The 58292-nt window shown below is 45.5% G+C and overlaps 2 protein-coding genes across 2 annotated transcripts; one reads left to right on the top strand and one right to left on the bottom strand.

Moving 5' to 3' along the window:
• The first annotated feature begins 23995 nt into the window (after window positions 1-23995).
• Window positions 23996-52658, top strand: LOC128467424 (myosin-IIIb-like). The gene is made up of 29 exons (XM_053449070.1): window positions 23996-24209; window positions 25465-25530; window positions 27396-27526; window positions 27923-28025; window positions 29728-29830; window positions 32027-32183; window positions 32312-32405; window positions 32558-32683; window positions 36136-36244; window positions 37290-37406; window positions 38480-38580; window positions 39958-40044; window positions 40617-40682; window positions 41349-41462; window positions 41693-41804; window positions 42006-42052; window positions 42232-42291; window positions 43073-43192; window positions 44420-44505; window positions 44915-44962; window positions 46521-46568; window positions 46653-46744; window positions 47004-47138; window positions 47221-47342; window positions 48208-48395; window positions 49366-49455; window positions 51300-51465; window positions 51641-51874; window positions 52213-52658. The coding sequence occupies exons 1-29, from the start codon at window positions 23997-23999 to the stop codon at window positions 52246-52248; spliced, it is 3171 nt and encodes a 1056-aa protein (XP_053305045.1). The 5' UTR covers window position 23996; the 3' UTR covers window positions 52249-52658.
• An 8-nt stretch (window positions 52659-52666) lies between these two features.
• LOC128467434 (WAP four-disulfide core domain protein 6B-like) lies at window positions 52667-57683 on the bottom strand. Its single transcript, XM_053449081.1, has 6 exons — window positions 57446-57683; window positions 56338-56535; window positions 55184-55360; window positions 54243-54299; window positions 53837-53915; window positions 52667-52797 (listed from the first exon to the last, which is right to left on the bottom strand). Exons 1-6 carry the CDS (start codon window positions 57507-57509, stop codon window positions 52746-52748), a joined length of 627 nt encoding a protein of 208 aa, XP_053305056.1. The 5' UTR covers window positions 57510-57683; the 3' UTR covers window positions 52667-52745.
• Between the last annotated feature and the right edge of the window lie 609 nt (window positions 57684-58292).

Below are 58292 nucleotides of genomic sequence, written 5' to 3'. Positions count from 1 at the left end.
TGGCCTCGCTAATTGAAACACTGTCCTTTTTCTTAGCGTTCTGCGTCGTCCTCTTGGAGTCACCTTGGCTGGGTAATCACTTCTGGGGAGAGGAGCCGCAGGAATCTAATTGATGAATATATAAACTCTTTGAGATCACTTTGTAACCCTTTCCAGCTTTATGCCAATCATCAATTCTTGATCGCAGGCCTTCTGAGGTTTCTGTTTTTGCGAGGCGTGGTTCACATCAGCAGATGCTTCTTGAGAAAAGCAAAATGTTTGTTTCAAAGAATCTCTAAAAGTCATCATCCGGTTTCAATGATCGGACTCCAGGTTTGCCAACTCCTGACTGCCTAGGGGTTCACATACTTTTTCCACCCCTCGCTGTGAATGTTTAAATGATGTATTCAACATGGACAAGGATGAAATAATGTGTGTTATTAGATGAAACTGTTTTTGTTTATTATTGTAACTTAGATGAATATCATATCACGTTTATAGATCAATGCTGGGAATGCCAAGGGCTTCACTCGCTTCTTGCTGCTGTATTAGAACTTTAATACGCTCATGGTTGGTGAGCTGATAAAGAGACCAAAACATCAATGATTATTGTGGTTATTTTTGGAATGTATTTATACCGCACTGCGCATGCGCAGAGCCCTTGGAGGGTGTAGGGAGGACGGTCTGGTTCAAGGCAGTGCACCATATGTGGAAGGTCCGTATGGACTCGCTCTGTATGAAGGAGAACAATCTCTTCGTTTTATTTACACTAATGAGAAGCCGGCGGACGACCCTTCAGAAAAAAGTCTAAATATAACCTCAGTGTCACAAACTTACCGGCTGACACAGAGTTAAAAGGCAGCTGGGCAAACTCCAGATTACTAATAATACCTGGGAACGTCTCAGCCCGGCTCACCTGGGGCCATAAGCCAGGAGAGGGTGGGGCGGGTAGGCGGGGCTAACAGTGTACATGGGTGTGGCTAATCCATATTACATCATGTTGGAAATCGGTGATGCAAATGGTGATGCCATCTGGACCCAAATGTTTTACTCACAAGTAAGGAGGCTTCATTCCCTTACAAAAAAATTACTGCAGTTTTTCTGCAGTTTTTTGGACATGAAAAAACTGCAATACTGTACTTTTACTGCAGTATTACTGCACGTTTACTGCAGTTTTACTGCATTTGTACTTCACTGTACTGCATTATTACTGCGTATTTACTGCGCTTTTTTTTTTTACTGCAATTATACTGCATTGTACTTCAATGTACTGCAGCTTTATTGCAATTGTACTTCCGTACAAAAATAACTGCAGTAAAACTGCAGTACAGTGAAGTACAAATGCAGTAAAACTGCAGTAAATGTGCAGTAATACTGCAGTAAAAGTGCAGTATTGCAGTTTTTTCATGTCCAAAAAACTGCAGTATTACTTCAGAAAAACTGCAGTCATTTTTTCGTAAGGGTTTTCTGAAAGATTAAAGCAAAGCATACAGTAACATATTAACAAAACACTCTGTATTTACATACAACGCTGTATGTGACGGATACAGCGTCCGAAGCCGCTCCTTGAGCCCAGGACAGCGACTCTGCATACACTGAGTGGAAATACAGCGCTAATCGAAAAACAGCAGTTACTGCATATTACCCCAAACACCAGACTGAACCAATGTTGAGATAAAACAGGAGCTCAGTTTAATGGGAACTCGCCGGTATTTAAACAGTACAAGGGGGACTTTACATACAGCAGTCAAACACACACACAGTTCTCAATCAGGCCTCCTTTGCACACAGCTCAGTATTAGCACTCGGCCCACCTCAGCCCAGTAGCGGGTCGCTGAAAAGTTGATAAATAGTTTTCAAAAGTAATAATACTGTTCAATCTAAATAGGTCCTTCCACAATACTCTACACATAACTTACACATAACGTACACATCGCATACACATAACTTACACATCACATACACATAACTTACACATCACATACACATAACGTACACATCACATACACATAATGTACACATCACATACACATAACGTACACATCACATACACATAACTTACACATCACATACACATAATGTACACATCACATACACATAATGTACACATCACATTCACATAACGTACACATCACATTCACATAACGTACACATCACATACACATAACGTACACATCACATACACATAACTTACACATCACATACACATAACTTACACATCACATACACATAACTTAGGGTTAATTTAAGGGCAGTTATGGTTGATGGGGTCTTTAGGGGCAGTAATGGTTAATGGGGTCGTTAGGGTTAATTGAGGGACAGTTATGGTTAATGGGGTCGTTAGGGTTAATTGAGGGGCAGTTATGGTTAATGGGGTCTTTAGGGTTAATTTAGGGGCAGTGATGGTTAATGGGATCTTTAGGGTTAATTTAATGCTGAGGACTGAAATTGAATAAAGTTAACTTAAGGTGCAGTTAGAGGTAAAGGGGGGCAAACGAAATCCTGGGGCAGTGAAGATGATAAATGTATTTATTTATAAAAGTATGGTGTCAGTGGGCTGTGAACGAGTCTGTGAATCTATGAGGGCCCTATGGCATATCTGGGGGGTATAAGGCATATCTTGGGGGTATAAGGCATATCTGGGAAGGACGGCGTGGCATATCTGGGGGGTATAAGGCAGATCTGGGGGTATAAGGCATACTGGGGGTATAAGGCCTATCTGGGAAGGATGGAGTGGCATATCTGGGGGTATAAGGCATACTGGGATATAAGGCATTTCAGGGGGCACAGTGGCATATCATGGGGGTATAAGGCATATCATGGGGGTATAAGGCATATCAGGGGGTATAAGGCATGTGTGGGGAGGGCAGAGTGGCATATCTGGGGGTATAAGGTATATCTGGGAGGCAGCGTGGCAAGCCTGGGCTCAAATGTGCATAACTGGGGGGGGCGGTTGGGAAATAAAAACAAGAAATGCATTTTTATCAAAGTTTTTTTATTGTGCTGTTTGTTTTTAACATCCTGTTTGTTTATTAAATTATTTTAAATAAATGAAAAATGCACATTTATTTTTTTATCCGATTAATCGAAAAAATAATCGGCCAACTAATCGATTATGAAAATAATGGTTAGTTGCAGCCCTATTCCTGTACTCAGGGGGTGTGAAATGATTTCAGTAATATCATGTACCCAGGGAAAGAAATGTACTGAAATCCTGTGTTTGGATAGAATTGCTTTGTTAAAAATGAAAAAAATAAAACATTTACTGCAATGTTTAGGACAGACTGGCACTGAAATGGTTAAATAAAAAGTATGAAAATGCCCCAAGTAAAATACTTCAGGATGTCAAATTTCAAAAAATATATACTTTTATTTAGCAGGTTTTTTTCTGGCCACTATTGGGGGGGGCAACTCCCAGCCAATCACATTTAAAAAAAATCTTGTTTAGAAACATCGATGCGCGTCATTCATCTTTAACCCTGTAAGTGCCAAAATAAATGAAAATATTTATGTATATATTTAATATATGAGGTGTTTCCCAAAACAGGACTAATACCTAAATACACTTTTGGAGTTTTTCCCATTTGGTTATATTTAGTTTTTATAAACTGTGACACATTTTCATTTTTTTCCCTTAATTTTATCCACATTTTTAGATATTTTTCATACTAAATGATGGTTTTTATATATATATATATATATAATATTATGAACAAAAAGCCCTACTTGTTCTGAAAAGAACAATATATAATGTGTGTGTGTGGGGGGGAATACATGAGTTAGTGGGCAATCAGAGTGGAATAAAGTCAAAGCAAAAGCACAAAAGCTGCTCTGGTCATTTAGTGCAAACATGGGAAAATAAAACAAAACACAAGGGGTTAATATTGTGATGTAATAAGGTTGAGACATTGTAGCAGATTATTACCGGTTTGCGGATAGAATTGACACCTGTTATGGATTTGTTAATATTAAAATCTAGGTAAATGAATACATATAGGAGTGATGTGGTCCCCAAAAAGCGTCACTCGAGGTCCAATGATACCGGGCTCCGCCCTGGAAATAGGAGGAGCTAACGAGGAAGGGTGTGATGGATTAGTACTCGAAAGTTATTAAAGACATGCTAAGGAATCGGAGACTGAACAACGCTGAGTAGTGGAAGTTATGGGAAAAGAGAAACCTCTAGAAATGAAGAATTATAGGGTCCGATTTCACTGGAATTAAGTGATGTTTGGGGTTACACAAAGTGGATTACTGAAAATTGGCTTTTATTTGGGACATTCCTATCTCCATAAATCACAATATACTGTCTGCTTACGATGTCATAGAAGCAGAAGCTGTCTCGTGATGTCATATCTACGTAGATCTGTGGACAACGGCAGCTGTAGTTACACAACACGAAGGAAACAATAACAAAAAATGTAGGTGTTTCTCCAATTTATTATGATGTTATTTGGAAAGAAGGAAAAAAAAACCCAGTTTGTGTCTTTTTCCAATTTTGCAACAAACTGGGGAAAAAATTCCTTCTTGAATATTATGTTTCCAGATTTTGGCCAGGGCTTAGTCCATCCTTCAGGCCATCCAGTCTGGAGTCACAAAGGAGAAGCCAGAAAGAGTCTGGCTGCTCGATGACGAGGAAGAGGACGATGAAGATGAAGAGGACGAGTCCTCTGTGCTCTCCAAGACTGATGGAATCTCCTGAAGTGTCTGCAAGCGGAGATCTGATGCTGATCTCGGCCGGTACGGGGGGTGGAACGGCGGCTTTCTAAATCCTCCCAATGAATGTTCTGAAAGAATGGATGCCGCCTGATATACCTCGTGATCCAGAGGCGAAACTCAGGATACTTCATCAAAAGATGCCTCAGGATGTCTGCAGCTTCTTCGGAGACGTCTTTGACTTTCTGAGGGCTTCCATGTATAATGGAACGCATTACTGCCTCCTCGCAGTTACCATGATAGAACGGCAACCTTCCATGAAGCATGCGGAATAAAATCACCCCCAAGGACCACCAGTCCACGGCAACACCGTATGCTCTGTTTAGATGTATTTCGGGGGCCATGTATGAGATTGTTCCGCACTCTCCTGTAGTTTGTGCTGCTCCGAAAATGCCTTCTGCAACAAGACCAAAATCGCAGATCTTGGCGTGGCCCTCGGCGTCAAGCAAGATGTTGTCCGGCTTCAGGTCCCGGTGTATAACTCCGCGAGCGTGGAGGAACTGGATGCCGCAGATGATTTTGGCTGCATAAAATGCAGCTGTGGTCTCGGTGAGGCAGCCCACCCTCTTCATATATGACAGGAGGCTCCCACCGGCCATATACTCCATCGCGAATAACACGCAGGTCTGTGTTTGGAAGCCTGCATATCCGTGGCACAGGAACGGGCTGTCCCGAGCCATCTCCAGGATTCTCCTCTCCTTCAGTAGGTAAAGGGGCTCAACGGCTTTCTTGCGGATGATTTTGACCGCTACCATAGAGTCTCTTCTAGGTACAGAAGCCAACATGACTTTTCTGAAACCCCCTTCACCCAGCACTGAATGGAAGATGAAGCCGGAGGGAGTCATGGGGAGAAGGCTCCGAAATTTCTTCGCAGTGACGCCACTTTCCACCTGACTCCTGCGTCTCTTCATGGGAACCTTTCCCCTTCTGCGCTCCTCCAGATGTTCCTCCGCTTCTTCTTTCTCCTGCTGCCCCAGAATCTGGCTGTTTTTCCCACTATATTTGCAGCGCTTTTTCTCATGTTCGGAGCTGTCTGTGCTGCTGCTTCGGCGTCTTTTTGTTTCCTTTGCCCTCAGACACAGGCTGCTCTCCTCCCTCTCATTAGCAGTACGCTTGGTCCTCTTCCTCGCTCTTCCTCTTTCTTCCTCGTTACTGCTACTCTCTGAGAGTTCTGTCTCTGTTATTTGAGAGAATGTACTTGAGAAGCCCCCCGACTCCTTATCATACGGCCTGCGGGGAACCAGACAATGTCTTAGAGGGACATTTCGGTAAATGAGGAATTGGACTTTTAGATATTAAGGCTTTAGTTCCACAGCCTTATTGTGTATCCGGCCCGTGACGTATTGTGGCCGATTTTAAAATTGTGACACATTTTAGCGTTTTAATATTTCTTATCATGAATATGGTGTAATAGGAAGCCTTGAAATTATTAAATCTTCTTTTAGGTACACTAAAACCAACGATTAAACATACATGCTTGAGTTTTTATGGTGTAAAACACCCTTTGTAAAAAAGGGGTTAACTGCTAAACCGTAGAAAGTGGTGCCGCACTGAATGAAGGTGTGTTTTTATGTCGTATTGCCCCAATGAATATCATTTAACTGCAGTCCAGGGGGTAATAAATGAAAATAAAAACATGATTGGGGACGAAGAAGGTCCAAGATAGGTCCAAGACAAATTTATATAAAACATTATATATAACACATTATATATAACACATTATATATAAAACATTATATGTAACACATTATATATAAAACATTATATAAAACACATTATATATATCACACATTATATATAACACACTATATATAAAACATTATATATATAACATTATATATAACACATTATATATAAAACATTAGATATAAAACACATTATATATAAAACATTATATATAACACATTATATATAACACATTATATATAAAACATTATATATAACACATTATATATAACACATTATAAATAACACATTATATATAAAACATATATAACACATTATATATAAAACATTATATATAACACATTATATATAAAACATTATATATACAACACATTATATATAAAACATTAGATATAAAACACATTATATATAAAACATTATATATAACACATTATATATAAAACATTATATATAAAACATTATATATAACACATTATATATAACATTATAAATAACACATTATATATAAAACATATATAACACATTATATATAAAACATTATATATAACACATTATATATAAAACATTATATATACAACACATTATATATAAAACATTATATAAAACACATTATATATATAACACATTATATATAAAACATTAGATATAAAACACATTATATATAAAACATTATATATAACACATTATATATAAAACATTATATATAAAACATTATATATAACACATTATAAATAACACATTATATATAAAACATATATAACACATTATATATAAAACATTATATATAACACATTATATATAAAACATTATATATACAACACATTATATATAAAACATTATATAAAACACATTATATATATAACACATTATATATAACACATTATATATAAAACATTATATATAAAACACATTATATAAAAAACACATTATATATAAAACATTATATATAACACATTATATATAAAACATTATATATAAAACATTATATGTAAAACATTATATATAACACATTATATATAACACATTATATATAACACATTATAAATAACACATTATATATAAAACATATATAACACATTATATATAAAACATTATATATAACACATTATATATAACACATTATATATGACACATTATATATAAAACATATATAACACATTATATATAACACATTATATATATAACACATTATATATAAAACATTATATATAAAACATTATATATAACACATTATATATAAAACATTATATGTAAAACACATTATATATAACACATTATATATAACACATTATATATAAAACATATATAACACATTATATATAACACATTATATATATAACACATTATATATAACACATTATATATATAACACATTATATATAACACATTATATATAACACATTATATATAAAACATTATATATAACACATTATATATAACACATTATATATAAAACATTATATATAACACATTATATATAAAACATTATTTAAAACACATTATATATAACACATTATATATAAAACATTATATATAAAACATTATATGTAACACATTATATATAAAACACATTATATATAAAACATTATATATAACACATTATATATAAAACATTATATTTCACATATATAACACATTATATATAACACATTATATATATAACACATTATATATTACACATTATAAATAACACATTATATATAAAACATATATAACATATATAAAACATTAAATATAACACATTATATATATAACACATTATATATAACACATTATATATATATATATATATAACATTATATATAACACATTGTATATAACACATTGTATATAACACATTGTATATAAAACATTATATATATAACATTATTTAACACATTATATATAACACATTGTATATAACACATTATATATAAAACATAATATATAACACATTATAAATAACACATTATATATAACACATTATATATAAAACATTATATATAAAACATACCGTATTGGCTCGGATATAGGCCACCCCCGTATATAGGCCGCACCCTAAAAGTTTGGTGGTTTTTTAAAGAAAAAGTTTTTTCTTTAAAAAAGCACCAAAAAAAACATGCTGCCACTTTATATATAACACATTATATATAAAATATTATATATAACACATTATATATAAAACATTATATATAAAACACATTATATATAAAACATTATATATAACACATTATATATATAACACATTATATATAACACATTATATACAAAACATTATATATATAAAACATTATATATAAAACATATATAACACACATATAAAACATTATATATAACACATTATATATATAACACATTATATATAACACGTTATATATATATAAAACATTATATATAACACATTGTATATAACACATTATATATAAAACATTATATATAACACATTATATATAACACATATATAACACATTATATATAACACATTATATATAAAACATTATATATATAACATTATATAACACATTATATATAACACATTATATATAAAACATTATATATATAACATTATATAACACATTATATATAACACATTATATATAACACATTATATATAAAACATTATATATAAAACATTATATATAACACATTATATATATAACACATTATATATAACACATTATATATATATATATATATATAACATTATACATAATATATTATATATAACACATTGTATATAACACATTATATATAACACATTGTATATAACACATTGTATATAAAACATTTTATATATAACATTATATAACACATTATATATAACACATTATATATAACACATTATATATAAAACATTATATATAACACATTATATATAAAACATTATATATAACACATTATATACAAAACATTATATATATAAAACATTATATATAAAACATATATAACACACATATAAAACATTATATATAACACATTATATATATAACACATTATATATAACACGTTATATATATATAAAACATTATATATAACACATTGTATATAACACATTATATATAAAACATTATATATAACACATTATATATAACACATATATAACACATTATATATAACACATTATATATAAAACATTATATATATAACATTATATAACACATTATATATAACACATTATATATAAAACATTATATATATAACATTATATAACACATTATATATAACACATTATATATAACACATTATATATAAAACATTATATATAAAACATTATATATAACACATTATATATATAACACATTATATATAACACATTATATATATATATATATATATATAACATTATACATAATATATTATATATAACACATTGTATATAACACATTATATATAACACATTGTATATAACACATTGTATATAAAACATTTTATATATAACATTATATAACACATTATATATAACACATTATATATAACACATTATATATAAAACATTATATATAACACATTATATATAAAACATATATAACACATTATATATAACACATTAGATTGTAAGCTTGCGAGCAGGGCTCTCTCCACCAAATGTATCGGTTTGTCTTAGTCTGTCAATTCTTGTCTTGTCATATCCCTTGAATTGTATTAAGCGCTGCGTAAACTGTTGGCGCTATATAAATAAAGGATAATAATAATAATAATTATATATAACACATTATATATAACACATTATATATAACACATTATATACAACACATTATATATCGGCGCTTCGCCTGTTAGGAATACAATCGGAAGAAATACCGTATTTCCTTGAATATAAGACAAGGAAATGGTCTGACAAATACCCCTCGTCTTATATTCGTATTCGAGGTCGTTTTATAATCCGGCCTCAGAGAAGTCTGATTTATGGCTGCAACAACGAATCGATAAAATAGATTATTTCAATCGATTTCATCAAATATAAGAAAAAATATAAGATGAGCAAATGCTCTGAAAAATACCCCTCGTTTTATAATCCGACCTCAAACAAAGGTCAGATAATAAGAATAAGATCCAGATCCCCCGCAGCGCTGCAGGGACACGGATCCTCCACTCTGGCAGCCTCTGATGCTGCCGGCACTTCTGCTAGTGGAGCACCGGAAGGTCATGTGACCATTATTAGGGAGGCAGAGTGGCATATAGGAGTATAAGGCATTTCTGGGGGGCGGAGAGGCATAAAAGGGGGTATAAGGCATATCTGGGGGGCAGATGTGCATTCCTGGGGCAGAGTGGCAAATAACAGGAGATAAGAACAAAACATGCATTTTTCTCAGTCATAGTTTTTATTAAATCTGAAAAAATATGTTACATGTGAATTAATATTTACTAGTAACACTTTTTTCTTATAGGGTAGTTTTATAATCAGGCTTTTTTCTTTTTTTTCTAAATTAATATTCAAATTTTCGAGGGTCGTCTTATAATCGAGCAAATACGGTATTATTAATTATATATCGCCATCATACTCCGCAGCGCTGTACAATGTGTGTTATTATTATTTATATATCGCCATCATACTCCGTAGCGATGTACAATGTGTGTTATTATTTATATATCGCCATCATACTCCACAGCGCTGTACAATGTGTGTTATTATTATTTATATATCGCCATCATACTCCGCAGCGCTGTACAATGTGTGTTATTATTATTTATATATCGCCATCATACTCCGCAGCGCTGTACAATGTGTTATTATTATTTATATATCGCCGTCATACTCCGCAGCGCTGTACAATGTGTTATTATTAATTATATATCGCCATCATACTCCGCAGCGCTGTACAATGTGTGTTATTATTATTTATATATCGCCATCATACTCCGTAGCGATGTACAATGTGTGTTATTATTTATATATCGCCATCATACTCCACAGCGCTGTACAATGCGTTATTATTATTATTTATATATCGCCATCATACTCCGCAGCGCTGTACAATGTGTGTTATTATTATTTATATATCGCCGTCATACTCCGCAGCGCTGTACAATGTGTTATTATTATTTATATATCGCCATCATACTCCACAGCGCTGTACAATGCGTTATTAGTATTATTTATATATCGCCATCATACTCCGCAGCGCTGTACAATGTGTGTTATTATTATTTATATATCGCCGTCATACTCCGCAGCGCTGTACAATGTGTTATTATTATTATTTATATATCGCCATCATACTCCACAGCGCTGTACAATGCGTTATTATTATTATTTATATATCGCCATCATACTCCGCAGCGCTGTACAATGTGTGTTATTATTATTATTTATATCTCGCCGTCATACTCCACAGCGCTGTACAATGTGTTATTATTATTTATATATCGCCGTCATACTCCGCAGCGCTGTACAATGTGTGTTATTATTATTATTTATATATCGCCATCATACTCCACAGCGCTGTACAATGCGTTATTATTATTATTTATATATCGCCATCATACTCCGCAGCGCTGTACAATGTGTGTTATTATTATTTATATATCGCCGTCATACTCCGCAGCGCTGTACAATGTGTTATTATTATTTATATATCGCCGTCATACTCCGCAGCGCTGTACAATGTGTGTTATTATTATTATTTATATATCGCCATCATACTCCGCAGCGCTGTACAATGTGTGTTATTATTATTTATATATCGCCATCATACTCCGCAGCGCTGTACAATGTGTTATTATTATTTATATATCGCCGGCATACTCCGCAGCGCTGTACAATGTGTGTTATTATTATTTATATATCGCCGTCATACTCCACAGCGCTGTACAATGTGTGTTATTATTATTTATATATCGCCGTCATACTCCGCAGCGCTGTACAATGTGTGTTATTATTATTTATATATCGCCGTCATACTCCGCAGCGCTGTACAATGTGTTATTATTATTTATATATCGCCGTCATACTCCGCAGCGCTGTACAATGCGTTATTATTATTATTTATATATCGCCGTCATACTCCACAGCGCTGTACAATGTGTGTTATTATTATTTATATATCGCCGTCATACGCCGCAGCGCTGTACAATGTGTATTATTATTATTTATATATCGCCGTCATACTCCGCAGCGCTGTACAATGTGTTATTATTATTTATATATCGCCGTCATACTCCGCAGCGCTGTACAATGTGTGTTATTATTATTTATATATCGCCGTCATACTCCGCAGCACTGTACAATGTGTGTTATTATTATTTATATATCGCCGTCATACTCCGCAGCGCTGTACAATGTGTGTTATTATTATTTATATATCGCCGCCATACTCCGCAGCGCTGTACAATGTGTTATTATTATTCTTTATATATCGCCATCATACTCCGCAGCGCTGTACAATGTGTGTTATTATTATTTTTTATATATCGCCGTCATACTCCGCAGCGCTGTACAATGTGTTATTATTATTTATATATCGCCGTCATACTCCGCAGCGCTGTACAATGTGTGTTATTATTATTTATATATCGCCGTCATACTCCGCAGCGCTGTACAATGTGTTATTATTATTTATATATCGCCATCATACTCCGCAGCGCTGTACAATGTGTTATTATTATTTATATATCGCCTTCATACTCCGCAGCGCTGTACAATGTGTTATTATTATTTATATATCGCCGTCATACTCCGCAGCGCTGTACAATGTGTGTTATTATTATTATTTATATATCGCCGTCATACTCCACAGCGCTGTACAATGTGTGTTATTATTATTTATATATCTCCGTCATACTCCACAGCGCTGTACAATGTGTGTTATTATTATTATTTATATATCGCCGTCATACTCCGCAGCGCTGTACGATGTGTGTTATTATTATTATTTATATATCGCCGTCATACTCCGCAGCGCTGTACAATGTGTTATTATTATTTATATATCGCCTTCATACTCCGCAGCGCTGTACAATGTGTTATTATTATTTATATATCGCCTTCATACTCCGCAGCGCTGTACAATGTGTGTTATTATTATTTATATATCGCCGTCATACTCCGCAGCGCTGTACAATGTGTGTTATTATTATTTATATATCGCCGTCATACTCCGCAGCGCTGTACAATGTGTGTTATTATTATTTATATATCGCCGTCATACTCCGCAGCGCTGTACAATGTGTGTTATTATTATTTATATATCGCCGTCATACTCCGCAGCGCTGTACAATGTGTTATTATTATTTATATATCGCCGTCATACTCCGCAGCGCTGTACAATGTGTTATTATTATTTATATATCGCCATCATACTCCGCAGCGCTGTACAATGTGTGTTATTATTTATATATCGCCGTCATACTCCGCAGCGCTGTACAATGTGTGTTATTATTATTATTTATATATCGCCGTCATACTACGCAGCGCTGTACAGTGTGTGTTATTATTATTTATATATCGCCATCATGCTCCGCAGCGCTGTACAATGTGTGTTATTATTATTTATATATCGCCGACATACTCCGCAGCGCTGTACAATGTGTTATTATTATTTATATATCGCCATCATACTCCACAGCGCTGTACAGTGTGTGTTATTATTATTTATATATCGCCGTCATACTCCACAGCGCTGTACAGTGTGTGTTATTATTATTATTTATATATCGCCATCATACTCCGCAGCGCTGTACAATGTGTTATTATTATTTATATATCGCCGTCATACTCCGCAGAGCTGTACAATGTGTGTTATTATTATTTTTATATCGCCGTCATACTCCACAGCGCTGTACAGTGTGTGTTATTATTATTTATATATCGCCGTCATACTCCGCAGCGCTGTACAATGTGTGTTATTATTATTTATATATCGCCGTCATACTCCGCAGCGCTGCACAGTGTGTGTTATTATTATTTATATATCGCCGTCATACTCCGCAGCGCTGTACAATGTGTGTTATTATTATTTATATATCGCCGTCATACTCCGCAGCGCTGTACAATGTGTTATTATTATTTATATATCGCCGACATACTCCGCAGCGCTGTACAATGTGTGTTATTATCATTTATATATCGCCGTCATACTCCGCAGCGCTGTACAATGTGTGTTATTATTATTTATATATCGCCGTCATACTCTGCAGCGCTGTACAATGTGTTATTATTATTATTTATATATCGCCGTCATACTCCGCAGCGCTGTACAATGTGTGTTATTATTATTTATATATCGCTGTCATACTCCGCAGCGCTGTACAATGTGTTATTATTATTTATATATCGCCGTCATACTCCGCAGCGCTGTACAATGTGTTATTATTATTTATATATCGCCGTCATACTCCGCAGCGCTGTACAATGTGTGTTATTATTATTTATATATCGCTGTCATACTCCACAGCGCTGTACAATGTGTGTTATTATTATTTATATATCGCCGTCATACTCCGCAGCGCTGTACAATGTGTGTTATTATTATTTATATATCGCCGTCATACTCCGCAGCGCTGTACAATGTGTTATTATTATTTATATATCACCGTCATACTCCGCAGCGCTGTACAATTTGTTATTATTATTTATATATCGCCGTCATACTCCGCAGCGCTGTACAATGTGTTATTATTATTTATATATCGCCGTCATACTCCGCAGCGCTGTACAATGTGTTATTATTATTTATATATCGCCGTCATACTCCGCAGCGCTGTACAATGTGTGTTATTATTATTTATATATCGCCGTCATACTCCGCAGCGCTGTACAATGTGTTATTATTATTATTTATATATCGCCGTCATACTCCGCAGCGCTGTACAATGTGTTATTATTATTTATATATCGCCATCATACTCCGCAGCGCTGTACAATGTGTTATTATTATTTATATATCGCCTTCATACTCCGCAGCGCTGTACAATGTGTTATTATTATTTATATATCGCCGTCATACTCCGCAGCGCTGTACAATGTGTGTTATTATTATTTATATATCGACGTCATACTCCGCAGCACTGTACAATGTGTGTTATTATTATTTATATATCGCCGTCATATTCCGCAGCGCTGTACAATGTGTGTTATTATTATTTATATATCGCCGTCATACTCCGCAGCGCTGTACAATGTGTGTTATTATTATTTATATATCGACGTCATACTCCGCAGCACTGTACAATGTGTGTTATTATTATTTATATATCGCCGTCATATTCCGCAGCGCTGTACAATGTGTGTTATTTTTATATATATATCGCCGTCATACTCCGCAGTGCTGTACAATGTGTGTTATTATTTATATATCGCCGTCATACTCCGCAGCGCTGTACAGTGTGTGTTATTATTATTTATATATCGCCGTCATACTCCGCAGCGCTGTACAATGTGTGTTATTATTATTTATATATCGCCGACATACTCCACAGCGCTGTACAATGTGTTTTTATTATTTATATATCGCCGTCATACTCCGCAGTGCTGTAAAATGTGTGTTATGATTATTATTTATATATCGCCGTCATACTCCGCAGCGCTGTACAATGTGTGTTATTATTATTTATATATCGCCGTCATACTCCGCAGCGCTGTACAATGTGTTATTATTATTTATATATATCGCCGTCATACTCCGCAGCGCTGTACAATGTGTGTTATTATTATTTATATATATCGCCGTCATACTCCGCAGCGCTGTACAATGTGTGTTATTATTATTATTTATATATCACCGTCATACTCCGCAGCGCTGTACAATGTGTGTTATTATTATTTATATATCGCCGTCATACTCCGCAGCGCTGTACAATGTGTGTTATTATTCATATATCGCCGACATACTCCGCAGCGCTGTACAATGTGTGTTATTATTATTTATATATCGCCGTCATACTCCGCAGCGCTGTACAATGTGTGTTATTATTATTTATATATCGCCGTCATACTCCGCAGCGCTGTACAATGTGTGTTATTATTATTTATATATCGCCGTCATACTCCGCAGCGCTGTACAATGTGTGTTATTATTTATATATCGCCGTCATACTCCGCAGCGCTGTACAATGTGTTATTATTATTTATATATCGCTGTCATACTCCGCAGTGCTGTACAATGTGTTATTATTATTATTTATATATCACCGTCATACTCCGCAGCGCTGTACAATGTGTGTTATTATTATTTATATATCGCCGTCATACTCCGCAGCGCTGTACAATGTGTGTTATTATTATTTATATATCGACGTCATACTCCGCAGCGCTGTACAATGTGTGTTATTATTATTTATATATCGCCGTCATATTCCGCAGCGCTGTACAATGTGTGTTATTTTTATATATATATCGCCGTCATACTCCGCAGTGCTGTACAATGTGTGTTATTATTTATATATCGCCGTCATACTCCGCAGCGCTGTACAGTGTGTGTTATTATTATTTATATATCGCCGTCATACTCCGCAGCGCTGTACAATGTGTGTTATTATTATTTATATATCGCCGACATACTCCACAGCGCTGTACAATGTGTTTTTATTATTTATATATCGCCGTCATACTCCGCAGTGCTGTAAAATGTGTGTTATTATTATTATTTATATATCGCCGTCATACTCCGCAGCGCTGTACAATGTGTGTTATTATTATTTATATATCGCCGTCATACTCCGCAGCGCTGTACAATGTGTGTTATTATTATTTATATATATCGCCGTCATACTCCGCAGCGCTGTACAATGTGTGTTATTATTATTTATATATCCCCGTCATACTCCGCAGCGCTGTACAATGTGTGTTATTATTATTTATATATCGCCGTCATACTCCGCAGCGCTGTACAATGTGTTATTATTTATATATCGCCGTCATACTCCGCAGCGCTGTACAATGTGTTATTATTATTTATATATCGCCGTCATACTCCGCAGCGCTGTACAGTGTGTGTTATTATTATTTATATATCGCCGTCATACTCCGCAGCGCTGTACAATGTGTGTTTTTATTATTTATATATCGCCGACATACTCCGCAGCGCTGTACAATGTGTGTTATTATCATTTATATATCGCTGTCATACTCCGCAGCGCTGTACAATGTGTGTTATTATCATTTATATATCGCTGTCATACTCCGCAGCGCTGTACAATGTGTGTTATTATTATTTATATATCGCCGTCATACTCCGCAGCGCTGTACAATGTGTGTTATTATTCATATATCGCCGACATACTCCGCAGCGCTGTACAATGTGTGTTATTATTATTTATATATCGCCGTCATACTCCGCAGCGCTGTACAATGTGTGTTATTATTATTTATATATCGCCGTCATACTCCGCAGCGCTGTACAATGTGTGTTATTATTTATATATCGCCGTCATACTCCGCAGCGCTGTACAATGTGTTATTATTATTTATATATCGCCGTCATACTCAGCAGCGCTGTACAATGTGTGTTATTATTATTTATATATCGCCGTCATACTCCACAGCGCTGTACAATGTGTTATTATTATTTATATATCGCCGTCATATTCCGCAGCGCTGTACAATGTGTGTTATTATTATTTATATATCACCGTCATACTCCGCAGCGCTGTACAATGTGTGTTATTATTATTATTTATATATCGCCGTCATACTCCACAGCGCTGTACAATGTGTTATTATTATTTATATATCGCCGTCATACTCCGCAGCGCTGTACAATGTGTGTTATTATTATTATTTATATATCGCCGTCATACTCCACAGCGCTGTACAATGTGTGTTATTATTATTTATATATCGCCGTCATACACCGCAGCGCTGTACAATGTGTGTTATTATTATTATTTATATATCTCCGTCATACTCCACAGCGCTGTACAATGTGTGTTATTATTATTTATATATCGCCTTCATACTCCGCAGCGCTGTACAATGTGTTATTATTATTTATATATCGCCGTCATACTCCGCAGCGCTGTACAATGTGTGTTATTATTATTTATATATCGCCGTCATACTCCGCAGCGCTGTACAATGTGTGTTATTATTATTTATATATCGCCGTCATACTCCGCAGCGCTGTACAATGTGTGTTATTATTATTTATATATCGCCGTCATACTCCGCAGCGCTGTACAATGTGTTATTATTATTTATATATCGCCATCATACTCCGCAGCGCTGTACAATGTGTGTTATTATTTATATATCGCCGTCATACTCCGCAGCGCTGTACAATGTGTGTTATTATTATTATTTATATATCGCCGTCATACTACGCAGCGCTGTACAGTGTGTGTTATTATTATTTATATATCGCCATCATGCTCCGCAGCGCTGTACAATGTGTTATTATTATTTATATATCGCCGTCATACTCCGCAGCGCTGTACAATGTGTTATTATTATTTATATATCGCAGTTATACTCCGCAGCGCTGTACAATGTGTGTTATTATTATTTATATATCGCCGACATACTCCGCAGCGCTGTACAATGTGTTATTATTATTTATATATCGCCATCATACTCCACAGCGCTGTACAGTGTGTGTTATTATTATTTATATATCGCCGTCATACTCCACAGCGCTGTACAGTGTGTGTTATTATTATTATTTATATATCGCCATCATACTCCGCAGCGCTGTACAATGTGTTATTATTATTTATATATCGCCGTCATACTCCGCAGAGCTGTACAATGTGTGTTATTATTATTTTTATATCGCCGTCATACTCCACAGCGCTGTACAGTGTGTGTTATTATTATTTATATATCGCCGTCATACTCCGCAGAGCTGTACAATGTGTGTTATTATTATTTTTATATCGCCGTCATACTCCACAGCGCTGTACAGTGTGTGTTATTATTATTTATATATCGCCGTCATACTCCGCAGCGCTGTACAATGTGTGTTATTATTATTTATATATCGCCGTCATACTCCGCAGCGCTGCACAGTGTGTGTTATTATTATTTATATATCGCCGTCATACTCCGCAGCGCTGTACAATGTGTGTTATTATTATTTATATATCGCCGTCATACTCCGCAGCGCTGTACAATGTGTTATTATTATTTATATATCGCCGACATACTCCGCAGCGCTGTACAATGTGTGTTATTATCATTTATATATCGCTGTCATACTCCACAGCGCTGTACAATGTGTGTTATTATTATTTATATATCGCCGTCATACTCCGCAGCGCTGTACAATGTGTTATTATTATAATTTATATATCGCCGTCATACTCCGCAGCGCTGTACAATGTGTGTTATTATTATTTATATATCGCTGTCATACTCCGCAGCGCTGTACAATGTGTTATTATTATTTATATATCGCCATCATACTCCGCAGCGCTGTACAATGTGTTATTATTATTTATATATCGCCGTCATACTCCGCAGCGCTGTACAATGTGTGTTATTATTATTTATATATCGCTGTCATACTCCACAGCGCTGTACAATGTGTGTTATTATTATTTATATATCGCCGTCATACTCCGCAGCGCTGTACAATGTGTGTTATTATTATTTATATATCGCCGTCATACTCCGCAGCGCTGTACAATGTGTTATTATTATTTATATATCACCGTCATACTCCGCAGCGCTGTACAATTTGTTATTATTATTTATATATCGCCGTCATACTCCGCAGCGCTGTACAATGTGTTATTATTATTTATATATCGCCGTCATACTCCGCAGCGCTGTACAATGTGTTATTATTATTTATATATCGCCGTCATACTCCGCAGCGCTGTACAATGTGTGTTATTATTATTTATATATCTCCATCATACTCCGCAGCTCTGTACAATGTGTTATTATTATTTATATATCGCCGTCATACTCCGCAGCGCTGTACAATGTGTGTTATTATTATTATTTATATATCGCCGTCATACTCCGCAGCGCTGTACAATGTGTTATTATTATTTATATATCGCTGTCATACTCCGCAGCGCTGTACAATGTGTGTTATTATTATTTATATATCTCCATCATACTCCGCAGCTCTGTACAATGTGTTATTATTATTTATATATCGCCGTCATACTCCGCAGCGCTGTACAATGTGTGTTATTATTATTATTTATATATCGCCGTCATACTCCGCAGCGCTGTACAATGTGTGTTATTATTATTATTTATATATCGCCGTCATACTCCGCAGCGCTGTACAATGTGTTATTATTATTATTTATATATCGCCGTCATACTCCGCAGCGCTGTACAATGTGTGTTATTATTATTTATATATCGCTGTCATACTCCGCAGCGCTGTACAATGTGTTATTATTATTTATATATCGCCATCATACTCCGCAGCGCTGTACAATGTGTTATTATTATTTATATATCGCCGTCATACTCCGCAGAGCTGTACAATGTGTGTTATTTTTATTTTTATATCGCCGTCATACTCCACAGCGCTGTACAGTGTGTGTTATTATTATTTATATATCGCCGTCATACTCCGCAGCGCTGTACAATGTGTGTTATTATTATTTATATATCGCCGTCATACTCCGCAGCGCTGCACAGTGTGTGTTATTATTATTTATATATCGCCGTCATACTCCGCAGCGCTGTACAATGTGTGTTATTATTATTTATATATCGCCGTCATACTCCACAGCGCTGTACAATGTGTTATTATTATTTATATATCACCGTCATACTCCGCAGCGCTGTACAATGTGTGTTATTATTATTATTTATATATCGCCGTTATACTCCGCAGCGCTGTACAATGTGTGTTATTATTTATATATCGCCGACATACTCCGCAGCGCTGTACAATGTGTGTTATTATCATTTATATATCGCTGTCATACTCCACAGCGCTGTACAATGTGTGTTATTATTATTTATATATCGCCGTCATACTCCGCAGCGCTGTACAATGTGTTATTATTATTATTTATATATCGCCGTCATACTCCGCAGCGCTGTACAATGTGTGTTATTGTTATTTATATATCGCTGTCATACTCCGCAGCGCTGTACAATGTGTTATTATTATTTATATATCGCCATCATACTCCGCAGCGCTGTACAATGTGTTATTATTATTTATATATCGCCGTCATACTCCGCAGCGCTGTACAATGTGTGTTATTATTATTTATATATCGCCGTCATACTCCACAGCGCTGTACAATGTGTGTTATTATTATTTATATATCGCCGTCATACTCCGCAGCGCTGTACAATGTGTGTTATTATTATTTATATATCGCCGTCATACTCCGCAGCGCTGTACAATGTGTTATTATTATTTATATATCACCGTCATACTCCGCAGCGCTGTACAATTTGTTATTATTATTTATATATCGCCGTCATACTCCGCAGCGCTGTACAATGTGTTATTATTATTTATATATCGCCGTCATACTCCGCAGCGCTGTACAATGTGTTATTATTATTTATATATCGCCGTCATACTCCGCAGCGCTGTACAATGTGTGTTATTATTATTTATATATCTCCATCATACTCCGCAGCTCTGTACAATGTGTTATTATTATTTATATATCGCCGTCATACTCCGCAGCGCTGTACAATGTGTGTTATTATTATTATTTATATATCGCCGTCATACTCCGCAGCGCTGTACAATGTGTTATTATTATTTATATATCGCCGTCATACTCCGCAGCGCTGTACAATGTGTGTTATTATTATTATTTATATATCGCCGTCATACTCCGCAGCGCTGTACAATGTGTGTTATTATTATTATTTATATATCGCCGTTATACTCCGCAGCGCTATACAATGTGTTATTATTATTTATATATCGCCGACATACTCCGCAGCGCTGTACAATGTGTGTTATTATCATTTATATATCGCTGTCATACTCCACAGCGCTGTACAATGTGTGTTATTATTATTTATATATCGCCGTCATACTCCGCAGCGCTGTACAATGTGTTATTATTATTATTTATATATCGCCGTCATACTCCGCAGCGCTGTACAATGTGTGTTATTATTATTTATATATCGCTGTCATACTCCACAGCGCTGTACAATGTGTTATTATTATTTATATATCGCCATCATACTCCGCAGCGCTGTACAATGTGTTATTATTATTTATATATCGCCGTCATACTCCGCAGCGCTGTACAATGTGTGTTATTATTATTTATATATCGCTGTCATACTCCACAGCGCTGTACAATGTGTGTTATTATTATTTATATATCGCCGTCATACTCCGCAGCGCTGTACAATGTGTGTTATTATTATTTATATATCGCCGTCATACTCCGCAGCGCTGTACAATGTGTGTTATTATTATTTATATATCGGCGTCATACTCCGCAGCGCTGTACAATGTGTTATTATTATTTATATATCGCCGTCATACTCCGCAGCGCTGTACAATGTGTTATTATTATTTATATATCGCCGTCATACTCCGCAGCGCTGTACAATGTGTGTTATTATTATTTATATATCACCGTCATACTCCGCAGCGCTGTACAATGTGTGTTATTATTATTTATATATCGCCGTCATACTCCGCAGCGCTGTACAATGTGTTATTATTATTTATATATCACCGTCATACTCCGCAGCGCTGTACAATGTGTTATTATTATTTATATATCGCCGTCATACTCCGCAGCGCTGTACAATGTGTTATTATTATTTATATATCGCCGTCATACTCCGCAGCGCTGTACAATGTGTGTTATTATTATTTATATATCTCCATCATACTCCGCAGCTCTGTACAATGTGTTATTATTATTTATATATCGCCGTCATACTCCGCAGCGCTGTACAATGTGTGTTATTATTATTATTTATATATCGCCGTCATACTCCGCAGCGCTGTACAATGTGTTATTATTATTATTTATATATCGCCGTTATACTCCGCAGCGCTGTACAATGTGTGTTATTATTATTTATATATCGCCGTCATACTCCGCAGCGCTGTACAATGTGTGTTATTATTATTTATATATCGCTGTCATACTCCGCAGCGCTGTACAATGTGTGTTATTATTATTTATATATCGCCGTTATACTCCGCAGCGCTATACAATGTGTTATTGTTATTTATATATCGCCGTCATACTCCGCAGCGCTGTACAATGTGTGTTATTATTATTTATATATCGCCGTCATACTCCGCAGCGCTGTACAATGTGTTATTATTATTTATATATCACCATCATACTCCGCAGCGCTGTACAATGTGTGTTATTATTATTATTTATATATCGCCGTCATACTCTGCAGCGCTGTACAATGTGTGTTATTATTATTTATATATCGCCGTCATACTCCGCAGCGCTGTACAATGTGTGTTATTATTATTTATATATCGCCGTCATACTCCGCAGCGCTGCATAACGTGTGTTGTTGTTATTATTTATATATCGCCGTCATACTCCGCAGCGCTGTACAATGTGTTATTATTATTTATATATCGCCATCATACTCCGCAGCGCTGTACAATGTGTGTTATTATTATTGATACACACGGGCGGTGGCACAATGGGGAGGGGCTATTGGGGGTAGGCGGGGCGTACGAAACTCTTGGAATTTGGCCTTTTTTCACGTACCATGGGCGTGTCGTGGGTATGGCTCACCTTTCCGCCTTCGCTGACACATGCTTCAGTTTACTATGGCGAGTTCTGTGGACACGGAGGGTGCCGGCACCCGCCCGGCGGGGGACACGGAGGCTACCGGCACCCGCCCGGCGGGGGACAGTCTCTGTCCCAGCACGGGGGACCCGGGGTCAGACGCCGCCCTCTTGCCCGATCTGAATGAGATGAGACTTCTGGAAACTTTAAAGAGCCGCTTCCTGGAGCAGAAGATCTACGTAAGAACCGAAATCTGCCCCAAATACCCAGCCTGAACCTCAACACTACCCGGTCTGCCCCAAATACCCAGCCTGAACCCCAACACTACCCGGTCTGCCCCAAATACCCAGCCTGAACCCCAACACTATCCACACTGCCCCACCTACCCAGCCTGAACCCCAACACTATCCACACTGCCCCAACTACCCAGCCTGAACCCCAACACTATCCACACTGCCCCACCTACCCAGCCTGAACCCCAACACTATCCACACTGCCCCAACTACCCAGCCTGAACCCCAACACTATCCACACTGCCCCACCTACCCAGCCTGAACCCCAACACTATCCACACTGCCCCAACTACCCAGCCTGAACCCCAACACTATCCACACTGCCCCACCTACCCAGCCTGAACCCCAACACTATCCACACTGCCCCACCTACCCAGCCTGAACCCCAACACTATCCACACTGCCCCAACTACCCAGCCTGAACCCCAACACTAACCACACTGCCCCAGCTACCCAGCCTGAACCCCAACACTACCCGGTCTGCCCTACCTACCCAGCCTGAACCCCAACACTACCCGGTCTGCCCTACCTACCCAGCCTGAACCCCAACACTATCCACACTGCCCCACCTACCCAGCCTGAACCCCAACACTATCCACACTGCCCCAACTACCCAGCCTGAACCCCAGCACTAACCACACTGCCCCAACTACCCAGCCTAAACCCCAACACTATCCACACTGCCCCAACTACCCAGCCTGAACCCCAACACTATCCACACTGCCCCACCTACCCAGCCTGAACCCCAACACTATCCACACTGCCCCACCTACCCAGCCTGAACCCCAACACTATCCACACTGCCCCACCTACCCAGCCTGAACCCCAACACTATCCACACTGCCCCACCTACCCAGCCTGAACCCCAACACTATCCACACTGCCCCACCTACCCAGCCTGAACCCCAACACTATCCACACTGTCCCAACTACACAGCCTGAACCCCAACACTATCCACACTGCCCCACCTACCCAGCCTGAACCCCAACACTATCCACACTGCCCCACCTGCCCAGCCTGAACCCCAACACTATCCACACTGCCCCACCTGCTCAGCTTGAATTTGGACTGCTCCTTTTGGGTGTTCCTTGGGGGCAGTATTTGGACTGCTCCTTTTAGGTGTTCCTTGGGGGTGATCCTTGGACCAAGGCAGTCCCTTTGGTCGGCAGAGCTCTTATTTAGTGTCTTGTTTTGTTTCAGACGTATATCGGAGACATCCTGGTCGCGATGAACCCTTTCCGGGAGCTGCCGATGTACGGCACGGAGGTAACGCACCTATGTGATGTATTTACCGTGTCCTTTATCACAGGGGCTGCTGGAGCTGATGCCCCGGGCGTGACGTGTCACTGGTTAAGCGGGGCCCCGGGCGTGGCGTGTCGCTGGTTAAGTGGGCCCGGGGCGTGACATGCCGCTGGTTAAGCGGGGCCCTGGGCGTGACACGTCGCTGGTTAAGCAGGGCCCCGGGCGTGACGTGTCGCTGGTTAAGCGGGGCCCCAGGCGTGACGTGTCGCTGGTTAAGCGGGGGCCCAGGCGTGACGTGTCGCTGGTTAAGCGGGGGCCCAGGCGTGGCGTGTCGCTGGTTAAGCGGGGCCCCGGGTGTGACATGTCGCTGGTTAAGCGGGGCCCCAGGCAGGCGTGTTGCTGGTTAAGCGGGGCCCCGGGTGTGATGTGTCGCTGGTTAAGCGGGGCCCCATGCGTGGCGTGTCGCTGGTTAAGCGGGGCCCCAGGCGTGGCGTGTCGCTGGTTAAGTGGGGCCCCGGGCGTGGCGTGTCGCTGGTTAAGCGGGGCCCCGGGCGTGGCATGTCGCTGGTTAAGCGGGGCCCCGGGCGTGGCATGTCGCTGGTTAAGCGGGGCCCCGGGCGTGGCATGTCGCTGGTTAAGCGGGGCCCCGGGCGTGGCGTGTCGCTGGTTAAGCGGGACCCCAGGCGTGGCGTGTCGCTGGTTAAGCGGGGCCCCAGGCGTGGCGTGTCGCGTCGCTGGTTAAGCGGGGCCCCGGGTGTGATGTGTCGCTGGTTAAGCGGGGCCCCGGGTGTGATGTGTCGCTGGTTAAGCGGGGCCCCGGGTGTGATGTGTTGCTGGTTAAGCGACCAACAAGCTGTCTTTGGCAGATCTTTAATCCTGTGGCTAATGAGAAATCGATATTATTCACATTTATCACGTCAGTGGCCCCTGGGCCATGCGCTCTTCGTGGCCAGCGGGTGTCACGCTCTGTGACCCTCTTGCAGACTGTGAATCACGAGGGTAATGCTGTCACCAAGGGTACCCCGATTGGGGTAAAAATATTTTATTGAGGTAAAACAGTTCGTTATCGTCCCTCCTTTCACTCCCCGGCTGACGGGCCCTCTCCCCAGTGTCGGGGCCCACCACTATATACTGGGAGGTACTGCTTCCGAATGTGGGACTTTTCAATGCCGTTTCCAGGGCAGTTCTAGAGACCCCGGACCCCCTGGTCTTGCTTTCTTCTTGTCTTAATATGGTGGCTCTTATCTCAATGACCTTTAACCTTTACGAGACGCGAACTCCGTTTATGAGGAGATTTTCCCCCAGGCCTCCATAAGCCTTTTGTAAATTTTACAGGGAAACACGAGGAAAAAACTAATTAAAACCAGCACTAAAAACATGGTGTTATTTACATACAAACAGCCCTCCATTTCCCATGATCCCTCAGTGCAGAATGTATCAGAATCCTCCTGTCAGCCACTTCCTGGTGTCTCCTGGGTTTATGGCGTTGCTTTAGCAGGTTTACTCGGATTCCTAGAAGGCAGCCTGGCTCATGCACCGCTCCATATACCTACCCCCTATATATATATCTGCATTTACACCCTACACACCTCCGTTTACCCCCCCTGTACACTGCTCCATATAGTTACCCCCTACACGCCTGCATTTACCCTCATACACACCTCAGTTTACCTTCCCCCCCTACACTGCTCCATATAGCTACCCCCTACACGCCTGCATTTACCCTCATGCACACCTCCGTTTACCTCCCCCCTACACTGCTCCATGTAGTTACCCCCTACACGCCTGCATTTACCCTCATACACACCTCCGTTTACCCCCCCCCCTACACTGCTCCATATAGTTACCCCCTCCTTTACCTACCTTTCTAAACGCTTGTCACCCTCCAGGTCTCGGACGCGTACGGCTCCAAGCCTCTCGTTTCGCTGCCCCCTCACATATTTGCGGTGGCCGATCGGGCGTACAGCGCTCTGCAGGGGGGGTCAGGAGGCAGCCCCCGAAACCAGTGCGTTGTGATAAGGTGAGACTGGACATTACCCGACGCGTTCCACTGCCCCCAGTTATAGGATAACTAATTTCTTACATATGGGGGGTTCTCTGTCCCCGTACCCCGTTATGTGAGGGGGTTCTCTGTCCCCGTACCCCGTTATGTGAGGGGGTTCTCTGTCCCCATACCCCGTTATCTGACGGGGGTCTCTGTCCCCGCACCCCGTTATGTGAGGGGGTTCCCTGTCCCGCACCCCATTATCTGACGGGGGGTCTCTGTTCCTATTCTCCATCTTCCTGGTCCTGTGGTGGGGGTTTTGGATTTAGCAGATCCCGGGTCTCTGCCGTACGGACTGGGGAACCCCACTATTTGAGGAATGATCTTTCTCTGCCCCCAACTTTGCCACTGAACTCCGAACTGGTTTTCTAGTGGGGACAGCGGGGCTGGAAAAACCGAGAGCACCAAACTCATACTCAAGCACCTGGTGAGACGCAGCAGAGGAAGCCCCCGACTTGGCCAACAGATCCTTCAGGTAAAGGATTGGGGAGGTGTTGGGTTATGGTGGGGGAGGACGTGGTCTGAGTGTATTAGGGAGGCAAGGGGGTGATCAGGGTATACAGGGGACATGGTCGGGGTGTATAGGGGAGGCGGGGGTCATGTGGTTCGAGTATATAAGGTAGGTGGGGGGTGAAGTCAGGGTAGATATGGGAAGCGAGGGAATGTGCTTGGGGTACAGTGCCGTGAAAACGTATTTGCCCCAGTCCAGATTTCTTCTGCTTCTGCTTGTTCCTCACATTTAAATGTTTCAGATCAAGTAATTTTAGTAGAAGATAAAGGCATCCGGAGTAACACAGAACGCAGCTTTTAAATGATCATTTCGTGTATAGAAGGTAAAGAGTTAACCAAAACCGCGATCACCCATGTAAAAACGTCTTGCTAAATGAACCAATTCACCAAACGTAAAAGATAATTGGATTTAATTTCACCAGACATGCCCAGGCATGATTCCTACCAACCAGGGGCCGGCCGGGCCGGGGAGCTATTGCCCCAGAGCAGCTCCAAAAGAAATGGCCTTACCGTCTTGACAAGAGGGTACGTGATAGGGTCATGTGACCCTGCGATGAAAGCACAAGGCACACAATGGGCAGCAAATAAGGTAATGAGTTGAGGGACGAGAAAGTGAGGGAATGAGTGAGCGTGGGAGGCAGGGAGTATGTATGTGTATGCATAACTGTGTGTGTATTAGCATGAGTGTACACATAAGCATGTACGTGTTAGCATGAGTGTGTGAACGTGTGTTCGAGTGTGTGTTATCTCTGCAAATGGAGAAAACTTGGGAACAGTGGTGAACGTTCCCAGGAGTGGCTGCCAGCCGACCGACCGACCAAATTTCCTCCAGGAGAGCATCGGCGCCTCATCCAGGAGGCCGTAGAAGAACCCAGACTAAGATGTAAAGAGCTGCCGGCCCCGCTTCAGAGTTCGCAATAAGAAAGAGACTGCTTAAAAATGGCAAGGTCTACAAGGAGAAGACCACCGTTGGCCAAAAATAACGCAAAGCCTCGTCCAGCATTTGCCAAAAACATCTTGATGCTCCAAGGCGTTTGGGATAACCTTCTGTGGAGTGAGAAGTGGAATTCTGCCGAGGACGTGAGTCCCGCTACATGAGTGCAGTAACGCGATGACCCCAGCGTTCACGCGCGGTGGTGGTCTGGGGACCTCGGTGACTCCGTAACTGCCGGAACCACAAAAAATCCTGAAGAAGGACGTCCAGCCGCCAGTCAGGTTCTGTGGCAGGACGATGATCCGACATGCTGCGACTGGACCTTAAAGGGGCAATTCATGCGTGGAAAATGTCATTAACTCTTTGAATTAAAAGCGGCATTCTGTTACTCCGCGTATCTTTGTCTTTTATTAAAATCAGTTGATCTGAAACTTTTAAATGTAACAAATAAGCAAAAATAGAAGAAATTGGCAAGGGGGCAAATACTATTCACGTAGACAGGGCAGGGGGACGCGGCCAGGGTACGTGAACGGGTCAGGGGGGCTCGGCCGGGGTACGTGGACGGGGCAGGGGGACGCGGCCGGGGTACGTGAACGGGTCAGGGGGGCTCGGCCGGGGTACGTGGACGGGGCAGGGGGATGCGGCCGGGGTACGTGGACGGGGCGGTAAGGGGGCGCGGCTGGGGTACGTGGACCGGGCAGGGGTCTGGAGGCTAAATTTTCTGTCTCCTCAGGTTAACCCTTTGCTCGAGGCGTTTGGAAACGCTCAGACCGTTATGAACCAAAACAGTAGTCGGTTTGGAAAATACATCCAGCTGAGGTTCCGACGTGGAGCGGGTGAGAGAATCTGCCCCCGGGGGCAAGTAGAGTCATCAGCAGGACGGTCACTATGGCGATTGCACTGCATTTTGTACATTGCACATGAACGCTATACAGAGCGTGCATTGTGTTACAGAAGGATTAACCCCTTTAGAACTGGGGCCCCATGAGAGCCTACTGCTGGAAATCAGTGACCGGCCCCCTGTATAATGTATAGATAAATTGGTGAGCTGGCCCCCTGTATAATGTATAGATAAATCAGTGACTGGCCCCTGTATATTGTATAGATAAATCAGCGACCGGCCCCTGGATAATGTATAGATAATTCAGCGACCGGCCCCCTGTATAATGTATAGATAAATCAGCGACCGGCCCCCTGTATAATGTATAGATAAATCAGTGACCGGCCCCCTGTATAATGTATAGATAAATCAGTGACCGGCCCCTGTATAATGTATAGATAAATCAGTGACCGGCCCCCTGTATAATGTATAGATAAATCAGTGACCGGCCCCTGTATAATGTATAGATAAATCAGCGAGCCGGCCCCCTGTATAATGTATAGATAAATCAGTGACCGGCCTCCTGTATAATGTATAGATAAATCAGCGAGCCGGCCCCCTGTATAATGTATAGATAAATCAGTGACCGGCCCCTGTATAATGTATAGATAAATCAATGACCGGCCCCTGTATAATGTATAGATAAATCAGCGAGCCGGCCCCCTGTATAATGTATAGATAAATCAGTGACCGGCCCCTGTATAATGTATAGATAAATCAGTGACCGGCCCCCTGTATAATGTATAGATAAATCAGTGACCGACCCCTGTATAATGTATAGATAAATCAGTGACCGGCCCCTGTATAATGTATAGATAAATCAATGACCGCCCCCTGTATAATGTATAGATAAATCAGCGAGCCGGCCCCCTGTATAATGTATAGATAAATCAGTGACCGGCCCCTGTATAATGTATAGATAAATCAGTGACCGGCCCCCTGTATAATGTATAGATAAATCAGTGACCGACCCCCTGTATAATGTATAGATAAATCAGCGAGCCGGCCCCCTGTATAATGTATAGATAAATCAGTGACCGGCCCCCTGTATAATGTATAGATAAATTAAATCAGTGACCGGCCCCCTGTATAATGTATAGATAAATCAGTGACCGGCCCCCTGTATAATGTATAGATAAATCAGTGACCGGCCCCCTGTATAATGTATAGATAAATCAGTGACCGGCCATTGTATAATGTATAGATAAATCAGTGAGCCGGCCCCCTGTATAATGTATAGATAAATCAGCGACCGGCCCCTGGATAATGTATAGATAAATCAGTGACCGGCCCCCTGTATAATGTATAGATAAATCGGTGAGCTGGCCCCCTGTATAATGTATAGATAAATCAGCGAGCCGCCCCCCTGTATAATGTATAGATAAATCAGTGACCGGCCTCCTGTATAATGTATAGAAAAATCAGTGACCGGCCCCTGTATAATGTATAGATAAATCAGTGACCGGCCCCCGGTATAATGTAAAGATAAATCAGTGACCGACCCCCTGTATAATGTATAGATAAATCAGTGACCGGCCCCTGTCTAATGTATAGATAAATCAGTGACCGGCCCCTGTCTAATGTATAGATAAATCCGTGACCGGCCCCTGTATAATGTATAGATAAATCAGTGACCGGCCCCTGTATAATGTATAGATAAATCAGTGAGCCGGCCCCCTGTATGATTGTATAGTAAAATCAGTGAGCCGGTCCCCTGTATAATGTATAGATAAATCAGTGACCGGCCCCCTGTATAATGTATAGATAAATCAGTGACCGGCCCCCTGTATAATGTATAGATAAATCAGTGACCGGCCCCCTGTATAATGTATAGATAAATCAGTGACCGGCCCCTGTATAATGTATAGATAAATCAGTGATCCGGCCCCTGTATAATGTATAGATAAATCAGTGATCCGGCCCCTGTATAATGTATAGATAAATCAGCGAGCCGGCCCCTGTATAATGTATAGATAAATCAGTGTCCGGCCCCCTGTATAATGTATAGATAAATCAGTGATCCGGCCCCTGTATAATGTATAGATAAATCAGTGACCGGCCCCTGTATAATGTATAGATAAATCAGCGAGCCGGCCCCTGTATAATGTATAGATAAATCAGTGAGTAAAGCCTAAGTTTCGGTTGTTTGCAGTCCGCGGGGCGAAGATTAACGAGTATCTCCTGGAGAAATCGCGAGTTTCTCACCAGGACGCCGGCGAGAAGAACTTCCATGTGTTTTACTACATCCTGTACGGGAGCGGCCGGGAGGAGAAGGAGCTCTACGGCCTGCTGGATCCAGCCATGTACAGGTTACTGAATGAGCGCGTCCGTCAATTACTCAAAACAATCTGCCATTAAAGCCAGAAAACAAGGCGTTGTGGGAATACCTCCCAGAGAGACCGTTAATCCCTTCTCGGGCTGTCTGTTTGCTTTGTAGGTACATTGGAGGAGAATGTGCAGAACACGACCAGTGGGTTTCTGGGTATCAGCGAGTGTGTAACGCCATGCGCATGGTGGGCTTCCAGGATCAGGTGACTTTCTCTTTGTATCGCACTGTCTGGGACTGTCTCATTGCATTTTTATCGTGCTGCCTGTGGCTGTCTCTTGTGGTTGCTGTCTGAAATGGCCGTCCTTTCAGTTATTCTGTCTCTTTGTATCGCGCTGTCTCTTTGTATCGTTACAGGAAGAGCTGGATCTGAAGGTCGTCCTCTCGGGGATCCTGTCTCTGGGGAACATTACGTTTGAACCCCAGGAAGCGGGTGGCGTTTCAGTATCTGCGCCGACCGTGGGGTGGCTGAAAGCTGCAGCGGTAAGAGGTCTCGGGCCGGGGGAGGTGGCGGGTGTCTCTCAGAGTCGCTCGGCTGGAGCTCTCGCAGTCGGATAGCGGGGGGGTTTAGGTGTGTAGTGAATGGGGCAGTTTGATCTCCTGTACAGCCCCGCCAGGTGCGGATGACAGAGTTTTGTAAGAGCCCTGCAGGGGCAGGTAAAGTTCCTGCCTTAAGGAGAAGCTGCAGCTCGACAGATGCAGACACATTTGGGAGCGAGCGGCTTTGCTGAATCCTGCTATGCATTTGCAGAAAAACCATAATTTAAAAGGGGCATTAAAGCGGAGGTCTCCCTGTAATGTCAGCCCTGGGTAGTGTATAGTTAATGTGTGTGTATAATGTTAACCCCTTCATGAGCAGGGGTTTTCCCAAAGCTTTTTGTCATTTTTACTGTATTTTTATAGTTCCCCACTTCTATGTTTAGAGAATCTCACATAAATACCCTCAAACTGTCTGTTTTTTCAGCAAGGCCCCCTTCGGATAATTCCGCACATGCAGTTTTTTTAAATTTTACAAAGTGCTCCTTTACGGACTCCTAGCTTTTGGGTTGAGGGTTAATGTTTTTTGAAATGTATAATTCTAGTGATTAGGGGTGATGCACTGTGTTTGGGTGACTATTGGGTGAGCACTTTCATTTCCTTTTCATCTGCTATTCTGGGCATGGGCAGCAGCTGTGCAGGGAAGAAGGCTGGCTTGCTTAGACAGAGCTGCTCAGCAGCGCTACTTGCTTCATGTGCAGAGGGAGGGGGCATCGTTTTTTTTATTCATTTCATGTGCAGGAAGGGAGACTCGTTTACACAGAGCTGCTCAGCAGAACTACTCCATGTGCAGAAGGAGGGGGCATTGTTTTTTATTAGGGGTGATGCACTGTGTTTGGGTGACTATTGGGTGAGCACTTTCATTTCCTTTTCATCTGCTATTCTGGGCATGGGCAGCAGCTGTGCAGGGAAGAAGGCTGGCTTGCTTAGACAGAGCTGCTCAACAGCGCTACTTGCTTCATGTGCAGAGGGAGGGGGCATCGTTTTTTTTATTCATTTCATGTGCAGGAAGGGAGACTCGTTTACACAGAGCTGCTCAGCAGAACTACTCCATGTGCAGAAGGAGGGGGCATTGTTTTTTATTCGTTTCATGTGCAGGAAGGGAGACTCGTTTACACAGAGCTGCTCAGCAGCACTACTCCATGTGCAGAAGGAGGGGGCATTGTTTTTTATTCATTTCATGTGCAGGAAGGGAGACTCGTTTGTTGGTTGAATTAATGGTCGAATTCTCCTCAGAAAAAGTTATTTCCTTTAATAGATTATGCGCATAATCGAGACAAGGCACACAACACACAAAAGTCGAAGCGTTGTCTAATTACGTATTTGGATTACATGGTTTATATAACTTCTTATACTTCTTATCTGCTTCTAATAGCATGCATCATTCTGATTGGTTACTTTTTAAGCAGGTTACGCCTCTTAGTAGATATGTTGGCGCAACTCGTGATATATCATAGACTAGACATTTTCTACTGTCTTTGTCAGCAATAATATTTATGATAACATAAGCATTTTTCTAACATCGTTTACACAGAGCTGCTCAGCAGCACTACTCCATGTGCAGAAGGAGGGGTATTGTTTTTTATTCATTTCATGTGCAGGAAGGGAGACTCGTTTACACAGAGCTGCTCAGCAGCACTACTCCATGTGCAGAAGGAGGGGTATTGTTTTTTATTCATTTCATGTGCAGGAAGGGAGACTCGTTTACACAGAGATGCTCAGCAGCACTACTCCATGTGCAGAAGGAGGGGGCATCGTTTTTTATTAATTTCATGTGCAGGGAGGGAGGAAGGTTTGTTTGCACAGAGCTGCTCAGCAGCACTACTCCATGTGCAGAGGGAGGGGGGATCGTGTTTTACTAATTTCATGTGCAAAAATGTTGGCACCCATGGAAAATATGAGGAAAGAAGGCTGTGAAAAATTGTCTTTATTGTTTAACCTTTAGGCCTTTTCTTCATAAAAGACACAAAATTACTCTGCTCCTGGATATCAAACAACTGCAAACGCAACAGGTTGATCCAAAAAATATATCAGCTGTTAAATATATGTGCGGCACAATCTGAATTGAAATGAAAACATTTGCAGTATAAGCCCAGTGATATAAGTTTTTAGTACACCGGGGTGACTAGGAACAGGAAATTGTTTGGCTGTGACTTCCTGTTTCACGGGGGAATAAATATTAGGTAACACACAGGCCAAATTCCCTTAGCCATTCATCACAATGGGTAAAACCAAGGAATATCGCTGGGATGAGCCGCAAAAAGTTTCTTGAGCGTCACAAAATGACTATAAGAAAATAGCAAAAGCACAGAAAATGCCCATTTCCACCATCAGGGCAACATCAGTTCCCGTCAACTGGAAATGTAATGAATGAACCTGGAAGAGGATGCCTGCCCACCCCGCGCTTGCCCACCCCGCGCCTGCCCACCCCGCGCCTGCCCACCCCGCGCCTATATCGTGTCTGTATCTTCTCAATGCGCTGTGAAGAGGACGGTCCGAGTGGCCAAACAATCTCAGAAGAAGCGCGGAAGTCGGATGCATCTTCGGGTCAGAAAGTCTCCGGCGTCACCTTCATCCCCACGAGTCTGGAAGGGTTTCAGGAAAAAAACCTCGACTGTCATCCAAACTCAATCGTCTTCAGTTTGCCTAACCCCACGGGAACTTCAAAAGGGGTCAGATGAACCCAAAATAGAGCTTTGTGGCAATAAACACCAGGAGGGTGGGTTGGGGCACTCAGAGGCAGCCGTATGGAGCAGCACTGCCTGCCCGCGGATAAATATGGTGGCCGCTCTCTTTCCCTGTTCGGATACATGACATCATGGACTCAAATACCAACAGATATTAAGTGAACTCCTGACTGCCTCTGCCTGGGCCTCGGATCTTCCGGCGGGACAACAATCCAAAACATACCATAAAATCGAGGCCCTGCCGTGGCCACCCAGTCCCCTGATAGGAAACCTGCGGGGTGGACTGGAGAGACCACCAGCATTGAGCTGGAAATGTGAGGGATCTGGAGGGGTTCTGTACGGAGGAACCGTCTCCGATCCCTTCCCGTGTATTCTCCAACCTCATCGGCCATCGTACGGCTCGGATGTTATCCTGGCAAAGAGAATGCAGAGAATGTCGCACGCGCTGTACGTGTCGCACGCGCTGTATGTCACACTGCGTATTTCACAATGTTTTTTGGATAAACCTGCGTTGTGCTGGCGGCCTAAAGTACTAAGGTGATTAAGTGGTTAAGGTGGGCCCTGTATAATGTGGGCCCTGTATAATGTGGGGAAGAAGACCCTTCGGTGGTTGGGAGTTGGGACGGTGTCTGCCGCGCTCGGCGGGTCACTCTCGGTATATGTTTTTTGGGGGGTCCCCATTATTTTATTGCCGGTTTTGTCTCTTTTTAGGGGCAGTTTGGAGTCCAGGAGAAGGACCTGAACAACTGCTTGGTTTATACGACATCTTTGACCAGAGGGGAATCCATCCGCCGGTTACACACCAAGCAGCAGGCAGAGGGTGAGTGCCGGTGCCGCGCATGGGAAGCCCTCGCACGGAAACCTTACTGTAGTACCCTCTACCACCTCTACTACCTCTACTGGGAGCCTCACTATAGTACCCTCTACCACCTCAACTGGGAGCCTCACTGTAGTACCCTCTACCACCTCTTCTGGGAGCCTCACTGTAGTACCCTCTACCACCTCTACTGGGAGCCTCACTGTAGTACCCTCTACCACATCTACTATGAGCCTCACTGTAGTACCCTCTACCACATCTACTGGGAGCCTCACTGTAGTACCCTCTACCACCTCTACTGGGAGCCTCACTGTAGTACCTTCTACCACCTCTACTGGGAGCCTCACTGTAGTACCCTCTACCACCTCTACTGGGAGCTGCACTGTAGTACCCTCTACCACCTCTACTGGGAGCCGCACTGTAGTACCCTCTACCACCTCTACTGGGAGCCTCGCTGTATTAGCCTCTAGCATTTCTGCCATGTCTGTAGCGCATCGATCTGCGTGGCTCGGGGTGGATATATAATCCGGATGAACGCGTTAGTTTCGCTCACAAACACACGACGCGAAGAAATCCCATCATCATCGTCATCTTCATCGTCATCTTCATCATCATCTTCATCATCATCTTCATCATCATCTTCATCATCATCTTCATCATCATCATCTTCCTAAAGTACCCTAAAGTATCGCCAGAACGCTTCATGTGGAAGCGGATTGTTCCGGTTACTCCGATCTCTGATCTTTCTTTGCGTTGTGTGTTTGTTCGTTCGGATTTTATATCGTTATTATGTATATCCGCCCCGAGCCGCGCAGGTCGATGTGAGGCGTGTTCTCTGGGTCGCTATGGTTACTGGGAACATAAACAATTTTATGACTTTTTTTTATCTCTTTCCCACGTGGATTGGTAGATTTTTCTCATTACTCTTAGTATGTAAAGAATGTCCCCTCTTCCTCCCCATAGATGTGTTTTTCGGCCCCCCGTGTTGTGTGGGATGAGGGGCCACACGTGTTTTATGTTATGGTAAAAAATTTAATTTGCCCCGCAGACTCCAGAGACTCCATCGCCCGCGTCATTTACGCCCGAGTGTTTGGATGGATTGTTACTAAAGTGAATGAGCTGCTTGTGGGGGATCTGGATGCAAAGGCTGATTTCCAGGAGATTGGTGAGTCTCAGCAGGAGTAATGGGGCATCTACGGGAACATGGCCGGCATGAAGGGGCATCTACGGGAACATGGCCGGCATGAAGGGGCATCTACAGGAACATGGCCGGCATAAAAGGGCATCTACGGGATGGTGTAACGGGCAGTGGGGGGGGGGCGGATGGTGTAACGGTCAGTGGGGAGGGTGGATGGTGTAACGGGCAGTATAGGGGGGCGGATGCAGGGCCGGCCGAAGACTTAACTCCGCCTGGGGCGAAGTTTAAAATGCCGCCCCCCCGCCGACGCAGGGGGGGGGGGGGCGTCATTTTAAACTTCGCCCCCCCCACACCGGTACTTACCTTTAAACAGTCCTGCGGCGAGTCTCCCTGTGCTGCCACAGTGCCGGCTTGTAATGCTGAGCGCCGGAAATTCACGTCAGTTCCGGTGCTCTGCATTACAAGCCGGCACCGAGACTGAACAGGGAGACTCGCCGCAGAGGAGAGAGAGAGAGAGGGGCGCCGAGCGGGTAAGCGAAAACCACTCGGTGCCCCTCTCTCTCTCCTCCGCTTCAAAAAAAAACAAAAAACGCTTGGAGCGGCAAAGTGCCGCCCCTTCTAAAGTGCCGCCTGGGGCAATTGCCCCAGTCGGCTCCATTGTAGGGCCAGCCCTGGGCGCATGGTATAACGGGCAGTATAGGGGGGGGGCGGATGGTATAACGGGCAGTATAGGGCGGGTCGGATGGTGTAATGGGCAGTATAGGGGGGCGGATGGTATAACGGGCAGTATAGGGGGGGATGGTGTAACGGGCAGTATAGGGGGGTGGATGGTGTAACAGGCAGTATGGTGGGGCGGATGGTGTAACAGGCAGTATAGGGGGGGCGGATGGTGTAACGGGCAGTATGGGGGGGCGGATGCTGTAACGGACAGTAAAGGGGGGGGCGGATGGTGTAATGGACAGTATAGGGGGGGTGGCCAGTGCTGCATCTGTTGGGTCCTTTGCGATGTCTCTGGAATCAGATGATATTGGGGGGTTTTAACCCCCTTTGGCCTTGTGTGTCTTTCAGTCCATTTTTTTCACCCCGGACATTTCTTTCAGGAATACTGGATATTTTTGGCTTTGAGAATTTCTCAGTAAATCGCTTTGAGCAGCTGTGCATTAACCTGGCCAACGAGCAGCTCCAGAACTTCTTCAATCACGTGAGTGTCTTCATACCAAGCAAGGTTTAGGGTGGGCTGCGCACAGCATTCTGGGATAGGGGGTGTAGGGGGGTCTCGGTATCCTGGCTGGATGTAAGTCGGCTTCCCCATTGAGCCTCTCGCCGGTTCCTGGTCGTTACCAGAATTCCCGGGCCCTGAAGTTGATAAAGTTGCCCCGAGGACATTAGTCGAGAATGCTTGCGGGTCAACCAGGAACGACTAACTTTATATTCTAGGATGCAGTAACCCAGAGAAGTTAAACGCTCTTTAAAAACAATAAGATTTCTCGATGCCGGACAATAAAATACATGGAGAAGTCATAATAATGTCAGACTGATTCCAGTTTACCAAAAATATCGAACCACAGAAGATTTTATCGGCCACCGGTCTGACCCGGCCTCATGTAGAGCTGGCGGGATGCGGGAATCTCCTGATTCTGGCCGCGTGGGGTCTTCTGCCATGTGACATAGTAATTGTAGCGTAGGGTGTAGATCCGATTTACCCCAATGGCTTTCACAACGACCATTCAGTCCCACCAGCAAACGTCGGGCCCATCCCACCTGGGAATCTGTTCCACCAACACCAAGATGCAAGCGCCCACCGAGGTACCAAAGCCAACGCGACTTTCCCACCGGCTTCCATTGAGGAGTAAATCCACCGCATAAAATTACTCTTGTGAATGCTCAATAACTTTGAGACACAGATTCTTCCCAAAAGAGTTGAATAAGCAGATTTTATTGCTCGTGCACACGTGGGAGAGTCATCAGCCAGACTACTCTTCCTCCATGAAAACAACACGTCTTATATACCTTTTACAAACAAGACAGCTACGTGCTAAGATCTGTCTACGTAACAAGTGTCCTGAAATATACAGAAAGATACAGAAAACCATTCCTCCTATTATGGTCAGTTTATGGCAAAGACCATGTTTGCAGCTGAGATGATCAATCGCTTCTGACCCCCCTCATTGTGGTCCTTGAATAGACTTGGTCAGTTTCTTTTAACTAACTTGGAGCAAGAAATAGCCAACCACCTGTCCACTCTTAACCTTTCATTGCACAGAGTCACACAGAAAAGGACACTCAGGGTTAACATAAAAATGTCTGCTGAGAAGCTGAAGGCACATATTCAATATTCACACTCTGGATGTAAATCACGTGGTATTAGATCTCGGTTTAGGTTTAGAAGAGCCCCCCCCCCCCACCGGAGGGACCATGTATGTTCAGGTGTTTCAGAGCCAAGAGGCACACGTTACGTGAGCCATACTTGTGCTCGTTACGTGTTTGTGGAGGCCGATGCCAAAGAAATAGAAGCGGGGCCAGCAGGGAAGTTCCAGCCTCCATCGCATTCGTGTATCCAATGTCCTTTTTCTCACAGCACATCTTTCTGATGGAGCAGCAGCATTACCGGGAAGAAGGGATCAACCAGGAGACCGTGGCCTTCAAAAATAACCAGGCTGTCCTGGTATGTAAATAAGCGTATCGCTCCGCCTCTCACCCTAATCCCAGCCTCCCCTCCTGGGTCCCTCCGTTTCCTGTTTGCCTTTCCTGTGCATGTTAGGGATTGGCTCCCGCGGGGGGCTGTATTATTGGTGGGGGGATCCGCCCCCCCCCGGGGGGCTGTATTATTGGTGGGGGGATCTGCTCCCGCGGGGGGCTGGATTATTGGTGGGGATCTGCTCCCGCGGGGGGCTTGATTATTGGTGGGGGATCGTCTCCCGCCTGAGCTGGATTATTGGTGGGGATCTGCTCCCCCGGGGGGCTGGATTATTGGTGGGGGATCTGCTCCCGCGGGGGGCTGGATTATTGGTGGGGATCTGCTCCCGCGGGGGGCTGGATTATTGGTGGGGGATCGTCTCCCGCGGGGGCTGGGTTATTGGTGGGGAATCGTCTCCCGCGGGGGCTGGATTATTGCTGTGGATCTGCTCCCGCGGGGGCTGGATTATTGGTGGGGATCTGCTCCCGCGGGGGCTGGATTATTGGTGGGGATCTGCTCCTGCGGGGCAGTTTAACAATTGTCTGTCTTCTCTCTCGTAGGATCTGTTCCTTGCGCGGCCGTGGGGCATCCTGTGTATTCTCGATGAACAGAGCTCTTTTCCACTGGTATGGTCGTCATGCGCAGAGGGGGTCTTGTCTGCTTTATTGGGAGTATCTTCTACATGTGTCATGGCTTCCGTGTGGCAGGACACAGTCACAGTGTGTGACGTTAGCGTGTGATAGCCCCACACAATGTGTAAAATGTTTTATGCTGCGTGTTTATGTGGCTGATCTAGACCAGATGCAACAAACAGAGGGGCTCCCCAGCATTTGTTAAACTACAACTCCCATGATTCTCAGCAATCCTGGCAGCAGTAACTTACAAACGCCTTCTTCTGACTCGGGTAGGAAAGGAGCAGAATCCCAGAAAGTCAGAAAGTTTTACTTAACCGAGAGAGTGGTAGATAGGTGGAGCAGCCTCTCAGCAGAAGTGGTAGAGGCTAATACAGTGAGGGAATGACGAGACAGAGGACTGATTAAGGTTTGAGTCTTTTTACAGCAGGATTAAGGGGTGACTGTATGGGCCACACGGGGCTTCCACGGGGCCCCAGACATTGGGTCCTAGCACTAGGTCTTTTTGAAAACTGTGTTCAGATGTTCCCCGTTCCTCATAAAGATCTCATTCTAAGCCTTCCTTTTGGTAAACGCTGGTTACGTTCTTCTTAGCTTTGTCTCGGTTTTTAGGCTTTTGGCCTCCCTGTAGGTTGTGACAGCCGTGGCGTGTTTTTCTAGGCCTCCGACAGGTTGTTTGTGGAGAAGCTGACGAGTAGCTGCCGAGCCAATCCTCACTTTGAACAGGTCCGCGGGAAGGACCCTGGATTTATTATCCTCCATTACGCAGGAAAGGTCTGTCGCCCAGCGGAGCGCTCGTGCCGATTCGGTTTCTTATGTTCTTGCGCAGCTTCAGGAACCTTTTTCTGGGAAGTATGGCTTCCTCTCACGTTGTCTTGTACGATAGTTTGGTCTGCGGCTGATGGCTTCCTCCTTCATGTCTGCCATCTCCTCTTTGTCCGCTCTGGATACGTTCCCAGCTCCTTCTCGGCCGCTTCTCGTTATCGTCGTTCCTCTCTTCACAGGTCCGTTACACGGTTGTTGGATTTTTGGAAAAGAATCGGGACACGCTGCCTGTGAACATCCAGGGCCTTTTCATGGACAGCGTCACCTCCTTATTAAGTGTCCTCTTCACAGGTACCGTCCAAGGGGGATCCAGCTGCTGAACGAGGGCTAATTGTGTGCTGACACACGGCCAGGGTTTTTAGGTGGTGGGGCATGAGGAGGGTGTAAGGGGTAGTAACAGGGGGATCCGTGTCTGGGCTGTGGGAGAGGTCTCTTTATCGTGTTTGATGAATACCGATGGCCATTTTCTTACTTGGATTTTTTTCTCTGTAGCCAGTATTTCGAGGACAGGAACGCTGACGCCGGTGCAGAGAGACAAGGTTCACGTTTCCTTCTTACTCTTCCTACATCAAACCTTTTCTGCTTAATGAAAGGAACTCCCGTGGTGTCTCAGCCATTCGTGATGTCCAAACACTGTAGGCCCCTGTGTATTCCTCTGGCTTCTCTCTTAGGCCCGTGGACGCTAAGCACATCTGCTGGGTTTTTTCTTTGCTTCTAGGTACTGATATCTCAAGAAAGAGGACCGTCTCGCAAGATGTCAGTGGGAGCGCAGTTTCGGGTATGAAGTTGTGTTCCCCTCTAAATGTCTTTCACTGACCCTTTGTGACCATTGATGGTGGGTAGGAGGCCATGTCCAGCATTAGGACAGTAACGCTCGGTGTCTCTGCTACTGCTGTCTGGGGTTAGCACTCTTTCTCTTGTGCGTCAGGGACTGGCTGTCATTCTGTTGCACGTCGGGGATTAGCTCTCTTTATCTTGCGCGTCGGGGATTGGCTCTTTCTCTTTTGCGCTTCTGTGATTGGCTCTCTTTGTCTTGCGAGTAGAGGATTGGCTCTTTCTCTTTTGCGCGTCGGGGATTGGCTCTTTTTGTCTTGCGCGTCGGGGATTGGCTCTCTGTCTTGCTAGTAGGGGATTGGCTCTTTCTCTTTTGCGCGTCGGGGATTGGCTCTCTTTGTCTTGTGCGTCGGGGGATTGGCTCTCTTTGTCTTGCGCGTCGGGGGATTGGCTCTCTTTGCCTTGCGTGTCGGGGATTGGCTCTCTTTGTCTTGCGAGTAGGGGATTGGCTCTTTCTCTTTTGCTCGTCGGGGGATTGGCTCTCTTTGTCTTGCGCGTCGGGGGATTGGCTCTCTTTGTCTTGCGCGTCGGGGGATTGGCTCTCTTTCTCTTTTGCGTCGGGGGATTGGCTCTCTTTGCCTTGCGCGTCGGGGATTGGCTCTCTTTGCCTTGCGCGTCGGGGATTGGCTCTCTTTGTCTTGCGAGTAGGGGATTGGCTCTTTCTCTTTTGCGCGTCGGGGAGCGCGCCCTCGTGGTTTTTTTGTTCTATCGCTCTCTCTTCATAGAAATCCCTCTCGGTTCTCATGGAGAAGATGTACTCCTCCAGCCCCCATTTCATCCGATGCATCAAACCCAACACTCAGAAGGACCCTCTCGTTCTGGAGACAGAAGTGATTCTAAATCAGGTGAGGCAGAAAACGGACACCCACCACGGCCAGGGGACGGCGTCGCGCATCGTCGCGGGGCATTTAGTGTAGCCGGGGCAGAAGCCGGGAAGCGGTTTTCTAGGAAGACCCCTCCAGTGACCAAACCCAGAAGGTGAGAACGGTCCAGCTTCTGCTTGCAAAAAGTGGGTCCTATGGGGTTACTGCGAAGCGTACAGGTAACAGAATAGCGCTGCGGAATCTTCTAGAAATAAAAGGTCATAATGAATAGAACCCTCTCTCTACCACTTCTCTCCTTCTCGCTAAACTCATTGTCTCTCTCTCCTCCCTCTCTCCTCCCTTCTCTGTATGTCTCTCTCCTCCCTTCCCTGTATCTCTCTCTCCTCCCTTCCCTGTATCTCTCTCTCCTCCCTTCCCTGTATCTCTCTCTCCTCCCTTCCCTGTATCTCTCTCTCCTCCCTTCCCTGTCTCTCTCTCTCCTCCCTTCTCTGTCTCTCTCTCTCCTCCCTTCTCTGTATCTCTGTCTCTCTCTCTCCTCCCTTCTCTGTATCTCTGTCTCTCTCTCCTCCCTTCTCTGTATCTCTCTCTCTCCTCCCTTCTCTGTATCTCTCTCTCCTCCCTTCTCTGTATCTCTCTCTCCTCTCCTTCGATCCTCAAACGTTTTCCTTCCTTGTAATATCGCCACATGCAGCGCCGGGTGCACACATCGCCATATGCAGCGCCGGGTGCACGTATCCCCGTATGCAGCGCCGGGTGCACGTATCCCCGTATGCAGCGCCAGGTGGAAGTATCGCCACATGCAGCGCCGGGCGTATATATAACCGCATGCAGCGCCGGGTGCACACATCGCCATATGCAGCGCCGGGTGCACACATCGCCATATGCAGCGCCGGGTGCACACATCGCCATATGCAGCGCCGGGTGCACACATCGCCATATGCAGCGCCGGGTGCACACATCGCCGTATGCAGCGCCGGGTGCACACATCGCCATATGCAGCGCCGGGTGCAAGTATCGCCATATGCAGCGCCGGGTGCACGTATCGCCGTATGCAGCGCCGGGCGCACTTTTCACTGGAGAGAAATCTTTTTTTCATCATGGGATTTAAATTGTTGCCGCCATCTTGCTTCCCCGTCACAAGGTTAAATTGCCCCTCTACCTGCACGGCTCATGGGGAATTTCTGAGACATGGGTGTTTCTTTGGTCGTATCTCGGCTCCTTTAACTGTTTGACCTCCTCTGTTCACAGCTTCGGTATAACGGCCTGATGGAGACGGTGCGGATCCGCAGGGACGGCTTCTCCTGGAGGCCGACTTTCCAGGAATTTGCTGGACGGTGAGAATTTGCTGGACTTCGGTGACAATTAGTACTAATCTAGTGAGGGAACTTAAACATGCGTGAGATAGGCATACGGCCCCTGAATCTAGGATGAGATTAATAAATGATTAAGTGTTATATGACTGGGTGGATGGTAGATAAGTGGAACAGGCTCCCAGCAGAAGTGGTAGAGGGTAATACAGTGAGGGGATTAAACATGCATGGGATAGACATACGGCTCCTGAATCTGAGACGAGACCAACGACTGATTAATGTTGAAGTCTTTACAGACTAGCCGGGCCGGCGGGTTGTGGGATTCAGCAGCTGCCCCCGTTGCCTTCATGCATCCCCCTAGATTGCGAGCTCCGTGGACAGGCTGTGGTTAGTGCCGCGCTTAGTTGGCTCTTTTCTGCCGTTATTCTAAAAGGTTTGGGATCCTCCTCCGAAGACCTGACGTGGATTTCAACAGAGAGAGGCGAGTGCCACAGACTGAGAAGTGGGGTCATTTCCAGAGGGTTCTCCTGCACAGTAAGGACTCGGATCCTTCATATTTGCCTTCAGCCTATGCCAGGCATATCCTGGCAAAAATGAAGTACGGAGGCTGTTCCGACTCTGGGTAATGGGCCGGTTGGAGAGTCCAGAGACCTTCCTTTTAACTGACCCTTAGAGCATTGTGTGAGCAGTGTGAGTGTCCGTGAGGGCCCTGTTATTCGTGGCCTCGAATAGAAAGCTTGACTCCAGTTACTCATGGCTCCCAGGGGACGCGTTTCTGCTCTATGAGGTTCGCCCATCTCTGTCTGTCTGTCTGTCTGTCTGTCAGTCAGTCTGCACTTGTCATGGTGTCAGTACATGTGAGACTCCGTAGATCAAATTGAGAGGGTGGCTGGTGAGAGGGCGGTTATGGTTGCGGTGAGGGGACGCGAGGGCCGTTTTGCGGTGAGGGGACGCGAGGGCCGTTTTGCGGTGAGGGGACGCGAGGGCCGTTTTGCGGTGAGGGGACGCGAGGGCCGTTTTGCGGTGAGGGGACGCGAGGGCCGTTTTGCGGTGAGGGGACGCGAGGGCGGTTTTGCGGTGAGGGGACGCAAGAGCCGTTTTGCGGTGAGGGGACGCGAGGGCCGTTTTGCGGTGAGGGGACGCGAGGGCCATTTTGCAGTGAGGGGACGCGAGGGCGGTTTTGCGGTGAGGGGATGCAAGAGCCGTTTTGCGGTGAGGGGACGCGAGGGCCATTTTGCGGTGAGGGGACGCGAGGGCGGTTTTGCGTTGAGGGGACGCAAGAGCCGTTTTGCGGTGTGGGGACGCGAGGGCGGTTTTGCGGTGAGGGGACGCGAGGGCGGTTTTGCGGTGAGGGGACCCGAGGGCGGTTTTGCGGTGAGGGGACCCGAGGGCGGTTTTGCGGTGAGGGGACCCGAGGGCGGTTTTGCGGTGAGGGGACCCGAGGGCGGTTTTGCGGTGAGGGGACCCGAGGGCGGTTTTGCGGTGAGGGGACGCGAGGGCGGTTTTGCGGTGAGGGGACGCGAGGGCGGTTTTGCGGTGAGGGGACGCGAGGGCGGTTTTGCGGTGAGGGGACGCAAGGGCGGTTTTGCGTTGAGGGGACGCGAGGGCGGTTTTGCCGTGAGGGGACGCAAGGGCGGCTTTGCGTTGAGGGGACGCGAGGGCGGTTTTGCGTTGAGGGGGCGCGAGGGCGAATTTGCAGTGAGGGGACGCGAGGGCGGCTTTGCATTAAGGGGACGCGAGGGCGGCTTTGCGTTAAGGGGACGCGAGGGCGGTTGCTGTGAGGGGACGCGAGGGCGGTTATGGTTGCTGTGAGGGGACGTGAGGGCGGCTTTGCGGTGAGGGGACGCAAGGGCGGTTGCAGTGAGGGGACGCGAGGGCGGTTTTGCGGTGAGGGGACGCGAGGGCGGTTTTGTGGTGAGGGGATGCGAGGGCGGTTGCGGTGAAGGGACGCGTCTCATCTACATACAGATCTGTATGGTGATCGAATGAAATGCGTGGAGAGTTGCCGACGTGTTGACCGTCTGTTCTTCTGTTTTCAGTTGCCTGGAGGTCCTCCGGGGGGCGCAGCTGAGTGGTTGGCACTGCGGGTAAGTTTTTATTGCTCAGTTTTTATTATTTGACTCTTTTGTCAGATTATTTCAGAGCTTTATTGCCTTTTACCTCCTCTGCAGGGTGACCCGTCTTTTCTTTAAATACTGGCACCAGGACCAGCTTGCCCAATGTGTCTCGAGGCTGACGGCCGCCGCCGTTGTTCTCCAGAAGCGTAAGTGGCGGCCGGCAAATCACTTAATTTCCTCCAATATCGGTCATGTGATATTTTGGGGAACTCTCCCGGCTCAAACACCACACTGAGCCGATGCTTTAAAGCGATGCTAATAAAGTCCGTTCCTCCATAGACTGTAATTAGTCAGAGAATCCCACTGGGTGAATAAGACTGAGCCATTCTGAGCCAGGCAGTATTATCCAAACTCTGTGTCTGGCAGGGTCTCCACCTCATGAAGCGTATATGTCTTTCCTTTTAGGTTACAAAGCTTTACTCTGCCGCAGAAAATACCGGAAGCTCCTACGGGAGCTGAAATCACAGCAGGAGAGACTGCGGCTGGAGCAGGAGAAAGAGGCGGTGAGAGAGCGCGAGAGACTGCAGGAGGAGCAGCGCAGTAAGTGAGGCAGGAGATATGCGAGCAGGCAGGCGAAATGCATTGTGATCTGGGAACTAACTGACTCTGTGGCTGTTGTCAGGGGCTGCCTCCCGCCCGGTTCCTGCTCCGCGTAAGCGGCCTCCTCCGTCCAAGGTGTGCTCCGGGTCAGGTGATGGTCCATCTCGGCAACCAGTCCCGCGGCCACGGAGCCAGCTTGTTGAGGTAAAAGCTCGGTCGGCTTTGAATGGTGGAGAGATTCCCCTCTCTCCCCTCCCCTGTCTTTCTCTCTCTCTCTCCTCCCCTCTCCTGTCTCTCTCTCTCTCTCTCTCTCTCTCTCTCTCCTCCCCTCTCCTGTCTCTCTCTCTCTCCTCCCCTCTCCTGTCTCTCTCTCTCTCTCTCTCTCTCTCTCCCTCTCTTCTCCCCTCCCCTGTCTCTCTCTCTCTTCTCCCCTCCCGTCTCTCTCTCTCTCTCTCTTCTCCCCTCCCTGTCTCTCTCTCTCTCTCTCTTCTCCCCTCCCTGTCTCTCTCTCTCTCTCTCTTCTCCCCTCCCTGTCTCTCTCTCTCTCTCTCTTCTCCCCTCCCTGTCTCTCTCTCTCTCTCTCTCTTCTCCCCTCCCTGTCTCTCTCTCTCTCTTCTCCCCTCCCTGTCTCTCTCTCTCTCTTCTCCCCTCCCTGTCTCTCTCTCTCTCTTCTCCCCTCACCTGTCTCTCTCTCTCTCTCTCTTCTCCCCTCACCTGTCTCTCTCTCTTTTCTCCCCTCACCTGTCTCTCTCTCTCTCCTCACCTGTCTCTCTCTCTCTTCTCCCCTCCCTTCCCGTGTCTCTCATCTCCCCTCCCCTTCCCTCTCTCCTCCCCTTCCCTCTCTCCTCCCCTTCCCTCTCTCCTCCCCTTCCCTCTCTCCTCCCCTTCCCTCTCTCCTCCCCTTCCCTCTCTCGTCTCTCCCCCCCCTCTCCTCCCCCCCTCTCCTCCCCCCCTCTCCTCCCCCCCTCTCCTCCCCCCCTCTCCTCTGTCACTACAGATGAGACCGTTGTTGTTGCTGTAGCAGTGAAGCCAAAGTTCCACTCATTGACTGAAGTCGTGTCTTCCGCAGCTCTCCCCGTTTGACAATCCTAAACCCGACTCCCCGCGCGTCTCTCTCACCGCGGTCCACGGAAAAGAGGGGAAGAAGAAGATGCTTCAGAGACGCAAAACCCTCCTCTGGTTCCAGGAAACCCAGGCGGACAAAGTGCGGAGCGACGGGGCCTTTCCAACATGGCTGCACGGCATGATCTCCCGGCGGTAACGTAATATTAGCTATACATTATACAGGGGCCGGCTCGCTGATTTATCTATACATTATACAGGGGCCGGTCACTGATTTATCTATACATTATACAGGGGCTGGCTCGCTGATTTATCTATACATTATACAGGGGCCAGGTCACTGATTTATCTATACATTATACAGGGGCTGGCTCGCTGATTTATCTATACATTATACAGGGGGCCGGTCACTGATTTATCTATACATTATACAGGGGCCGGCCACTGATTTATCTATACATTATACAGGGGGCCGGTTGCTGATTTATCTATACATTATACAGGGGGCCGGTCACTGATTTATCTATACATTATACAGGGGCCGGCCACTGATTTATCTATACATTATACAGGGGGCCGGTCACTGATTTATCTATACATTATACAGGGGCTGGCTCGCTGATTTATCTATACATTATACAGGGGGCCGGTCACTGATTTATCTATACATTATACAGGGGCCGGCCACTGATTTATCTATACATTATACAGGGGGCCGGTCGCTGATTTATCTATACATTATACAGGGGGCCGGTCGCTGATTTATCTATACATTATACAGGGGGCCGGTCACTGATTTATCTATACATTATACAGGGGGCCGGTCACTGATTTATCTATACATTATACAGGGACCCGCTCACTGATTTATCTATACATTATACAGGGGGGCGGTCACTGATTTAACTAATGGATTTATAAATTGTGTTAACTGTTAACATGCTGTTTAAAACTTAATGCATCTGAAAAGCAAAAAAACATGGGGGCGACTACAGTATTCTGGCCCAGGGGCCATTTGGTCTGATACTGGCTCTGCTGTCCAGTGGGGTTGGAGTGTTAAGCTTGAAGATTATAGGCCACCCAAGGCTTTTAGGAACATTTGCGGTGTTATGTGTGGCCCCTGTCTGAGTGACCCCTCTCTGGGTTTCTCTGTTTATTTCTTTAGAGATGCTGAGAATTTTCTGGCGGATAAAGGACTCGGAGACTTCCTCATCCGGATCAGCCAGAACCGCGCGGGGTACATTCTCACTTACAAGTAGGTGGAACGTGGTCCCCTATCCAAGTCCTAACGAACCCACACCTTACCCCTTAGGGGCTGCAGGTCAGAGCGAGGGGAAGCCCCTGTTTGCATTACTGGGACAGATCGGCCCTTCTGGTGAGCCTCTGATCTCCGTGTAACAGGCCCTGAGGTAGGTGCTAGAAATACCCCCCGATGAGCAGCGGTCTAAGCCAAAAGCTCCAGAGGGACAGCCGCGCCCCGGGGCAGATTGTTTGGTGATCGAGCCCCTCGGCGCCCCACCACCTCAATGGGTCGGTTCTGAGGAGGGTATTTGATCACCACGGACTCCGCAGTCTGCCGTATCTGTTCTCGCTGTGGGGGATCTGGATCTGTTCTCGCTGTGCGGTTATGTGCTGTGCGGGATCTGGATCTGTTCTCGCTGTGCGGTTAGGTGCTGTGCGGGATCTGTTCTCGCTGTGCGGTTAGGTGCTGTGCGGGATCTGTTCTCGCTGTGCGGTTAGGTGCTGTGCGGGATCTGTTCTCGCTGTGCGGTTAGGTGCTGTGCGGGATCTGGATCTGTTCTCGCTGTGCGGGACCTGGATCTGTTCTCGCTGTGCGGGACCTGGATCTGTTCTCGCTGTGCGGGATCTGTTCTCGCTGTGCGGTTAGGTTCTGTGCGGGATCTGGATCTGTTCTCGCTGTGCGGTTAGGTCTGGATCTGTTCTCGCTGTGCGGTTAGGTGCTGTGCGGGATCAGGATCTGTTCTCGCTGTGCGGGATCTGTTCTCGCTGTGCGGTTAGGTTCTGTGCGGGATCTGGATCTGTTCTCGCTGTGCGGTTAGGTGCTGTGCGGGATCTGTTCTCGCTGTGCGGTTAGGTGCTGTGCGGGATCTGTTCTCGCTGTGCGGTTAGGTGCTGTGCGGGATCTGTTCTCGCTGTGCGGTTAGGTGCTGTGCGGGATCTGGATCTGTTCTCGCTGTGCGGGACCTGGATCTGTTCTCGCTGTGCGGGACCTGGATCTGTTCTCGCTGTGCGGGATCTGTTCTCGCTGTGCGGTTAGGTTCTGTGCGGGATCTGGATCTGTTCTCGCTGTGCGGTTAGGTCTGGATCTGTTCTCGCTGTGCGGTTAGGTGCTGTGCGGGATCAGGATCTGTTCTCGCTGTGCGGGATCTGTTCTCGCTGTGCGGTTAGGTTCTGTGCGGGATCTGGATCTGTTCTCGCTGTGCGGTTAGGTGCTGTGCGGGATCTGTTCTCGCTGTGCGGTTAGGTGCTGTGCGGGATCTGGATCTGTTCTCGTTGTGCGGTTAGGTGCTGTGCGGGATCGGGATCTGTTCTCGCTTGACGGTTAGGTACTGTGCGGGATTGGGATCTGTTCTCGCTGTGCGGGATCTGTTCTCGCTGTGCGGTTAGGTGCTGTGCGGGACCTGGATCTGTTCTCGCTGTGCGGTTAGGTTCTGTGCGGGATCTGGATCTGTTCTCGCTGTGTGGTTAGGTGCTGTGCGGGATCTGTTCTCGCTGTGCGGTTAGGTGCTGTGCGGGATCGGGATCTGTTCTCGCTGTCCGGGATCTGTTCTCGCTGTGCGGTTAGGTGCTGTGCGGGATCTGGATCTGTTCTCGCTGTGCGGTTAGGTGCTGTGCGGGATTGGGATCTGTTCTCGCTGTGCGGGATCTGTTCTCGCTGTGCGGTTAGGTGCTGTGCGGGATCAGGATCTGTTCTCGCTGTGCGGTTAGGTGCTGTGCGGGATCTGGATCTGTTCTCGCTGTGCGGTTAGGTGCTGTGCGGGATCTGGATCTGTTCTCGCTGTGCGGGATCTGGATCTGTTCTCGTTGTGCGGTTAGGTGGTCCACATGCGCAGATAAGCAGCCGTGTCTCTCCCCCAGGGGTCCGGCTCGCTGCAGACATTACATGATAGACGTGCAGCCTAACGGATGTTACGTCATACTGGGGGAGGATCAGGCCCACTGGACCCTCGAAGCTCTGGTGCGGTATTATCATGGGACTGGGATCCAGCCGTACGGAGAAGTCCTGGCGGAGCCGTGCGGGGCGGTAGGTGTAATTACCGGCTTTGTGTTAGCTGACGGGGTGGGGTATTTATTGCTGGGGGGTGGTAGTTGGGGACGGGTATTAGTAACCTGCCAGACCTGTAGCTGGTGACACAAACCTCGTGTATTTGCATTGTGTGTTCTTTCTGTGTCCTGAATGGTTTGTGTCTCCTTCAAAGGTTGCTAATTGGGAGCCGGACTCTGAAGAGTTAAAGTTCTTGACAAAGACCCTTTCGCTGGGGAATGAGAATGCCCCCTCGCCGTATCCTGCCCCCTGTCCACGCGACGAGCCTGGCCCGCAGCGCATCCACCAGGCGTCGGCAGATGTACCCAAGAAGAAGCTGCCAGAGACGTCTCCCCCGCGGCCCCATCTGCACAGATCCATCCGCATCGCCATGCAGGAGATCCAGCAGGTGAGCCGGCGGTCGATTCGCTGCGCAGGTGGGGGTTTGGGGTAATTTAGCCTTAATTACCCCTTTGTGGTTCGGAGAGTCTTATGAGGATCCTCATCGATTAATAAATGAACCCCCCTCTTCTTTGCAGCTGCACTGTATGTAGGAGACCCCCGTCACGCGTAGGGGGTCTCTCCAATCACCTTTCCGGCTCTGTCTAGGCGGACCTCGAAGTCTGGTGCCGGTTACCGGTCTCTCTTGGCCGCTGTACCCGGCCCCCGTAGCGCGCGTCTGTTTTCCGGAATCACTTTCTTGTCTGTTAAGCTGGGATTATCTCACCTTGGACTTCTTCCTCGCAGGCCTCTACGCTTTCCGCCAAGAACACCGGCACCTGACGCCCGGCGCTTGGCTGACATGGAGCCGGTTTGAGGAGAATAGAAGCGATTCTGGGCTCGATGCCGAGTTTCCACGTAGAAACCAACGAGATGTTTTCATGATTCGGCCCCAGAATGAAAATCGCTTCTGGTGTCTGTTGGGGACGGAGAACCCGTTTTACAGCAGAGGCGCCTGGAGCGCTTCACGCAAACACGATGTAACTGCGAGGCCCGCGCGCAAATCGGCAGAATTAGCAAAAGCCCCAAATTGTGATGGGGCACCAGGAGCGTGTTGGGGGAGGAGGGTAAAATGAACGCAGTTTAATACATTTCAACCACAGAACTCGTCGTGTTCGATATTCTGGCGCATTCCTCGCATAAACATGTAAAGCGTTTCGGTGAATATAAATAAATATAAATAATTGCCCCAAGCAGGATCATTTCTGTGAATTTTATTCTTTTTAATGTAAACTTTTCTTTAGACTTGGTTCATAAGGGGGGAGAGCGAGCTCTTGGGGTTAGTTCATTTCCACGGCCGGGACCCGCTTGTGCTGCTTCTTCAGCTTCTTCCTGGAAACAGAAATGGGAGAGCGATGTGAGGCTGGGTAGTATGGGGGTGGGGAATGGACAGTGTGCTCGTGCTTTGGGGGAGCGGGTCTGGGGTATCTGTTGCTAGGAAACCGTGGTGTCGCCTGTAGCCCACAGAGTTTTGCCACACCGAGTGACACTCAGGGGCTCAGGGACTCCCCAGGTCTGGGAATCTTCTTTATGTTGCATTTATCTTCCATGTTGCCCTAGAGCAGCGCCTTCAGCTTTGGGCCCTGGAGCAGTAATACAGGAAGGGCCCGTTCTGTGGATTTCCTGGCTTGGAGTTTCTTTTTCTATCTTTACCTTTTATCTAACTTCATAGGTGTTGTTACAGGGGGGCAATTGGAACCCCCATCTAAACGTATGGGTACACTGGGCTGTTGCCCAAGTGCCCTTCGTTCTGGGGGCCCTGTGGTGAATCACAGTGCTGCCAGCCCCTAACAGTAGCGTATCTATAGGGGAGGGGTGAGCAGAGAAGCCGCCTCCCCTGGGCCGGTCTTCAGGGCTGCGCCGAGGCAGGTTTAAGATTGTGATCCCCGTAACCGTAGCCCTGCTCAGCGGCCGCCCCATCTGCAGACTGCAGGACTGGTTGGCGAGATCACAATCCCCATGTAACCGGCCCAACATTAAGAAGCGCGAGGTCTGTCACTTAGTCTGTCACTCACCCGAACCTCGGCTTCAGTGCTCCCGAATCACTATTGATGTCATCCACGTGCTCTACATCGATAGCCGGCGCATAGTGATGAGGGAGCACTAAAGCAGACCAAGCGCTCCCACGACAGGATCGAAGATGAGAAAGGGGTGTAAGTGTATAGATTTGTGTGTAAGGGCAGTGTATGTGTATATGTGTGTGTATGGGCAGTGTGTGTGTATATATGTGTGTGTATGGGCAGCTGTTTGTAAAGGCAGTGTGTGTGTATACATGTGTGTGTGTGTGTGTGTGTGTGTGTGTAAAGGCAGTATCTGTGGGCAGTACAGGGCATGTGAACGAGGTATTAATCGAGGACGGTGGGTAACTTACCTCTGCACCAAAAAGAGAATTAGCGTGATAAGAAATGCAGCCCCAAACACGCAACCGAACACAATGCCGATAACCAGCCCTGAGGAACATGGAGAAACCGTCAACACACATCAAAAGCACACGGGGAGGGAGCGCAGACAGCGATGTTACGCGGGGAGAGAGCGCAGACAGCGATGTTACGCGGGGAGAGAGCGCAGACAGCGATGTTACGCGGGGAGAGAGAGCAGACAGCGATGTTACGCGGGCAGAGAGCGCAGACAGCGATGGTACGCGGCACGTGGGGAGAGAGCGCAGACAGCGATGTTACGCGGCACGTGGGGAGAGACCGCAGAGAGTGTGACAGAACCCTCCATCTGAGACAGCATTACAGAGACTGTTACGTGAGGAGATAACCGCGAGGTCTTACCTGCGTCTGTCTCTGAAGAAGACGGTTCTTCGCTTAGGTTGGTTCCGCTGGATCTTCCTGAAAATTTTGTAGAATTAAATTGTAGCCATTTTTAAATTATAGTTAATACCCCTCCGCTGTCACCCCTACCTCTCCTGGGGGTATTAACGGTTCTCTACGTGATAGTTAATACCCCTCGCTGTCCCCCTACTTTTCCTGGGGGTATTAACGGTTCTTTACATGATAGTTAATACCCCTCCGCTGTCTCCCCTACCTCTCCTGGGGGTATTAACGGTTCTTTACATGATAGTTAATACCCCTCCGCTGTCTCCCCTACCTCTACTGGGGGTATTAACGGTTCTTTACATGATAGTTAATACCCCTCCGCTGTCTCCCCTACCTCTACTGGGGGTATTAACGGTTCTTTACATGATAGTTAATACCCCTCCGCTGTCTCCCCTACCTCTACTGGGGGTATTAATGGTTCTTTACATGATAGTTAATACCCCCTGCTGTCCCCCTACTTTTCCTGGGGGTATTAACGGTTCTTTACATGATCGTTAATACCCCTCCGCTGTCCCCCCTACCTTTCCTGGGGGTATTAATGGTTCTTTACATGATAGTTAATACCCCTCCGCTGTCTCCTTACCTTTCCTGGGGGTATTAACGGTTCTCTACATGATAGTTAATACCCCTCCGCTGTCCCCCCTACCTCTCCTGGGGGTATTAACGGTTCTTTACATGATAGTTAATACCCCTCCGCTGTCCCCCCTACCTCTCCTGGGGGTATTAATGGTTCTTTACATGATAGTTAATACCCCTCCGCTGTCTCCTTACCTCTCCTGGAGGTATTAACGGTTCTCTACATGATAGTTAATACCCCTCCGCTGTCCCCCCTACCTCTCCTGGGGGTATTAATGGTTCTTTACATAATAGTTGATACCCCTCCGCTGTCTCCTTACCTTTCCTGGGGGTAATGCAGGTGCCGGTGCAGTTCGTTTTGCTGTCGAATCTATTCCCATTGCCCTGACATCCGCTGTAAAAGAAAGTATCGCAGGCCTCCCGCTGCGGGTCGTAATACCACATTAAAATCAGGGCCATGCAGGGGCCGGCATCCTGGGGCAAACCGCACACGGCTTCTGTGGGGCAATAAAAGGGCAGAAACAGATCAACAGAGGAACAGAAAGGGTTTTATATAGTATTTATTGGGTGAAACGGGGGGAGGGCGTCTGGGTGGGTGTATTTATTGGGTGATACGAGGGGGGCCGTCTGGGTGGGTGTATTTATTGAGTGATACAGAGGGGGTGGGGTGTCTGGGTGGGTGTATTTATTGGGTAATACGGGGGGGGCGTCTGGGTGGGTGTATTTATTGGGTGAAACGGGGGGAGGGCGTCTGGGTGGGTGTATTTATTGGGTGATACGAGGGGGGCCGTCTGGGTGGGTGTATTTATTGAGTGATACAGAGGGGGTGGGGTGTCTGGGTGGGTGTATTTATTGGGTGATACAGAGGGGGGGCCGTCTGGGTGGGTTTATTGAGTGATACAGAGGGGGTGGGGTGTCTGGGTGGGTGTATTTATTGAGTGATACAGAGGGGGTGGGGTGTCTGGGTGGGTGTATTTATTGAGTGATACAGAGGGGGTGGGGTGTCTGGGTGGGTGTATTTATTGGGTGATACAGAGGGGGGGCCGTCTGGGTGGGTTTATTGAGTGATACAGAGGGGGTGGGGTGTCTGGGTGGGTGTATTTATAGGGTGATACAGAGGGGGGGCCGTCTGGGTGGGTTTATTGAGTGATACAGAGGGGGTGGAGTGTCTGGGTGGTTGTATTTATTGGGTGATACGGGGGGGCGTCTGGGTGGGCGTATTTATTGAGTGATACAGGGGGTGGGGTGTCTGGGTGGGTGTATTTATTGGGTGATAGGGGGGGGCGTCTGGGTGGGTGTATTTATTGGGTGATACAGAGGGGGTGGGGTGTCTGGGTGGGTGTATTTATTGGGTGATACGGGGGGGGGCGTCTGGGTGGGTGTATTTATTGGGTGATACAGAGGGGGTGGGTGTATTTATCAGGCTGTATAGACAGTCGGCTGTCAGGGTGACGTTAGAGCTGTAGACTCTTACCTCCAGGGGGATATAGAGCGTTAAACCCGGGCGAGCAGCGCCTGAGACATTCCCTCTCGGAGCTGAAGCTGTTCCTGCTCTTCCCGTCTTCTTTCTGGACGAAGGCTCTGCAGATCTGCTGAGACTTATCATACGACCATCTTATTTCTGCCCCCGGACCGGACCCCCCCACGCCCGCTGGGTCATCACAGTCACTGTCTGGGGAAGAGTACCGGCAGGTAACAGGCATTAAGGGCAAGATGTGAATCGAGGCAAGTAATAAAACATGCAGTTCAAAGAGCAGGGCACAATGGCTGGCAAGACACCCACTGGAAGGGAGCTATGGGACACACAGTATGCCTCTCTCACTGCAGGGCGACAGACACATGGGAGCTATGAGACATGGAGTCTGCCCCTCCCACTGCAGGGCAACAGACAGAAGGGAGCTATGGGACACGGAGCCTGCCCCTCCCACTTCAGGGCGACACAGACAGAAGGGAGCTATGGGACACGGAGTCTGCCCCTCCCACTTCAGGGCGACACAGACAGAAGGGAGCTATGGGACACGCAGTCCGGCCCTCCCGCTGCAGGGCAACACAGACAGAAGAGGGCTATGGGACACGAAGACAGCCCCTCCTACTGCAGGGCAACAGACAGAAGAGAGCTATGGGACAAGGAGTCTGCCCCTCCCAGTGCACAGCGACGCAGACACATGGGAGCTATGGGACACGCAGTCCGGCCCTCCCGCTGCAGGGCAACACAGACAGAAGAGGGCTATGGGACACGAAGAAAGCCCCTCCTACTGCAGGGCAACAGACAGAAGAGAGCTATGGGACAAGGAGTCTGCCCCTCCCAGTGCACAGCGACGCAGACACATGGGAGCTATGGGACACGCAGTCTGCTCCTCAGACTGCAGGGCAACAGACACAAGGAAGCTATGGGACACGCAGTCTGCCCCTCCCACTGTAGGGCAACAGACAGAAGAGAGGTATGGGACACGTAGTCTGCCCCTCCCACTGTAGGGCAACAGGCAGAAGAGAGGTATGGGACACGGAGTCTGCTTAAGAAGCTTAATTCTACCCCCAAACCCCCCCCCCGGGGATTATATGGAAGAACTCTAATTGCTCACCTTGGGATAAAGAGTCAGATGTCAGCAGGAGGAGCCCCAGCAGAACGGGGATCGGGGGCCACATGGTGCTTTAAAGGCCTCAATTCAAACGCTGATTTGTGGCTTGAACCACAACGCCGTTCAGCGATATCTGTGCGCTGGCAACCGCAATCCACACGACGAGAAGAATGTCACCCAAAGTGGCACAAGTGGCTAGCGAAGTCCGTGTCTCACGTCTCTGGGACGCTCTGAGCTTTGGATCTTCTATGTGAGGAGGAGATAACGTTAGGAGATAAGAGACGTGAATCACGCTCTGGGAGATAATCCGGGGCCATAAAACACAATGTGAACCAGGAGATTGGTCTCAAAACACAAGTAGTTCAGAAAGAACCAGGAAGTAGATTTTCTGCGTCCCAGAAGGGCCGGGTGTCCACCTTGGGACCTCTCAAAGCTCTATGAGTCCTGGTGATGGACGATAATGGCCACCACGTCCTGCCCTATGGACTGCACGTGACCAGAAAAGACTACACCTTCCACCAAATAATAAAGAATAAATGACATCGCCCTGTGGCCCCTCTGCTTCTACACTCCCTAAGGATGTGAGATGGATGGAGACCACTTACAGTTCAAGCTCCTCATAAACGCTCGCGCTTAATGAGCACGCCTGCATCATACACAAGGCCTGAGGTGCTTGGGGGCCCCAGAGGCAGCACTGTATGTGTCAGGAGCCCGATCACTGAAGTGGGCTCTGTGTTATGAACAAATTGGTACTTTGCTCAAGGCCCCATGGAGCGTTAATCCGGGTGGCTCAATCCCCATCTTCCCACTAACAAAAAATGATAAACTTCCTCCCATCATCCAGAAACAT

This window comes from Spea bombifrons, chromosome 1, assembly GCF_027358695.1.
Source record: "Spea bombifrons isolate aSpeBom1 chromosome 1, aSpeBom1.2.pri, whole genome shotgun sequence".
NCBI lineage: Eukaryota > Metazoa > Chordata > Amphibia > Anura > Pelobatidae > Spea > Spea bombifrons.
The sequence above is the reverse complement of the archived record's forward strand: the minus strand, read 5'-3'. Positions and strand labels throughout refer to the sequence as shown.

Bases quoted from the DNA above. Each gene is read 5' to 3' on its own strand.
- LOC128467434 (XM_053449081.1), bottom strand. From the start codon at position 57,509: ATGTGGCCCCCGATCCCCGTTCTGCTGGGGCTCCTCCTGCTGACATCT. The intron at 56,536-57,445 runs GTGAGCAATTAG...ACTCTTCCCCAG, and splicing joins ATCTGACTCTTTATCCCAAG to ACAGTGACTGTGATGACCCA. The intron at 52,798-53,836 runs GTAAGTTACCCA...TTCTGTTTCCAG, and splicing joins ATTCTCTTTTTGGTGCAGAG to GAAGAAGCTGAAGAAGCAGC.
- LOC128467424 (XM_053449070.1), top strand. From the start codon at position 23,997: ATGCTTCAGTTTACTATGGCGAGTTCTGTGGACACGGAGGGTGCCGGC. The intron at 24,210-25,464 runs GTAAGAACCGAA...GTTTTGTTTCAG, and splicing joins TCCTGGAGCAGAAGATCTAC to ACGTATATCGGAGACATCCT. The intron at 43,193-44,419 runs GTGAGGCAGAAA...CTCTGTTCACAG, and splicing joins CAGAAGTGATTCTAAATCAG to CTTCGGTATAACGGCCTGAT.